At 37.8% G+C, this 71,369-nt stretch overlaps 9 protein-coding genes, 1 long non-coding RNA gene and 1 pseudogene across 14 annotated transcripts; 8 read left to right on the forward strand and 3 right to left on the reverse strand.

The window, feature by feature from the left end:
- The first annotated feature begins 9,908 nt into the window (after window positions 1-9,908).
- Window positions 9,909-11,525, forward strand: LOC140806864 (protein FAR1-RELATED SEQUENCE 5-like). The gene is made up of 3 exons (XM_073163384.1): window positions 9,909-9,921; window positions 10,074-11,352; window positions 11,462-11,525. Exons 1-3 carry the CDS (start codon window positions 9,909-9,911, stop codon window positions 11,523-11,525), a joined length of 1,356 nt encoding a protein of 451 aa, XP_073019485.1.
- A 16-nt stretch (window positions 11,526-11,541) lies between these two features.
- LOC140806539 (uncharacterized) lies at window positions 11,542-12,650 on the forward strand. Its single transcript, XM_073163090.1, has 3 exons — window positions 11,542-12,187; window positions 12,268-12,393; window positions 12,480-12,650. Exons 1-3 carry the CDS (start codon window positions 11,561-11,563, stop codon window positions 12,636-12,638), a joined length of 912 nt encoding a protein of 303 aa, XP_073019191.1. The 5' UTR covers window positions 11,542-11,560; the 3' UTR covers window positions 12,639-12,650.
- A 789-nt stretch (window positions 12,651-13,439) lies between these two features.
- On the forward strand, window positions 13,440-18,918 carry LOC140808460 (uncharacterized acetyltransferase At3g50280-like; annotated as a pseudogene).
- Window positions 18,919-34,044: 15,126 nt separating this feature from the next.
- Window positions 34,045-36,529, reverse strand: LOC140807570 (large ribosomal subunit protein uL10-like). The gene is given in 6 exon segments (XM_073164484.1): window positions 34,045-34,465; window positions 34,549-34,790; window positions 34,793-34,940; window positions 35,023-35,121; window positions 35,551-35,619; window positions 36,077-36,529. Coding segments are annotated over 6 exon segments (969 nt in total). The 5' UTR covers window positions 36,335-36,529; the 3' UTR covers window positions 34,045-34,312.
- Window positions 36,530-36,918: 389 nt separating this feature from the next.
- On the forward strand, window positions 36,919-37,458 carry LOC140806865 (uncharacterized). Its single transcript, XM_073163386.1, has one exon. The coding sequence runs from the start codon at window positions 36,919-36,921 to the stop codon at window positions 37,456-37,458; it is 540 nt and encodes a 179-aa protein (XP_073019487.1).
- Window positions 37,459-39,789: 2,331 nt separating this feature from the next.
- On the reverse strand, window positions 39,790-40,520 carry LOC140807769 (uncharacterized). Its single transcript, XR_012112756.1, has 3 exons — window positions 40,450-40,520; window positions 40,058-40,369; window positions 39,790-39,955 (listed from the first exon to the last, which is right to left on the reverse strand). It is a non-coding gene; the product is annotated as an uncharacterized lncRNA (long non-coding RNA).
- A 3,230-nt stretch (window positions 40,521-43,750) lies between these two features.
- Window positions 43,751-53,109, forward strand: LOC140807899 (syntaxin-31-like). The gene is given in 7 exon segments (XM_073164856.1): window positions 43,751-44,081; window positions 50,253-50,503; window positions 50,584-50,638; window positions 50,641-50,728; window positions 51,025-51,063; window positions 52,135-52,332; window positions 52,630-53,109. Coding segments are annotated over 7 exon segments (1,023 nt in total). The 5' UTR covers window positions 43,751-43,849; the 3' UTR covers window positions 52,790-53,109.
- Window positions 44,088-50,237, reverse strand: LOC140807900 (uncharacterized). Its single transcript, XM_073164857.1, has 2 exons — window positions 49,108-50,237; window positions 44,088-48,377 (listed from the first exon to the last, which is right to left on the reverse strand). The coding sequence occupies exon 2, from the start codon at window positions 48,339-48,341 to the stop codon at window positions 47,655-47,657; it is 687 nt and encodes a 228-aa protein (XP_073020958.1). The 5' UTR covers window positions 48,342-48,377; window positions 49,108-50,237; the 3' UTR covers window positions 44,088-47,654.
- A 1,094-nt stretch (window positions 53,110-54,203) lies between the features above and the next one.
- Window positions 54,204-59,344, forward strand: LOC140807958 (probable zinc metalloprotease EGY2, chloroplastic). Of its 5 annotated transcripts, none has more exons than XM_073164921.1 (13): window positions 54,207-54,559; window positions 54,641-54,719; window positions 55,013-55,108; window positions 55,622-55,687; window positions 55,798-55,905; window positions 56,086-56,160; window positions 56,244-56,349; window positions 56,452-56,545; window positions 56,933-57,086; window positions 58,095-58,305; window positions 58,506-58,514; window positions 58,704-58,855; window positions 58,977-59,344. In XM_073164921.1, exons 1-12 carry the CDS (start codon window positions 54,429-54,431, stop codon window positions 58,844-58,846), a joined length of 1,272 nt encoding a protein of 423 aa, XP_073021022.1. In that variant the 5' UTR covers window positions 54,207-54,428; the 3' UTR covers window positions 58,847-58,855; window positions 58,977-59,344. The 5 variants fall into 5 exon arrangements, with proteins under 5 accessions (XP_073021025.1, XP_073021022.1, XP_073021021.1 ...); XM_073164920.1 differs by having other exon boundaries at window positions 54,208-54,559; window positions 55,795-55,905; XM_073164923.1 differs by having other exon boundaries at window positions 54,209-54,559; window positions 55,637-55,687.
- Window positions 59,345-64,859: 5,515 nt separating this feature from the next.
- Window positions 64,860-67,602, forward strand: LOC140808417 (uncharacterized). Its single transcript, XM_073165546.1, has 2 exons — window positions 64,860-67,281; window positions 67,387-67,602. Exon 1 carries the CDS (start codon window positions 64,860-64,862, stop codon window positions 66,747-66,749), a length of 1,890 nt encoding a protein of 629 aa, XP_073021647.1. The 3' UTR covers window positions 66,750-67,281; window positions 67,387-67,602.
- Window positions 67,603-68,566: 964 nt separating this feature from the next.
- On the forward strand, window positions 68,567-69,286 carry LOC140806866 (uncharacterized). The gene has a single exon (XM_073163387.1). It carries the CDS (start codon window positions 68,567-68,569, stop codon window positions 69,284-69,286), a length of 720 nt encoding a protein of 239 aa, XP_073019488.1.
- Window positions 69,287-71,369: the final 2,083 nt, after the last annotated feature.

Genomic DNA, 71,369 nt, shown 5'->3' on the forward strand with positions numbered 1-71,369 from the left:
AGTTGCGGGAAGGCTACAACAAGCTGATAAGAGAATTGTCTCTGATCGAATTACAGGATGTTTACAGGCATATACTCAGTTATGGTCTGTAACGCAAAGGCCTATCCTCCAGGGCATTGAGAGACCACTGGTTTCTCAAATGGAGAGTTTTCGAGTACAGGACTCTATACCTGTAGCGGGGGATTCAAATACCCCTTGCACAAGTGTTAAGTCGGGATCATCACCAGATGAGTCGGTCAAAACAAAAATTGAGACTCCTGATCCTTATCTTGAGTCTTCAAGTCAACCCTTCACCTCGGGGATTGAAGAGGGAGAGATTAACCTTAGGCCTCGTATTGACAAAGGCAAAACTAAGGTTGATACTAATGAAAGTGTAATTTCTCCATTTCAGGTTCATCAGCAGAATTGGGAGAAATTAAAAACACGTATTGGCATTAACCCAGCTACAAACAGGGTTGATGTCTCAGGAAAATATCCAAGGGTATGGATGAAACAAAATTCATATCCAAAGGAGGTTAAAGCATGGTATGAATTCGGGGCTCTTGCCTCAGTTTATACTACATCACCCAGCTTTCCAGAAATTTCAGGTCTACCAAAATGGATCCAGGAAGCTGTTCACGAAACTTGGGCAAATAATGATTATTTGTCCAGAGGAGATGTTTTGGAGCTATACTTTTTCAGTGCAGCACCAGAACCAGCAGGAAAAGGCTCTCACGAAGCCTTCCATTTCATCAAGCTAAGGAGGCCAGATTCAAATGTCCAGAAATTTATTAAGGACCCTCCGACAGAAGAAACACCCCTGGTGTCTTCAATTTCTGAAGATGACATTTCTACCAGAAGAGCTTGGGGTATTTGGGTCTGTCTTACTGAGATGGAAAAAGTCAAGTTTCCGTTCAAATTCTACAATCATTCAGTGAACGGATCATTCCTGTTGAATACAATGACAGGAAAAACAACAAGTTTCGCAGAAGATCTATTTGAGAAGAAAAGAAATCTCTTGTGGAACAGCAAGCTACCGGCAAGCAAGGAGACTCGCCGAAAGTTCTGTAATATGGCACACATAGGTAGATGGTCGGAGAACATCTGCCCTGAATGCCAAATTCAGAAAGAACCAGAGTTCGGTAAAGGTTTCAAACCGAGATCTGATCGGAAACATTTTACCGAAGCAAGGACAAGTGGAGAAGGACCACATTCACATTTTCCTCGAGGATACAAAAAACCAAAGATTCCTCGACAAAATTAAAAGGGACATGTGACCCTCCATTACAAAAAGCAGGACCACTACCATGTGAGTGGTAGAATCAAGACAAACCACTAATTAGTGGTAAAGGACAAATGGACCACCAATAACAAATGGTGGATGACTCAGCAAGCATTGGATACCAATCTAAAAGGAATCCAATGAATAAAAAATTAACTGGTCCCGAAAAAATCATCCATAAATAAGGACAGAATGAAAACCAGTTAACATACCAGAATCAAAACTTAAAAATGTATCGAGTATATTTGAAAGTTTTGAAAAGAAGGCTAACATACAAGAGGAAAGAAGCAGAAGCTCTTAAATGGTTAGTAAATCATTTCAAAGAGTATAAAAAAGATGAAACTACTGCCGATATCCTGGAAACTCATCGTCAATGGTATCTAAGAGAGATAAAGGAGGATGAGAAGTTGATGTCCAGATTAATAATCTAGACAGGGACCCTTCAACCACTACATGGTCCCCAAGCAAGCTGTAAAGGCTAATGAAGATTTGAAATCCGAGTTTCAAATCCGAAAGAGCCTTCTATAAATAAAGCCGGAAGAAGGAAGTGAAGATCATCAAATATTTTCTCCATTTCTTTCATACAAGGTTGTAATATTTTCTTTCAAGTTTTATGTGTGTTAAGAATTCAGCTACGATAAGTAGCTAAACAAGTTTCTCCTCCTCTACAGGAGGTTACTATGTAATAAATAAATGTTTGTGTTTGAATAAAAGAGATCTTTGCTCTTAGCCCCTCTCATGTATTATTTTCAAAGATTTATTTTATACTGTACACTCTAAGGTAGGAAACGAATTAGAGTTGTGCCAAGTGCCGCTGAAGGAATCTGCGTCGGTAACCATCGGTTGCGATCGCGTGGTTGGACTGTGAGGAGCAGTCTGTAAAATACGGTGGATATAACCCGGTGGTACTCCGGTCAAAAAGGTATAAAATTTATTTTATTTTACGGAAGCATGATGGGCCGATAATTAGAAAAGAAAATCATATAATTTAAATAAAAGAAAAAGGGTATTTTGGGATAGTTTAATAACTTTTCTCTTACCAGGGAGTTGAAACCAAAATGAAAGTGGATTGGGTACTGATTCCCAATTCTCCCTTTAATTAATCAACCGATTTTTTAATCAGGCAATCTTAAACATCGGTTAAGTAATAAATTAATAAAATATTGCTGTGTATTTAGTACCTAAAATAAGCGTAATTAAGATTCCCATTAATTTTTCTTCGGATTAGAGGAATGACGGCCATCTTACAGAATGTAAAAAGCCGGCCATTGATACAGAACCTCGACATGTCTGCATTTAATTCACCCAGCTTGTATTTTGGTCATTTTCTAATTTCTTTTGGAGTAGGTCTTTTGTGAGACGATATCAAGAATTTTTATCTGTGAGACATGTCAATCTTACCGATATTCACAATAAAAAATAATACTCTTAGCATAAAAAATAATACTTTTTGATGGATGACCAAAATAAGAGATTCGTCTCACAAAATACGACACGTGAGACCGTCTCTGTAGAGACCCGGACGCTAATCATCTTCCTAATCGTCATTAGGATCAATATACTAATTCAAGTAAGTAGGGCCATAAAATTTTTTCTTTAAACTGCGGAATATAATGGAATTAATCTAATATACAACCAGTATAAAAGTACAAGTTTTGTACAACATGCATTCAATTAAAAACTAAGGTTCAATTACTACAAGTCCAGCGCTGAAACCCAAATCTTTGTCAAAGTCCGTAGTCTCCACTCTATATCAATCTCTCATCTTTTCCTTGACCTTGATCATGTCCCACCTGTTGTCAAGCACACATACAAACAAGATAACAGCCGGATAATTCCGGTGAGAATAAATCCCAGTATAAAACATGTATACATGCAAGCAAGTCACTAATATAAAGCATGAAACAGATAACATTACATGTATCACAATCTGAACATGGATTTATATCAAACTGAAATTAAACATGCATCGTAATCTACTAAACAGAATTCAATATAAATCTGTAAATCAACTCTTGACTCGGTATCTCAGACTCGACTCATTTCTCATCTAATCTAGTCTAGGGATCCCGTTTGAATAAGAACGTAACAAGTCTCCCACCTACTACTACCGGTCGCGGTGGCGGTACGTTCTTATTTCTGGACTTTGGTCTAGTCTATATCGAATTATCTGCAATAAGGACTGCTCTGTCTCATAAGCACATCGATACACCAAACGTCCAGTGTCTTGGCATGTCTGTCCAAGACTACCTAATCTTATTCTAACACTGTGCAATGGGCCAGTGACTATTCTATCATAATCTAGTCCCTCTGTCAGTGACTCTAACTCAATTGCTATCTGCTAATGTTATGCTTTTCCAGAAATCATTAAAGAAACATACTATTTCACATAACACAAAAGTAAGAAAACAATAACATATAAGTATGTGGTTTAGGGAAACTGGAGTTAAATCTCACTCGAGTCGATCTCCCAGTTAACATTGATTTATACCTTTCTCTTCTCGGTCTGACGAAGTTGAGGTTTCGGATTCAAATCTGTCCATGCCCAATCTGACAATGACAATACCGAATAATCACAATATCAATATGCATTTTCAAACCAATACTGGATATACTGTGTCAATGTACAATTCAATTCAAAACCTGTTCTAATCGATATTCAATTCAAGACATATATAATATGATCAATGTCAATTCTACAACGATACAATCTCAATCCATACATGTACGTATTAATATTCTATCTCGGTACCTTTTAGCGGCATAACGGCGTAATCTCGTGATACCGATCAACTCAAACCACAATAATTAATAACCAATATCATCTCATCTCAATTCTAATTCCAGCATGTCAATATCTATACGATTCAACTCAAGATATACTGAAGTTCATAACAAAGACATACGGTATAATTTCTTCGATCTGCTTTCAATTATACGATCACCGCTATCATAAGAACATATAATCTCCATCATAACACATCTAAATTCTGAAATCTGCACATCACATACATAGTACATGCTGAAAACAATAACAATAGCATATCATATTCGTTCTTCAATCCATTTGTGAATATACGATCACAATAGTCACAAGAATACATAATCTCAAGCAAATAAAAAATTCCCAAACATCTAAACTTCAAACCATATAGGAAATGAATAAAACTTACATCCTTTGATAGCCCTTGTCAAGAGGAACACAAATATCAACTCGGATTGAAAATCAGCTGGTTGGATTTTGCATACTCATTTTTCTAGTATAACAGGAAGCTTAAGGAAAAGAATTCTCGGGAGTTCTTGGCTACTGAAATATGAAAGGATGCATTCAGATACATATTAAATAGTGCCCAAGACAGGTGAACTTCGTATGCATGCTGAACTTCTCGCATCCATCCTACCGCGGGTGCGCTTGCTTTTGGACGGCGGGTGCGCTAAGCTCACGGGGCCTCATCTAAAATTCTAAAATAAACGACCGCGGGTGCGCTGGGTTTTGCACCGCGGGTGCGCTCACTTTGCTACCGCGGGTGCGGTGCACGTTCGGTCCCAAAAACGTACCCTACTGTCCAGTGACCGCAGGTGCGGTAGAAACTAGGGCGCGGGTGCGGTCTCTCTTTACCAAAACACTCAAATTGCAACGCCGCTTCTCCACGTCTGTTCTTCCATCGCCTTATTCGTAATAGATAACAATTCAAATGTATCAACCTCAAATCTCGGGCATTACAATCTCACACAAGTTTTTGTCTTTCTCTTTTTCTCCCTTTTTTTCCCTTCAAGTTGATAGATAATTAGAGATACCGACTTAATAAATTTTATAAAGACATGAGACGTCTCACAAATCTATATTTTTTATTGTAAGATAAGTCGACTCAATTTATATTTATAATAAAAAATAATATTTTTAAAACATACAAGTAATATATTTTCATAAATTATACCGGTCATAGATTTATTTTACAAATCGATCTGTGACACAATCTCATGAGAGTTTTTTGTTTTTTATTTATCAAGATTCTTCATATATCAGTTTTTATTTATTTACAATGATAAAAATAAATTATCTTAAATTTACTTGTAATATATACTATTTTATTAAGTTTGAGATACTTAGAGTAACTAAATTTGGTGTCATTGTCTGTTTTAATAATTATATATATTAATAAAATATTAAAATTTTAATGTAAGTTATATGTAGTTCAACGGATAGAGTCATTATTTCTTGAGATTTAGGGTTATAGGTTCAATTCTTATTAAGTTCATTTTTTTTATTTTCAATTTATTTTTAAATTTATATATCAAAATTACAGTGTAGTCCCTCATTATTTCTTATAATTATAATTTGATTTTTATTTAAATATAAATCAAATAAATTATAAATAATATTATACAAACACGTAACGCGTGCATCGATAAACTAATATATAGTAATTGTCCACTATATTTGTATCATTCGCATCAGTTAACTGTCGAGCAATCGTATCATTTGCATGGTTTGGTGCGAACGGGAAAAAAAGAAAATAAGTTGGTAATATATTTTATTTAATTTCAAAATAAAAATAACATTTAGAAAAATAAGTGCAACGTGACTGACGCGTGGCCATTGTTAAATAAATGGAAACTGAGGTGGACATGACAAGAAAATCGTCCTAATATTATGTGTTGATATATATCGAGTAATCCAAGGAAAATCTAGTCTGTCTTATCCTCAAACTTTGAGATTTTTAGTAAAATATCAAGGCATCCTTCTCAATCTCATAAAATAATCAACCTCTCCAGATTTTTTTTGATTGTTTCCTTAAAAGGAAAATGTCTCAGATTGGGTAATAAAACTAGAATATCTTCATAATTATTATATATATATTTTTAAGTTGATATATAACATATTTAAAATTCAGTTGAATTTAGTTTATCTAAAAAAAAGTAGATTTATCATTTTCAATCCATTAATGTAGATGCTAACTTCAAACAAATTGGAGACATATTTGAGTTAACGTGACTCTAATGAGTGTAGCTCCACTTGTATTTGAAACTATACACACAATGTCTATGATTATATCGACAATAATCCAGCCAAAAAAAGTAATTCAAGACAGGTTGAATGGATAACGGAGATGAAATAGTGGTTGGATAATGGTTGAAACCAGGGGTGTTCAAACTTCGGATAAAACAGAAAAAATCGAAAATCCAAACAGAAAAAACCGAACACTGGATCGAACCGAAAGCCGAATTTTTTATAATTCAAATATAATTGTTAAAACCAAAATTTATTTGGTTCAATTTCGGATTATATATGTCAAAATCGAAACGATCGAAAAAATCGAAATTTCACTAAATTAATAATTTTATTTTTATTATATATTATTTGATATGATATTAGTGAATGATGAATTATTTTGAATAATATTTAGTTGATTGTTATTTATGTAATTCATTTGGACTTTATATTTAAATGTTTTACTAAGAAATCATGTAAAAAGATAATATATTATATTTTACAATATATTTATCTTATTAATTTAAATAATTATATCAAAATCAAAATAACCAACCGAAATAACTGAATCATTTCGATAGAAAATCGAACCGAACCGAAGAAAAATGATTCGTTTATGGGATTATATATTTGTAAAACCGAAAACCGAAAACCAAATCGAACCGACCGATGAACACCTCTAGTTAAGACATCGTATCTTTCGGACAATGTACGTAGTTTGAGACTCCACGCAGATGCAATTTTCGTTCTATAAATTGAACTAAATTAAACTAAATATTCAGAACCAAATCAACCCTCCCCTGATCCATCTCTTAGATAAATTCAAATATTATCACTAACTATACACACTTGAATTAGATATTCATAACCAAATCAATCTAACTCATGGTAAAAAATAAGAATAATTTTATTGTGAAATGGTCTCACGGATTTTTTTATATGAATCTAATGAATTCGAGTTATATTTAAAGTAAAAAATCATATTTTTAGTATAATTTTTTTTAAAAAAAATCAAATAAAATTAAAAATTTATCTTATAAAATTAATAGATGAGATCAAATTCATATGCAGTAGGGTCGAGGCTATGTAACTAATTTTATGATGGACACGCGCCATAGGGTGGAATAAATGGACACGTAGGTACCATGCACCTAATCATAATTGGTACACACCCCAAAAACTAAGTATATTACCCCATTGGTCCTTTATATATTAATTCCCCATGGTCAACCAAAATCATTAAAGGAAAATGCTATGTGTACATAATGGGTTACATAGAGACTTACATGTAATTATTAATTAATTATTAAATTACAAATAAAACCCTGACCCTAAATTGATAAACTACTTATTCTATTAATTATTTCATCTCCTATCTCAGCCTTCACTCCAAATCGATTGACCGTATCTTTCTTCCCCTCTCCCAACCCTCGCTTCCAAATCCATATGCGGTAAAGACGAAGAAAAAATCGAGACGACTATCTATTCTCTCTGTTTTACATCTTTATTACTGTAAATTAAGGTTAGTTTTTTTCTTCCAATTTTTTTGTTTCGTTTGTTTTGGATGTAGATTCGTAAAAGAGATTGTAGATTGTTTCGTTTATTTTGGATGTTGTTTCTAATCCCTATTCTTCTCCGTCTAAAATAAATTATAATAATAATCACAATTGCTATCATACACAAGGGAGACTGTTTAAGGGAATAGATAGAATCAGTTTCTATTCCTGTTCAGAAAATAGATCTTTGATTAGGCCAACTTCCATCTGATCCTTAAGGAGTTCACTGTTGCTTGGGCAAGCACGGGAGGACATGGATCGTTGTAGGTCTTTTATTAGATCATAGATCGTTGTAGGTCTTTTATTTTTCTTTGGGATCAACAATATAGAAGTATCATTCATGCTTTCTGGCTGAGTAGCAATAGTTCAAGAAATCAAGACCTTATTTGTAGTGACTCGTTCCAGAATCACCTACTAAACAAGAACTAAGCATGCAATTAACTTAATTAATAATCATCAGAGATAACTGCGGAAAAGTCCAACAAACGGTAGATATATAACCCAAACGAAATCCAGAACAACTCAAACTAAAATGAAAATATGTAATACAACCATATCGAAATAGAACAGTATTGAAGAACTAAATCTACCGACTACTCCACGTCCTCCTCATCCTCCTCCTGAGCCATCCAACCTGAGACCTGCCCCGTGGGAATGGGGTGTCCAAGAGAAACAAAACCGAGGACGTGAGCGATAAGAACGCCCAGTACAAAAGCATGAGTATACAAGCCTATATGAAATGCACATGCTATGAATATGATACCAGGGTAGTCAAGAAACAGGAGTCACAAAAGATCTCAATATGCTCAGTCTAGAGGCGCCAAGTGGATAGTGCCGCGCGGTACTCCTCTGGGTCACTGCATCCACTACAAGATCAGACGTGGACCTAAAATGTCCCGGATCACCGAAGCCCTCCGGACCCGTCGGCCACTGTGTACTCTCGGTGTCCATGCGTCCACAAGACAGGGCTGAGCGGCCCCACAAGATATAGCTTATCTCGAAAGAGATACAGCTCAACAGTAAAGGCTATCTCGAAGGAGATACGGCTCAACATGAAATGCAACATACATCATAAAGCGTGACATAATAGCATGTACCATATGACATATAACAATGCAGCAAATAATCATGCAACACATATATGAATGTATACTCAACCAGGATATCTCGGATAGTACTTTCGTACCTCAAACCAGCAGATTCTAGCAATCAGCCCTAGAATCAAGCCTGCGTCCGTAGTCAGCCCACTGATGCCTCTAGCTCCCAACTAGAGCACAGCTCCGCTACAAAACCAGTAGCTCCCCGCTAGTGCCTGAACCTCGGGAAAAGACTAGAAACCCATCAGAAACGGCTAAAACGCTCTGGAACACTCGGAATTGGCGAGTAACAAATGAAATCTCGCGCCTCTATTTATAGCCAACGATCGGAAGATCCGATCCACTTCGGAAGATCCGATCCAATACACTTCGGACGATCCGAACCCTGATCGGACGCTCCGAACCCTGCATGACTTCCACGTTGCCAGCCACCTGTCTCGGACGATCCGAACCCTGATCGGACGATCCGAACCCTTCCACGTGTCCAGCCACCTGTCTCGGGAAATCCGAAACCTTCCACGTGTCCAGCCACCTGTCTCGGACGGTCCGAACCCTCTTCGGATGATCCGACCCTCTTCGGACGATCCGAACCCGGTTCGGTCCTTCCGATCACCGAAAAATAATTAATCCAATAATTAACTCAAATTAGGCATCGGGATACTACATTATTGATTCTTATTTGGCTTCATTTTTTATTACATTATTTTCATCCAAATGTTTTATTTTGGACAAGCAATACTTAAGTACTTTTTATTGGACAACACCGAAGAAAACAAATTACTTCGAGAAATATTCTGCTTATACTCTTAATCGGATATGTATGTATTATGTATACACATATAAAAACCTTGTATTAGAAAAACAAGTTCAAGTGCTATTGCTTGTGGTGGAGGACAAGCATTTACGGGACCCATATCCGACGAAGCTCTCTAATGTCTGACCCATTATATTTGGCTCCTTCTCCTTGCATTTACAGGACCCATATCCGACGAAGCTCTCTAATGTCTGACCCAGGTAATTGAATATCTCACATCTCATTTATGCTACATTTTTACATATTTAAATTGGAAATAATAACATAAATAAAAAAAAAGAGTTTGTTTAACCCTCTGCAACCATCATTTATTAAAGAATATTTATAAGAATTTGATGCATGTTTTGTGTAGGTGCTTTAAATTCAAAAGATGGTGTTTTGGTGAATGTTGCACCTTTGTTTGCAGAAAAAAGTGAGACTGAGCCCAAGGTTGGAATGAAATTTAAAAGCGAGAATGAAGTTTTTGAATTTTACAAGAAGTATGCATATCATGTTGGTTTTCCAGTTAGAAAAAGAACTTCACAGAAAAATAACGAAGGGGTTGTTACGTACGTTGCATTCACATGTAGCCGAGAAGGTCGTAAAAGTAGTAATACAAGCACTACACTGAAGCCCCAACCAACAAGTCAAACTGGTTGTAAAGCTAGGTTGTCAGCTTTTTCAGATACTGCAGGAGTATGGAGCATTACCGGTGTTCATCTCGAGCACAATCACCAAACTAGTCCATCCAAATCCAGAGTATTTCGATGCTATCGTCAATTGGATGTTCACGTGAAACGACAACTAGAGGTGAATGATATAGCAGGTATTCCTCTCCATAAAAGTTATAACTCAGTTGTCGTTGAAGCAGGTGGATATGAGAAGATGACTTTCATTGAAAAAGATTGTCGAAATTATATTGATAAGGTCAGAAAATTAAGACTTGGAGAAGGAGATGCAGCTGCTATTCAAGCTTATTTCTCCAAAATGCAGTCATTTTCTCCTGGTTTTTTCTTTAGCTTTGATTTGGATGATGAGGGTCGATTAAAAAATGTATTTTGGGCAGATAATAGATGTAGACAAGCTTATAAGGAATTTGGAGATGTAGTAACTTTTGATACAACGTACTTAACTAACAAGTACGACATACCATTTGCTCCTTTCGTCGGTGTAAATCATCATGGACACTCGACACTACTTGGGTGTGGTCTACTTTCTAATGAAGATACAGAGACATTTGTCTGGTTGTTTAGGACATGGCTAGAGTGCATGGAATTTGAAGCACCTCAAGGGATAATAACTGATCAAGACAGGGCAATTCAGAATGCCATAGAAGATGTATTTCCTAAATCAAAACATAGGTGGTGTTTATGGCATATACTTAAGAAATTACCTGAAAAATTTGGATATCATTGTCAAAAGGCTTCCATACTCTCGTCTGTACATAAATTGGTATATGAATCACAAAGTGCAGATGAGTTCAAACAGGGTTGGTTTTCTATGCTTGATATGTATGAATTGAAAAATAATGATTGGTTGATCGAGCTTTTTAGAGAGAGAAGTCGTTGGGTTCCATGTTTTCTCAAAACATCATTTTGGGCCGGAATGTCAACAATCCAACGGAGTGAGGGTATGAATGCTTTTTTTGACGGGTATGTCCATTCAAAAACATCTTTAAAACAGTTTGTGGAGCAATATGTACGAGCTCTGAGGAGTAAAATTGAGAAAGAGTTTCAAGCTGATTTTAAATCCTTCTCCCAGATGGTCCCTTGTGTTACTCGATTTGATTTGGAGAGGCAATTTCAAAGTGCTTTTACAATTGTAAAATTTAAAGAATTTCAACAAGAATTGACAGGAAAGATGTATTGTGACATTGAATCTAGTGATGAGGGGTCTTTCAGTACGAGATATGTTGTTACAGAAGATTTTACAGTACATGAGAGAGTTAAGGAAAAAAAGTTTGAAATTATTTTTGAGAGAGATAAATGCACATTTTCTTGTAGTTGTCATTTATTTGAGTTCAGGGGAATAATTTGTAGGCATGCTATTGCAGTGTTAATCCGTAACAAATTTTCGGCAGTTCCTGAGCAATATATACTTCGACGTTGGAGGAAAGATGTGAGTAGATTGTATATGAGAGTGAAGATCAATTATAATGGATGGATAACTACTCCTGGTCAATTAAATTATGAGAAGTTGTGCAAAGCATTTACAGATGTTGCAGATTTGGCTGCAGATAATGATGATGAAACTCAAAAGCTTCTCGAGTGGATTGAAACTAAAGCAAGTGATCTTGCTATATCAAAGTTGGGATCAGGTTGTGGTCGTAATTTGATATCACAACTGAGCATGCAAGTAGATCATGTTGATGATGCAACCCAAGTTTCTACTTGCAAAGTTCTTGACCCAAAGTACACTAAAACAAAAGGAGCCCCTAAGAAGCTTCGGAAGAAAGGTTCATTGGAGAAGTCTTCTAAGAAATCGAAGGTACGATATATTCATAATACTTCTTTAATTAAGTCGCATCAATAGCTTGCATTCTATTCATACATATGTTGTTTTTGTAGGTATCAATGATATCAAGCAAAGAAAAAAATTCTCAACCAAAAAAAATTCAATCCAGTAATGTGTTTATACAACCACTTGATCAAAATGCTGTGATGACTCCGCTCTCTTTCTCACAACAATTAATGGTACGATATTATGTTTTTCATGTTTCATGTTGCTAATCACTCACACACACATATGTTTGTTTCTTATATTTGCATAATAATTATAGGGTGTTCATCACCATCCTTGGAATATCGATTACGGAGTACATTTAGTATCCAACTACGGAGGTGATCAAGCATCGACAACACCATGCTCGTCAAGATGGAGTTCGAATGATGATGAAGTAATCGGATCTATGGGTGTAATAAATTATGAAGCAAGTTAATTGGACATGCAATTAGATGTACTTGAATTTAGATTATTTTTTACAAGTTAGAAGACTCTGGATTTGAAATGAATATGAAATTTCATATTTCTTCAACGCAATTTAATGTGATATGGTTTTTATGTTCATTTCATGGAAACTCTATTAGTACGTTGTATGTTTTCATTAAGAGATCATAATATTTCACATCAAATTTTGAAATATTAAAATGTATTGTTTTCATGTAGCTCAACTTGATAGGGCAAGTACAAAAAATTATAGGTGAAAAATAAATTTGGGATATTATCATATCGTCATGTAACTGAAATAATTCTCCTATTGTCATGAAATTTTGTCTAATTCTAATTTTGGCAATATAATAATTTATTATTGTAGTTACAATCATTAATTTTTTAAATTTTAAAAATCATTACTATTAATTTTTTATATGATTTATTAAATATTGAAAAATATAATATTTATCAAAATATATTTTTTTTAAAAAAATTTGTATGATAAATCTCAGGACTTGCATTAAAAAAACAATTTAATATTATTGATAGGAGAAGAAATAATGAATGAAATGTGTAGTCTATCAATTTAGGATGAGGATTTAATTATAATTTAATAATTAATTAATAATTACATGTAAGCCTCTATGTAACCCATTATGTACACATAACATTACCCATCATTAAATATTACCAAACACATACGTCGCCAGTATTATCACTATCAGCACTAACTATAATTCTAGCACCAACCACCTCAGCAAATGCATGAACCCAAAGTACTATATATACCCCACTCGTCTCCCGCTTTTCCCATCACTCTCACTCGAGATCTCTCAGTTTCAGCGAGTATGGTTTCGCAATCTGTGCCTGTGGTCTCCAAATGCACCGTTTTCCCCGACCAGAAGTCGGCTATGGGAGAGCTGAAGCTTTCTGTTTCTGATCTCCCTATGTTTTCTTGCCACTACATCCAGAAGGGGTGCTTGTTCACGAGGCCTCCGATGCCCATGTCGGAGGTGGTTGCTCTGCTCAAGTGCGGCCTCTCGCAGACGCTTTCCCAGTTTCCGCCACTGGCGGGGCGGCTTGTGACGGATTTGGACGGGTATGTTTATGTTCGTTGTGATGATGGTGGGGTGGATTTTGTGCATGCTGATGGGTCCCATTTCCGGGTCATGGATTTGCTGGGGTCGGTGGATGGTGATTTGCCGGAAGCGCTGAAGGGGTTCTGATAGAATTGGTATTCCTTGCTGTTATTCATTCACCCGTAGGTAATATATATATCTTTACAAACTAAAATTATGGCTAATATTATGGCTACAAATCAGAGATGGCTAATATTATGGCTACAAATCAGAGATATATATATACAGAATATACATATTCTAGATATAGAAGATTATTGAGATATTTTAATCTTAATACCCCCCTCAAGTTGGAGCATGAAGATCACAAATGCCCAACTTGCCAAGTAGATACAAGAACTGGCGCTTGCCAAGAGCCTTGGTGAATATGTCGGCAAGCTGATCCTCAGTAGACACATGATACGTAGAAATAATACCGTCGCGGATAGCATCACGTACATAATGACAATCAACTTCAATATGCTTTGTACGCTCATGAAAGACAGGATTTTGAGCAATGTAGAGTTCCGACTGACTATCACAGTATAAGCGCATGGCTGGCGAATGTGTGACGCCCAAACTTGAAAGCAAAGCTTTGAGCCATTTCAGCTCTGAAGTGACTGCGGCCATGGAGCGATACTCGGCTTCTGCAGAAGACCGGGACACCGTATGTTGTTTCTTGGTTTTCCAAGAAATCAGAGAAGATCCGAGAAACACTATCCAACCAGTAAGAGACCGTCTAGTCAAAGGACATGTAGCCCAATCTGAATCACACCAACCTGTTAGAGATAACTCACAATCGGTGCGAAGAAGAATGCCTTGACCCGGACACCCTTTTAAGTAATGGACCGTACGGAGCGCCGCATCCCAATGGTCCTGACGAGGGTGTTGCATAAACTGAGCCAAGATATGAACTGTATAAACCAAGTCAGGACGGGTGGAGGATAAGTAAATGAGACGACCCACAAGTCGTCTATACCTGTCAGAATCAGCGAGCAAAAGGCCTTTGGCGAGAGCCAATGTGTGATTTTGCTCGATTGGAAAGCCAACGGGACGTGACCCCAATAAGCCAGTTTCAGCAATAATATCAAGAGTGTATTTTCGTTGACACAAGAAGATGCCCTCTGAATTACGAGCAACCTCAATACCAAGGAAATACTTTAGGACACCCAAATCTTTCATATGGAAACACTCATGCAAATATGCCTTGAAATGGTCAATAGCGGAAGCATCATTACCAGAAATGATGAGATCATCAACATACACAAGGACATTAAGTTGAACCGATCCCTGATGTAGAGTAAACAGAGAATAGTCTGAATAAGATTGAAGGAAACCATAGGTCTTCAAAGAAGCAGCTAGCTTAGCAAACCAACACCGCGGAGCCTGTCGTAGACCATACAAAGACTTCTTAAGACGACACACTAAGCCAGGAGTGCGAACGTTGAAGCCAGGAGGAAGTTTCATGTAAACTTCTTCATCAAGATCACCATGCAGAAACGCATTATGAACATCCATCTGATGCAAAGCCCAATTCTTGATCGCTGCAACTGCTAAGAAGGCACGAACAGTGACCATTTTTGCAACTGGAGCAAAAGTTTCGTTATAATCAACCCCCTCAACTTGACGATTGCCGAAAACAACCAGACGGGCCTTAAGACGCTCTATTTGCCCATCTGCATGGTATTTAATTTTGTATACCCATTTAGAACCAAGAGCCTTTTTATGAAGAGGCAAAGCTGTCATTTTCCAAGTGCCATTAGATTCTAAAGCAGCAATTTCTTTCTGCATAGCATCGCGCCAACATTCATGTTGCATAGATTCTTTAAAAGAACGCGGCTCAATGCCCTCAGTGATAGCTGTAAGGAAAGCACGGTGTCGTGGAGAAAACTTATTACAATTCACATAATGTGCTATAGGATTAGAAGTACCTGAGGAGCTAGTAGAGGACGGTGAACACTCAGATGGACTCGAAGTTTGAACAGTGTGGGTAACAAAGTCACGAAGAAGAACAGAGGGACGCTTATCCCGCAATCCGCGCCCCAAGGCATCGGCACATGCAGGAGGAGACGAAAGTGCAGGGGGCACGGGAGGCAATGTGGGTTCCAATACAGTATCAGTCCCAATCGCAGGGGCTGTGTGGTCATCAACCAAACCAGACTCCAAGTCATCCAAAATATCAACATCAATCCCCACATTAGAATCAGGCGGCGACGAGGAAGAAGCGGGCACTTGAGAAGTAGAGACTGTCTGATAGGGAAATTCATTTTCATGAAACTTTACATCTCTGGAAACAAAGATGTCACATGTCTGAATGTCATACAGTTTCCACCCTTTCTTCCCATGTGGATAACCAATAAAAACACACTTCCTACTTCGAGGAGCAAATTTATTACCTTTGGCCTTTTGATTGTGTGCAAAAGCTAAACAACCAAAAACCTTAAGTTCATCAAAATCAGGTGCCTTGCCAAAGAGAATTTCAAAAGGAGTTTTATTTTGGAACAAGCCAGACAGAGTTCTGTTAATGAGATACACCGCACCAAGCACACATTCCCCCCAAAAGGTAATAGGAAGATTGCCTTGAAACATCAAAGCACGACCCACATTAAGAATATGTTGATGTTTGCGTTCCACACGACCATTTTGTTGAGGAGTCCCAACGCAAGATGTTTGAAAAATAATGCCATGTGTATCAAAATAATCCAACATACATTTAAACTCCGTACCATTGTCACTGCGTATTAATTTGACATGTGTTTCAAACTGGCGAGCAATCATAGAAAGAAACGAACAAAAAACTTGATAAACTTGTGTTTTGAACACAATAAATAAACCCATACAGCTCTTGAAAAATCATCCACCAAAGTCAAAAAATAATGTGCTCCACATGAAGAGGATATAGTGTTCGGGCCCCATAAATCACAGTGAATGAGTTCAAAAATTCGGCTGGCTTTACTATCACTAACAGGAAAACTATCACGTTTATGTTTTGCTTGAGGACAAACATCACATGCCTTATTCAATTTCTTTCTAGATGTACTGGAAGAAATAGTCGGAACTAACTTGACTACTCTATCTGACGGATGCCCCAGACGACGATGCCACAACTCAAAATCTGAAATCTCTGGAACCGTTACCACACACACTGTAGGAATCCGCCGAAAATAATACAGTCCATCCTTACGTTCACCGGCTCCAATCACACTCCCCGAGCGTAGGTCCTGTATAGCACATAAAGAAGCAGTAAATTGTAAAAGACATTTAGAATCATCAATTAGTTGTGACACCGAGATTAAGTTGAAATGGAACTGTGGTACAAATAAAACATTCTCAAGTATCAACCCATCAGTCAACAAAACGCGGCCAGCCTTAGTAGCAATGGCATGCGCGCCGTTAGGTAACCCAACAGAACATTGTGGAATATGATGAGTGTCTGTCAAACATGATTCAATGCTAGTAACATGGTGAGAAGCACCAGTATCAATAATCCAGGAAAAAGAAGAGAGCTCGCCCATCATCTGATCATGCTGGCGAGTATTTATCATATTTAATAAAATCTGAACATGTTCCGGTTTTAAATCATGCATAGAGAGGCCAGGGGACTCATGAGATGAATCCACTGAATCGCTCCCCCCACCTGCCACATCATTGGAAGTCACGACCATGGCAGCCGCGGCTTTGGGTCGACCACGAGGAACATTTGGAGGAGCCGTAAGAGGTGGTTGTGCGTTGGGTCGTGCATGTCCTTGGACTCCACGGTTCCGATCTTCCCACCAATCCGGATATCCATGAATTTTGAAACAAGAATCGTTATCATGACCCAATCGCTTGCAAGCAGAGCAATACAATTTGGATTTATCAAGACGGGTAAAACGAGCCTTGGGTTGTGTAGTTTGGAGAGCAAACGCATGGATTTCCTCCTTGTCGCCATAATATTAGCCATAATTTTAGTTTGTAAAGATATATATATATATATTACCTACGGATGAATGAATAAGAGCAAGGAATACCAATTCTATCAGGTTCTTTGCGTTTGATGGGATGGTGAGTTATAATGGCCATTTTAGGCCCATTATGGCGGTGCAGGTGACGGAATTGGCGGATGGAGTTTTCATCGGTTGTTCTGTGAATCACGCGGTTACGGACGGGACTTCGTTCTGGAATTTTTTCCATACTTTTGCGGAGTTGAGCAAGGGGGTGATGAGGATTTCAAGGTTGCCGGATTTCAGCCAGGACTCGGTTTTGATTTCCTCCGCGGTTCTTAAATTTCCCGCTGGCGGGCCCAAAGTTACTTTCTCGGTGGATTCTCCGGTGAGGGAGAAGATTTTCAGGTTCAGCAGAGAATCGTTACTGAAGCTGAAAGCCAAGGTTAACAACCAGAAATGGGAAATTGACGCCGGAGTCGACGCGGTTGAGCTAATGGGCAAATACAGCAACGATACACTCAAATTCCCCGACGAGAAGAAAACATCATTACCATGGCTGAGGCCTGAGAACCGCCGTCTCAAATCAGCTCAATCAAACCGAGATTTCATCTTTTCAGTCCTTGAGCGCGCTGCTATGGCGAGGCATCACTCGAGCTCGGAAACTGCCACCCTCCAAAAAGACGACGTTCAGAATGGCGGTGAACTGCCGGCACCGCCTGGAACCGAAACTGGACCCTCTCTACTTCGGCAACGCAATACAGAGCACCCCAACATACGCATCTGCGGGCGATGTCCTGTCCCACGGTCTCCGGTGGTGCGCGGAGCAACTGAACAAGAGCGTGGCGACGCCACCGTGAGGACGTTGGTGGAGGATTGGGAGCGGGACCCACGGTTCTTCCCATTAGGGAATTTTGACGGCGCGATGATAACGATGGGGAGCTCTCCTAGATTCCCGATGTACGATAATGATTTCGGGTGGGGCCGACTGGTGGCGGTTCGCAGCGGCCGGGCCAACAAATTCGATGGCAAGATTTCGGCTTTCCCGGGCCGAGAAGCTGGTGGGAGTGTGGACTTGGAGGTGGTTCTTGCGCCCGAAACCATGGCGGGTCTTGAGTCCGACCCGGAGTTTATGCGATATGTATCGGGTTACAATTAGTGAATGTGCAACCAATTACTTCCCATCTTTGTATTTTTAAAAATCGTGTATATTATAACCCTTAAATAACTAAGGAAATTGACAATAAATAATCGTTGCGGAGTCTTATTTGATACACATGGACGGGCAGGCTAAAACAACGTAGAGGAATCGTTAAATATGTCGGATTCAAATAAAATTTCAAACAGAATTCGATCCAATTTATGGGAGATCAATTCCTCTCAAGTAAAAATGCGACCAAAACATCTATCTGTCTAGTCAACTTCCTCCATCTCTTGCTCGTTTTAAAATAACATATAATCGATGTACCATTTGGAGGTTTACTCGACATGATGTAAGATTTTTTTTATGTATTTTCTTTTTATTTTTAACCTTACATACCGACGATGTTGAAGCGCGAGACGCGCATATTTTAACTGTCATAGTTTCTAGGAGGTTTGATGATATCAAAAACCTTCTGTAACTGTTCTAACATTCTCTTGCGATAAATCAAATGTTGTAGAGTGCAAGACGAGAAGTATTTGATTCTAGGAGGACTCGCGTAATTTTTAACTCATGCAAAATAAATGGAAATAATATATGTTGTAAACTATTAAACGGAAATGGTTCAAAAATATTACTTTTTATTGTAAATATGAGTAAGATTGACACGTCTTACGAATAAAATCCCTTAAGAGAGTCTCACAAGAAATATATTTTATAATATATTAGAGTAGGAGTTTATTTAAAAATAAATCAAGTATTGTTCAAACAATACTCTCTCTCTCTCTACAAATTCTTTTAAGTTTATTCTTTAGTCATGCATTTCACTGTCCACAATCACTTTTAAGACTTCTTTTTCTGATACTCACATTTTCGGAATCGATAGGCAAAGGTTGCCCGTGAGCTTACAAATGTAAATGAAAGCATATGAGAAGTTCCCTAATTAAGGTGGTTCACACATTCATGCGAACATGTATCACATCAGATGTTGTTCGGTCGAAAAAATTGCGGGCGTGCCGTGCGTTCCTTTGACACCAAATTACGTGAAAATGAATCTGACCCTTCATCAAATAACGCAGATTTCAATTTTCTCGTTAGTTATGAGCTTTTTGATCGATTCTGAAGAGTTAAAACTAAGCAAAAACACTGAAACTTCCCACCAAACTCCTACAAAACGATATCAATATTCAATTATGTCATCGGTTATTGATTTCAACGTATTTTTATACACAAAGGATCGTAGATAAAGATAAGTGATTAACTAATGACTGAAGGAAATGAATTACTTGAAAATGAAAGAAGCTGGAAATTATTTACATGCAGAAGACATAAAAATGGCAGGAAAGTTCTTGAAATATTCAGAGTAGTCCGAAATTTGTAGATTATGAGTTCTGTTTTTTTTCCTTGAATCTCTTCCACTTTGTTCGATCTCTCGAACTCATCCTTCTAACGTCTATGCTACATCTTCTCTGATCGGTTATTTCTCATTGAAAATCTGAGTTCCCCGCTCACTCTATTCCTCCTAACACAACAATGTGTTTTGTTATGAGGTCTAAGTTTAAATTTGATGGATGATAAGATTGGTTTTGGAAGAATGAAAGCCGACCAAGTTCTATCAATAGTGTGCGATCTTTTCCTTGATGCCTTGTTCTTTTATTCTCGATTTCTGAGTATTCTTCAACTGCTTCCTGTTATACAAAATGTATCCGCACAAACAGAAAGGTACACGAAAAGAGAACTAGTATTGCAATAAACAAAACAGTAGGACAGTGCAAAAATAAAGCAAACCGAGGCCTGTATGAAATACAGTGTCCTTAAAACAGATTCGTCCCCTCCGGGATGTGCTTCGAGGATGAACTTGGACGTCTGTCTCCCAAGATACAACGGAACAACCAGCAGTGACTTAGCACGAGACACTACTACGGCGAACTGAAAACGTACCTTTACTTTATCACCGAGATTTAACGGAGACCAAATGAAAAGCTAACAATATGAAATGCAAGAGAATCTTGAAAGATAAAAGATTTTTCATCTACATGAAATGAGGAATGAGCACACTATTTATAAGCCCCAAAAAGTATATCAAGAGTCATGCAAGATTAATTAACTCAATTAATCTTCTCATTAACTCAAGAATATGAAGAGCCACAAGTTTTCAAGTAACTCAAGAATGTGGAAAGTCAAAAGACACTCCACAATAATGAGCCACAACCAACTCAAGAATGTGGCACATTCATGAGTCATAACTTTCATTCAAACTCTAAATTTTTATTAAAATTTCCAACAATCCCCCACATGAATGAAAATTGATATAAATCTCGGTGACAAAGTTCTACAGTTGAATCGTGCATAGGATAGGTAGGTGTTATCCTTTGAACCTTCCCTCATGAAATATATTTGCTTTACTAGCTGACCAGTAGACATGAAGTCCTTGAACTGTTCTGCCGTTTATGTAAATTAAGATATGTTTCACACAAGACTCTCCCTGATACTATTCAGTTCTCATGATTGTGTTCGTTTTGGCCATGAACACACGCCTGGTTCTGCGAGAGGGTCTAGAATTGAGCCTTGCAATTCCTTCGAAGCGGCCCCACTTCTCTCTCACATAGATGATTCTATATTCTTCTCATCAGAATCATTAAAAGCCGTAAGCTTATCCTCAACATTCACTGTTTCATAAGGAATGGACTAGGGATCACCCCCACAGTGATATACCAAATTAGTGCGATTAGGTTGTCCCATTGAACCTAGTTCTTGGGATCTCCAGTCAGCGTAGGTTGGGTTTTCCTTCACACCAATTTATTCTACAGGCTTGAGCCCCATTCCCCTTGACGATTTCGCAACTAACTCTCGGTTTAACCCTTTGGTTAGCGGATCCGCTATATTATCCTTTGATTTTACATAGTCAACAGAGATAACTCCAGTTGAGAGTAGTTGTCTAATGGTATTGTGTCTACGACGTATATGCCTAGACTTACCATTATACATATTATTTTGTGCCCTTCCAATCGCAGATTGGCTATCACAATGTATGCATATAGCCGGCACATGTTTTTCCCATCCTGGAACATCTTCTAAAAAATTACGCAGCCATTCAGCCTCTTCACCACACTTGTCAAGAGCTATAAACTCAGATTCCATTGTGGATCTGGCTATTACAGTTTGTTTAGAAGATTTCCACGCAATTGCTGCACCTCCTAAAGTGAATACAAATCCACTTGTAGATTTTGAGTCTTTCATATCAGATATCCAATTTGCATCACTGTATCCTTCAATAACAGCAGGATATCTGGTATAGTGCAGCCCATGATCACGAGTGTACCTTAAGTATCTTAGCAATCTGATAATTGCTTTCCAGTGTTCAACTCCTGGATTACTCGTGAATCTACTCAATTTGCTCACTGCATAGGCTATGTCTGGTCTTGTACAACTCATTAAGTACATCAGACTTCCAATGACTCGGGAGTATTCTAATTGAGACATACTCTCACCTCGATTCTTTGATAGATGTTGATTGGTGTCAATCGGGGTTCTAGTCAATGCAGAGTCATCATTATTGAACTTCTCGAGTATTTTGTCAACATAATGCGATTGACTTAGGACTATCCCTTCTGATGTTCTATGGATTTTAATTCCAAGGATCACATCGGCTAAGCCCAAATCTTTCATGTCAAATCTTGAGTTCAATAATTTCTTTGTGGATTTAATCATCTTATCATTACTACCAATGATAAGTATGTCATCTACGTAAAGACATAAAATAACATATCCATTTTCAGTGTTTTTTATGTATACACATTTATCACATTCACTGAATTTAAATCCACTTTCCATCATAGCTTTATCAAATTTTTCGTGCCATTGCTTTGGTGCTTGTTTCAAGCCATATAGAGACTTCACCAGTTTACAAACCTTATTATCTTGCCCAATCGCAGAAAATCCCTCAGGCTGTTCCATGTAAATTTCCTCTTCTAAATCTCCATTTAGAAAAGCAGTCTTTACGTCCATTTGGTGTACTTCAAGATTCCGCAAGGCGGCAATCGCAAGTATCACTCGAATAGAGGTTATTCTCGATACAGGAGAATATGTGTCAAAGTAATCAAGCCTTCACGTTGATGGTAACCTTTAATTACCAATCTGGCTTTATACTTATCTATGGTTCCATCTGATTTCATTTTCCTTTTGAAAACCCATTTACAGCCTAGTGGTTTACTTCCCGGAGGAAGATTTACTAATTCCCACGTATGGTTTTGTAAAATTGATTCCATTTCGGAATTGATAGCCTCTTTCCATAGAGGTCCCTCAGATGAACTAATTGCTTCCTTGAAGCTTTGAGGTTCACTTTCCATCATGAAAGTGATGAAATCCGGACCAAAGGATTTCTCAGTCCTAGCTCTCTTGCTACGTCTAGGTTCAAGATCTTGATCAAGCTCTTGTTCTTCATCAATTGTTTCATACAATCTTTTGGATGAACTTGGTTCTTCCTTAGATTTATATGGAAACATGTGTTCAAAGAACGAAACATTTCTTGATTCCATTATCGTATTCTTGTGAATATCAGGTATTTGAGATTCATGCACAAGAAAATGATACGCACTACTGTTTAGAGCATATCCAATGAAAATGCAATCCACAGTTTTTGGTCTTATCTTTACTTTCTTTGGAGTCGGTACTGCTACCTTGGCAAGGCACCCCCACACTCGCAAATATTGGTAAGAAGGACTTCTACCTTTCCATAACTCGTATGGACTTTTATCTTGCTTCTTTCGGGGCACCTTATTTAAAAGGTAATTTGCTGTTAAAACAGCTTCCCCCCCCACATGTTCTGTGGTAAACCAGAACTTAATAGCAACGCATTCATCATTTCTTTCAATGTGCGATTCTTTCTCTCTGCAATGCCATTTTGCTGAGGAGAATAAGGTGCAGTTCTTTCGTGTTTAATACCGTGTTGAGCACAAAACTCAGCAAATGGTGATTCATATTCACCTCCACGATCACTTCTTAGCACCTTAATTTTCTTGCTAAGTTGGTTTTCAACTTCACTCTTATATTGGACAAATTTTTCAATAGCTTCATCCTTACTTTTGAGTAGATACACATAACAAAATTTTGTGCTATCGTCAACAAAAGTAATGAAGTATTTATTTCCATCACGAGTTTGTACACTTTTTAAATCACATACATCACTGTGAATTAAATCAAGCGGTTCACTATTTCTTTCAATAGTTCGAAAAGATGATCTCGTTAGTTTTGCCTCAACACACGTTTCACATTTGTGTTGTTTATCCATTTGAAATGCATGAATGCTTTTCATGTTTATTAATTTACGAATTGTATCGTAATTAACGTGTCCAAGTCTACCATGCCATAAACAAGAAGACTCAAGCAAGTAAGCAAAAGTATTAACTTTATTCATCACAGGCTTAACAGCCATAACATTGAGTTTGAATAACCCATTACAAACATATCCTTTGCCTACAAACATTCCATTCTTTGACAAAACCATCTTATCTGACTCAAACACAATGCGGAAGCCATGCTTGTTAAGAAGCGATCCGGACACCAAGTTTTTGCGAATGTCCGGTACATACAACACATTGTTTAGAGTCAGATCTTTTCCAGATGTCATCTTTAGGACAACTTTCCCTTGACCCTTGATCTCGGAAGTGGCGGAATTTCCCATGAATAGTTTTTCACCATTCTCAGATTCCTCAAGAGTTGCAAACATCTCCTTGTCCGAGCAAACATGGCGAGTGGCACCAGTGTCGATCCACCACTCCCTTGGGTTAGAACCCACAAGATTAACCTCTGATATTACGGCACAGAGATTCATGTTAGAAACCTCTTGAGATATGTTCTCGATCACATTCACCTCGCGGTTTCTCCTTGGCTTCTTACACTCAGATTCCTTGTGACCCATGCCATCACAATTATAGCATTTTCCCGAGAACTTCTTCTTTGACACGCCTCCTTTGGGTCCCATGTTCAACTTTCTGTTGGAGGAGGAGAAGGTTCTCTTTTTCGAGCTTTGACCATGCTCGATAACATTTGCCTTAGCGGCAACAGGAGAAAACAATCGCCTTTCCGAACCCTTGTTGTCTTCCTCGATGCGAAGTCGAACAATGAGCTCTTCAACATTCATCTCCTTTCGCTTGTGCTTCAAGTAGTTCTTGAAATCCTTCCAAGCTGGTGGTAGCTTCTCGACAATAGCAGCCACTTGGAATGATTCACTCAAAGTCATCCCCTCACCGTGAATCTCGTGAAGAATCACTTGGAGTTCTTGAACTTGGCTGATAACCGGCTTTGAATCCACCATTTTAAAACCCAGAAAGCGACCAACAAGAAACTTCTTGGCCCCGGCATCCTCGGTTTTATACTTTCTGTCAAGGGATTCCTACAGCTCTTTAGCCGTTTTCTTTTCGCAAAACACGTTGTAGAGCGAATCTGCCAATCCGTTTAGTACATAGTTTCGGCACAAGAAATCAGAATGATTCCATGCCTCAACCGCACTAACAGATTCAACATCCCCCTCACCCTCGTTGAGTTTAGGAGCATCCTCCGTGAGGAATCTAGCCAGGTTCAACATCGTCAAGTAAAACAGCATCTTCTGCTGCCACCTTTTGAAGTCCACACCAGTAAACTTCTCGGGTTTTTCACCGTAACTTGCTGGAACAGCAACCGCAGCAGCACGTGGGGTACCATAAGGGACAACTTGAGGAGGGACAACATGAACAGTTTCCCTTTGCACGTTGGTTTCAGTAGCCATATCTGAAACAACACGTAATGAGTAATCTGTTTTAAGATTGTTATACAAAATGTATCCGCACAAACAGAAAGGTACACGAAAAGAGAACTAGTATTGCAATAAACAAAACAGTAGGACAGTGCAAAAATAAAGCAAACCGAGGCCTGTATGAAATACAGTGTCCTTAAAACAGATTCGTCCCCTCCGGGATGTGCTTCGAGGATGAACTTGGACGTCTGTCTCCCAGGATACAACGGAACAACCAGCAGTGACTTAGCACGAGACACTACTACGGCGAACTGAAACGTACCTTTACTTTATCACCGAGATTTAACGGAGGCCAAATGAAAAGCTAACAATATGAAATGCAAGAGAATCTTGAAAGATAAAAGATTTTTCATCTACATGAAATGAGGAATGAGCACACTATTTATAAGCCCCAAAAAGTATATCAAGAGTCATGCAAGATTAATTAACTCAATTAATCTTCTCATTAACTCAAGAATATGAAGAGCCACAAGTTTTCAAGTAACTCAAGAATGTGGAAAGTCAAAAGACACTCCACAATAATGAGCCACAACCAACTCAAGAATGTGGCACATTCATGAGTCATAACTTTCATTCAAACTCTAAATTTTTATTAAAATTTCCAACACTTCCATCCTCATTAGTATTGTTTTGACTTGATCTTCGCAATCTCCATCCCTTCCACAGGCCCCGATCATACACCCAACTCTTGTGATCAATCGTGTTCTACTTCTTGTGATGTCCTCCGGCCACCATCTCTCTTGTTATAACCATATCTTATTTTACTTGTAATTAATTGTAAAGTATAATAGAAACGTGATCAACCAATTAATTCAATATATATTGTTCTTCAAAAGAGTACAATACAAGAGCAAGAGAAAATTATATTCAATAATCACGGAGAAGTAATTTTAGAGGATATAATAAACTGGATCAATGATTAAATTTGAATGATACAATTCTTAAAGAATAACAAGTATATAATCATCTGTGTTTATTTTGCTCTCAATGTGTTTTTTTAGTTATTATGCAAAATAACGTGTATATAAAATTACAATTTATAGAGATTGTCGATAAAAAAAATGATTGATAAATGACATGTAGCAATATTGAGCAATATGTCATTATATGAATTGACATAATCATAATACATGTGATTCATTCGGCTTAGTATTCTCGAAGATTTTACTAAAATGATAAAGTATTTTGGGAAAAAAATTCGATGAAATACTTGGAATTACCAAATTCTATCTAAAATTATAGATTAAACATATCTTACGTGGATTAAAAATAATTATTTATTTTATTTTTTTTTTTTTTTCCTGCCGTCGTGTAGGTTTCTTCTTGCCACCGTGCAAGTTTCTACAAGCAATTTCCTCTTGTTGAGAGGCCGTTTTCCATCACAGTAGTAGCAAAAATGGATCCCGTTGAAGTGACACGTTTGGTATATGAATTCCAACAATCAAATCTCAATGAATCAGATGATATCCTAAACCTAGATGTTGAAGACTTGAAGGCTGGACAACGACAACTTCAAAATTGTCTAGTAGCAAAGGTATTTTCCGCTAAACCGATCAACCGGGAGGCTTTTAAACAACAGATGCCGAGGATTCTTCAAGCAACCCGACAGATCGAGATAGGTACGTTGGGCGATAATTTTTTTCTGTTAGATTTTAAATCTGTTCACGACAAGAATCGGGCACTCAATGGCGGACCCTGGAATTTTTTTGGGGACATGGTCATCTTTCGCGAACCCAGTGGTATGCAAAATCATAGATCTATGAAGTTTACTGAGATAATACTTTGGGTCCAATGTTATAATCTACCGTTGGTCCTCATGAACAAAGAGTTGCTGATGAAAGTGGGAAGGCAGATAGGTTTGGTGGAAGAAATAGATACACGAGAAAATGGTTTGTCTATGGGAAGCTATGCTCGTATTCGAGTCCGGCTAGACATTTCATTTCCTTTAAAAAAGTGTATTCGGATTTCGGTGTCTGAAGAAGATGAGCCCATTATTGTACCGTTGGCTTATGAACGATTACCAGATTTCTGCTTCAATTGTGGTTGTCTTGGCCACTCCTATCGTGTATGTGAAGAACCGGTGGCTGAGGTAGGTAAATTTGGTTTTGGTGGTTGGATGAGGGCATCGACTTCGATAGGTGGAGTTAAAAAACGACATTTTTCTCCTAATAATTCCTCTAAAAGTCGAGCCAATTCACCTGTCTCTAGTGACGCGAGGGATATTGATCACATCGGGGCCTCCCCGAAACTGGATATTTATGTGGGAAAATATGATACGCATATTAATCTTAACCGGGAGATAATGCAGTCTAGTGGCAATAGTGTCCAGAGCAAAGAGAGTACTGATTTCTCTCCTGCAGAAACGGCAAGTAAGCTGCCTCTTGTCACCATGCAGAAAAAATGGAAGCGACGGGCCCGTGAGAAGAGTATAATAAGCACGGAATCCGTAAGGGCTGTGTCTGCTGATGGTTTGGACGGTGGGAATAAGGTTACCAAAAGGACTCTCTTGGATGTTCTTGACTCTTATGATGCAGAAGTAACGGCGGTGGTTGCTAAGCAACCCCGCCGATCCCAATGAGTTGTATATCTTGGAATGTCCGGGGGCTTGGGAACCAACGGGCATTCAGGGAACTCAAGCGAGTTGTCGCTGAGAAGAGCCCCACTCTTCTATTTATCTGTGAAACAAAGATGTTGGAGTCAAACTGTAGATGGTGGAAGAGTGTTTTGGGATTTGATGGTATGTTTGTTGTGAATTGCACTGGTAGAAGTGGGGGTCTAATTCTATTCTGGAAGGACCCTTTTGATGTTGCTTTAAGATCTTACACATCTGGGCATATCGACTGTATCGTCATTCATGGAGAGAAAAGGTGGAGGTTTACAGGTTTTTATGGTCACCCTGATACAGGCTGCCGCCATCTTTCTTGGGAGTTACTATGTCGGCTCAATGGTATGTCTGATATGCGAGGTTTGCCGTGGTTGGTAGGAGGTGATTTTAATGAGATATGTTATGACAGTGAGAAACTAGGTGGTAATCCTAGGCCTTTAAATCAGTCCGGTGCCTTTAGAGATACCCTTGCTACATGCTCCTTGCAAGATTTACATGCCCGTGGTGAATTTTTTACTTGGGTCAATCGAAGGTTCTCGGATAATCTCATATTTGAGCGTCTTGATCGGTATGTGGCAAACTTGGAATGGCGTTTGTTATACCCAGCGGCTTATGCCCAAACATTAGAGTTTTACCACTCGGATCATCGGCCTATTCAATTATTTTTGGGATATGTGCTTCCTCCGGTGGGCTGTAGCAGAACCATTTTCCGATTTGAGCCTCACTGGACATCTGAAACTGATTTTGTTGATGTGGTGGAACGAAGTTGGCAGAAATCTAATAAATTGATTTCCCTTCCAGATCGCCTACTCTCTTGTAGGGAATCTCTTAGACTTTGGGCTCGTCATAGATTTCAAGGTCTCCCCAGACAGATAAAGTCCAAAAGGCAGCTTTTGAACAGTTTAAAAACTCATGATCATTGGAATCGGAATTCTAAGCAAATAGGCGACTTGGAACGCGAGATCGAGAAACTCTCATCCAAAGAAGAATGGTACTGGAAACAACGAAGTAGAGCAAGTTGGTTGGCACATGGGGATAGAAACACTAAATATTTCCATGCTTGTGCATCAATGAGACGCATAAGGAATAAAATCAGCGGTTTGGTGTCGGCGCATGGCGATTGGTGTACGGATTCGAGAGGTATGGCCGATATTGTTGAGAATTATTATTCTGATTTATTTACTTCGAGCAACCCTACAGATGTTGATAGAAGTAAGATACTTGACTGTGTTGAGCCTAGAGTTGATGCAGATTTTAACACGATTCTATGTGCACCTTTCTCTGCTGAGGATGTCAAGAGGGCACTATTTGATATGCATCCAGATAAGGCTCCAGGGATTGATGGTATGTCTGTGTTCTTTTATCAGAAATTTTGGGGTGTGATAGGTGATGAGGTTATTGAGGCTGTTTTGCAAGTTTTAAATGGAGGAGCTGCTCTTGATAGTTGGAATGAAACCATTATCACTTTGATTCCGAAAGTGCGGCATCCTATGACTATGAAGGACTTTCGTCCCATTAGTCTGTGCAATGTTTGTTATAAGATTGTCGCTCGAGCCTTGACTAACAGACTAAGATCAATACTTGAACACTCAGTTAACGAGTTCCAGAGCGCTTTCATCCCAGGGCGTTTGATTTCAGATAATATTATCCTGGGTTTTGAGACACTTCATTGGATGAGGAATAGAAAAGGAGGTCACAAGGGGTATGCGGCATTGAAACTTGATATGAGTAAAGCATATGATCGGGTTGAGTGGAGCTTTCTTGAGGGTATTATGATTAAGCTGGGTTTCTCGGCTATTTGGGTGGAAAAGGTCATGAGATGTGTTCGGACAGTGCAGTATACTTTTTCGGTTAATGGAGAGTTGGTTGGGAATCTTATTCCAAGCAGGGGGATTCGGCAGGGAGACCCACTCTCCCCATATCTTTTCGTTTTATGTGCCCAGGGATTATCCTCTGCGCTCCTCTCTTTTGAAGCAAGAAAGTTTATTTCTGGTGTTCGAATTGCCCCTAATTGTCCTTCAATTACCCACCTGTTCTTTGCAGATGATAGCCTTTTATTTTTTAAGGCTACTATGGAAAATTGTGCAGGAGTGCTTAATTGCCTGCATTTATATGAAAAAGCCTCGGGACAATTGATCAATTTTGAGAAATCTTTTTTATCCTTCAGCCCGAATACTAATGTAATGGTGATGGATACTATTAAATCAATGCTAGCTATTCCAGTTGTGCATGGTTTTGAAGTGTATTTGGGACTACCAGTTTTCTCTGCCAAGAATAAAAAGTTACAATTCCGGTATTTGGTGGAAAGAGTGGTAAAGAGGATGCAGGGATGGAGTGGTAAATTATTCTCAGTTGGGGGTAAAGAAACTTTGTTAAAATCTGTTGTCCAATCTATTCCTACATATGCAATGTCTTGTTTTCGTATCCCAAAGTCCATATGTGAGGAGATAGAAAAGGTTTGTGCGAATTTTTGGTGGGGTGAGGAAGTAGGAAGGAAGAGGTTGCATTGGAAATCTTGGAAAGCTCTTTGCAAGCCAAAGTGTATGGGAGGTTTGGGTTTCCGTCATCTTGAGACTTTTAATAAAGCTTTGTTGGCTAAGCAAATTTGGCGCATAATAATAAAACCACAATCTCTGGTTGCACGACTTCTCAAAGCGAGATATTTCCGTCATCAAGATATTATGGCTGCCTCCTTGGGGAGTAATCCATCCTATATCTGGAGATCTATTATGTGGAGCCGGTCTCTTATGGAGAAAGGGTTGCTTTGGCATGTGGGAAATGGAGAACACATCTCTACTTTTGATAATCGTTGGATACCTGGTGGAGGATGTCTCTCGCCCAGTCTATCTGACCGGGCTGAGTATGGAACAGTGAATACACTTATCAACAATGGTAGATGGAATGATCAGATAGTGAACACAATTTTTCAGCCCCACATTGCGTCTAATATTTTATCTATCCCTTTATCGGCTTCAAGGCAAGTAGATTTTCGTTATTGGTTTTTTGATTCTAAAGGAAGATATTCGGTAAAGGAGGGATACAAAGCGGAAATCGGTCTCTATGATTCTCCTTCACATAGCTCGACTCTGCCTCTAAAGGATTGGTGGAAATTCCTATGGGCTCTTTCCCTCCCTCCAAAGGTACGTATTTTCCTGTGGCGTGCGTTGAATGATATAATCCCAACATCTGTCAACCTGAGTGCTCATCATGTGCCGACCTCTGGAGTTTGCCCTCTTTGTAAATATGGCCTAGATACAACTAGCCATGCATTGTTTGCATGCCCTGTTATTAAACCATGTTGGAAATATTCGGGGTATTGGCAAATTTTGAAAGAAGTTCGGTTTTTGGATGTGTTTGATATTTTCATTGGGATAAAGGAGAAACTGGGTAAACTGGAATTCGAATTCTTTGCTATGCGTACTTATGCTGTTTGGAGCGAGAGACTCAAGATTGTACACAATCAAAAAAGCACTATGAAGGTTCTTAATGTTGATTGGAGTGAGGCTTTACTGCATGATTTCCAGTCTGCTCAAAGCGCACATTTGAAAACCAAAACCACATGCCCGCCTACTGCACCCCCTTCACCTTGCTCTTGGATAGCCCCTCCTTTCAATCAGCTTTGTCTTGATGTGGACGCAGCGTATAAGGAAACCTCTAATCAATTTGCGATTGGAGGGGTGGTAAGAGATCACGAAGGCAGGATGGTACTAGCGTTTGGTATGACGATTTTTAAGCCTCAGTCGGTGGCCCTCGCCGAACTTGGAGCGATTGCTGCTGGGATAAGGGTGGTGCAGGAGCATAATATTCCCATTAATCACATTAACTCGGATTCTCTTCTGGCGGTGCAAGCAGTCATGTGTCCAGAGGAAGATCTGAGTTATGTTGGATCTTGTGCGGAGGATATTAGACGACTTCTTGAGCAAAATGGCATTCGACATCTCTTTCATGTTAGGCGATCTGCCAATACGATTGCACATGCTCTAGCTTCTTTTGCTATTTTTTCTCCCAATCCTTTTGTTTGGAAAAATGGGAGTTTTCCTTATTGGTTAGTAAAACTTGTAAACCCAGACTTTGTCCTCTCTTAATAAATTTGCAAGTTTTCCTCAAAAAAAAAAAAACATATCTTACGTGAAATGTAAATTTATAAGTTATAGTATGCAGAAAATATACTAAAATATTTTCATATTTATAAGTCGTGTCCATTGATGATTGTTTGACTAATCAAACCATCTTTTTCACCAACTTGGAGATGGAGAAAACGTATTTTGTGTTCAAGTACAATATCCAAGCATAATTTAGCATCATCGTATCTCACAAGTTGCAATAGTGAATTTATGAATTTACATAAAAAGATTAGCAACAACGGAAAGTAATGTAGTCGATCTTTTTACAAAGTTATCACAAACATCAATTTTTGACAAACTAGTGGACAAGATCAAAATTCGACTATTTAATAATTTCAACCTATGCTTACAAAAAGAGAGCATTCAAAGTTGTATTTTTTTTTTCTTGTCTATGCTTTTTTTTCACGTGATTTTCATAACAATGGTTTTTAATGAGATAATTAAAAAATAGTGAGAGATTATTTTTTTCCTTCATTAGGTTTCTCTCACACTAGTTTTTCCTTGTAATATTTTAACGAGGTGTATCCATTGTCGAGAAGACATCCAAAGAAAGTATTTATGGGTTTACTCATTTTCCTTCGCTCATGTTTTCCACATGGTTTTACTGTCAATGTATTAACGAGACATTACTCGAGTCCTAATGAATTTCCAAAACATCCATTTGCCAAACTAAGATTTTAACGAATCGGTTGCTGCACAAAAAAAATATCAACTAAGGAGAGTGTTATAGATTAATATTCTTGTTTAGTTAGATTTAAACGAGGTGTATCTATTGTAGGAAGGACATCTAAAAATAATACATATCTTTGTACTATTTTTCCTCCACTTAAGCTTTCTCACATGGTTTTATTGTTAAAGTTTTAATAGAACATCATTTGAGTCCCGATGAATTTCCATAACATCCATCTTATCAAACTAAGTTTTTAACGAATCAATTGATGCAAAAAAATCAGCTAAGGTAAGAGTTATAAATAATTTCTTGTTGTAGATTATTATTCTTCTAGATTTAAATGATTGTGATCAACATAAATATGACATGATTAAGTTCAATGAGATATTAACTCTTATGAATTATCTATTTTTTCTTATGATTTATAACACTTATTTATTTTCGTAATTTGTGAAACAAAGAAAAAGTGGGACACAAATGATAAAAAAGATAATGGCATTTGTTACTCAATTTTTTTTTAATGACCGTCTATATAAAATCTAGTCTTTAAAATCAGAAACATAACTTCTAAATCAATAATCTCTTAAATCAGAAACACAAGTTCTTGAAGCTGAAATACAATAAGATAACAATCGAAAAATAACATATGCATAAACATAAATAGAAATAGGATAAAATTACTTGCAATTTATATTTATGTTATTTCGATTTTTCGCAAGACCCGTGAATTGAATTTGCCCGATAAAATAATGATTGATAGATACATCGATGATAAAAGTTTCCAAGACACTCGTACAAATTTTTTAAGGTTACATAAATATTTATTTCAATATTGTAATAACAAAACTATTTGACAACAATTTTCAAATAGTTACATCTAACTATTTTTTAATAATTATTATAAATTTTTAATTTATCTATTAAAGCCATTTTAATTTTTCTCTTCAAAGTCAATAAAAACCAAATCTTTCAATACAAAAGAAACCTAATATCAGATCTTGAAGAGCATATGATAATTAATTATTAAATAACAGCTCACTTAAACCGGTTATTCACAGTCTAAACAGAACACTAATAACACTATAACAGTGTATTTTGGAAAGTAAGCAATAAAGGCACTAGTTCAGAGTACAGTGTAACTTGAACAAAACAAAGAACGTAAACTAAAACTTGAAGCATTTGGCAAACAATCCCAAGACATCCCAAAACTAACAAAGAAGACAAAGCAGTGTACTGTAACAGCAAAAACTCAAATTCAAACTCCGAACTACGTAATGGAAAGAGCCAAATCAGAATCAACATAAGCCTTAATCGAAAAGACTAAAACCCATATCTTCATCAGACTCCTCGGCAGGCTCTTCTTTCTTCTCCTCTTCTTTGGCTGCTGCAGCCGGAGCTGGAGCTGCACCACCATCCAAAGCAGCCGCTGGAGTAGCTGCAACAGTAAACTTGCTTGGATCCTGCATAGTTTACATTGAATCAAGTAATCAGGCAAAGGGAGCATCATATACCCTAACTAAAAAACAGTAACATGACTACATACAGCAAGATACTCCTTTATTTTATCTGCTTGCGGGAAGGAGTAATCGGTTTCAAGCGCAATAGCCAAAACATTCTTGTAGGCATTAATGAACATGTGTGGTGCTGCGGCAAGGGTTGGGTATGAGATGGCAAGCGACAAGGAAGTGACCATGGAAACACCGATGGCGAACTTCTCGATGAGATCATCTTCAGTCAAATCAAGTACCTCAGGGCTGAAGACCGATCCATTATCATAGACAGTGAGACAATTAGACCATATGAGAATGGCCTAATTCCAAGTTTTGCAAGCAATGCAGCTTCAGAGGAACCGACTTTGTCACCTTTCTTGATAAGTTCCACAGGGGTGATAATTTCAACAGTACCCTTGTTAATCTTAGTTGGAATGTTGAGAACCTATAACGAAATATCTTTAGAAACCATCTAAAATTACTAAATTAGGGAAATGCAATAATGTAGAAAATGATTATAAAAAGACCTGGAAGAAAGATGTTTGTGATGGATCGAGACCAGTGTTCCCAGGTGGGACAACGACATCAATTGGAGCCACCAGACCAACACGAGCAGGAGCTCCAACCTGTGGACAATCAAGTAGGCACACCAGTCTAAGAATCGGAGCCACCAGACCAACACGAGCCAATAAAGTTCGAAGACACAGCCATTAAGAGCCTTCAAAGGCACAATTTTCATTTCCGTTCAATTGTTTCTAAAATACACTAAAAACCTCATTTGCTTTATATCTCGGATTAAAAAACCAGTAGTGATTTTCTGAGCAAAACTAAGTTCAAAATATGAATAACATGTATACACAAAAAAATTAAAGAACAATAAATTGATTAATTTGATATACTGACCAAAAAATTAATATCATTTTGCTCTTGAACAGAAGAAACTAGCACTCGGATAGGGTTCAATTTAGGGCACTAACATATCACCAAGACAATCACCCTAGTGGAAGAAAGTGTGCACAAACACGGACATAAAAACCTTTGAAAAACCAATTCACCTTGTACTTGGCAACTTCCTCACTGACTTCCTTCAGGTCACCCCTGGTGAAAATGAGTCCCACATTTCCCTGTCCAAAAGACAAATTTGAGCTAAATTCCACTAAAAAGTAAATCACTCGAGCATAATGCAATAACAAACTAGGCTCCAATCCTCCATCACAATTAAAGAATCAAGATACAATCGATCCATAATTAAACTTGTTATGTGGAAAGCATATACATTAAAATCCCACAATTGTATTTTGCGAATTTTTGCGCTCCACATAAATGTACAAGGACGTCAAAAAGTAAAATATAGAATAAAGCTTTAAAACTTGCAAAATGCAATAATCAGCCACTGGAAATATATATATTCGGCATGAAAGGTGTAGGAATGTATATATTTATCTCACTACGTTCAAACATAATTTTGTCACACAAAAGAATTCACATTAAATTGATCCATAAGAATCCATAACCAAGAAATAAAACTGATTAAACAGACAGAATGGAAAACAAAAATAAAAAAATGATCTTTGAACTCACGACAAGGAGCGGGATAAGGTTCAGAATGGCGTTGTTTCCAGTCTTCTCAGCATGAATCCTTATGCTCCTCTTCATCATAGTATTCTTACCCATGAGCACCACAGAATCACCCCTCAAACCCTTCCTGATGTTCTGTAACTGATTCGACCCCACATTATCCGCCGCCGCAATCAACACCTGCGAGTATTCGTCAAGGAGTTTGCAGAGTTTCTGGTCGTACGAGATCTTCTTGTCGGCCTTGGAAACCTTGGGCGCCATTGATAATAAACTCTGAGAATACAAGTTAGAAAACACCTACAAATGTTAGGAAAAAGAGAAAAATTGAGGGCCAAGACGCAGCGACGGGCTATGCCAAGGCGGACCGCGGAGGCGCTGTCACTTTAACCTCGATTCACGTTTGGGTTTGGGGATGGCAACGGCGTCCGAGGAGAGAGCTTTCGTACAGAAAGGAGAGCAAGCGGCGGGTTGATATAGTCAGGGTTTATACTTTGACCTAATTTGGACGGTGATGATGGCTTTGATAATATTTCTGTTAAGTGCTAGTTTCAGGAATACGCTTTATTCTTAGTCTCACGCTTTTGTTCTTAGTTGAACTCTTCTGGTATTAATAGGTTTGGTTGCTGTTCTTCTTGTACATAACTGATTAACATTTCTATATACCAAAAACGGTTTTCCCTCCATGTATTTTGATATGGTATCAGAGCTATGGAAATAAAGATCCAAGCTCCCAATATCTTGGATCACATTTTTTAATCGATCCATCTAATTCATCATCCACGATCTTAGCTCGCGACTTCGATCTCATCTTCATAGCAGCTTAATCTCAATTTCGAGGCTCGACAATGGCGAATGGTCCTAATTTCAATTATCCGATGTATATTAATCCCTCCGACACTCTAGGTATGAATCTCGTCAGTGATCAATTAGTAGGAACTGAGAATTATGGAATTTGGAGCAGAGCTATGTTGATAGCATTGCAAGCTAAAAATAAAATTGGATTCATCGATGGTACATGTAAGAAACCCGAAGCTGGTAGTGCATTAGTCTTGCAATGGGAAAGGTGTAATGCTCTTGTATTATCATGGATATTAAACACTGTTTCTCGAGAAATTTTTGGTGGAATCGTTTATGCAACTAACGCCTCTGTTGTCTGGACGGATTTGAAAGAGCAATTTAATAAGGTGAATGGTTCTCGCATTTTTGCTTTGCACCGAGATATCGGACGATTGGTTCAGGGGCAAAACACTATTTCACATATTTTTGCAAGCTCAAACAACTTTGGGATGAATTCAGTTCCTTGGTCATTCTGCCATCATGCGAATGCGCTGCAGCTAAGAGATATGTCGAGCATGATCAACAGCATCGATTACTTCAATTTTTGATGGGGTTAAACGAGGAAAACGAAGAGCCGAAGAAGGGAGCAAACCTCACTGTAACCGGGAGCTGTATGGTGTGGTGGAGAGAAGAGTCCATCCCACTTGCTATTGTCCCTGGTATCGCGCATCTTAAGAATGTTTTAACATTCTTCCAACAGCTTCCTTCAAACCTGGCAATCCAATATTCTGAGTTGCAGTACCATCTGGGACGCTTCCATTGACCAAGGAGCCAACTAAAGCACCATCCATGTATGCTCTACATGCTGATAGAATAGCATGGGCATGGGAACGAAAATGACCGGACACGAGATCTTAAAAATGATAGAAGTGCGAAAAGATGTATATCAGATAGCAAGTATGACGATAATATTATATGTCAAAAAGAGTTAAGAGTTAAAGTTCATAATCTGTACCTTTGGCGGCCTTCTAAGAGTGTGCATCATTGTCTTCAACGATAGAATGAATACGTCCTCGTTATATGAATTAGATTTTCTCTCTCCCTCTTGGCCAACATACCAAGTATCATATCCAGGCTCGTTAAAGAAAGGCTTTGCATTCAGAATAAGAGCCTGAATAGACAGCAGTACCTGCAACATGGTAGATGATTTCAGGAGTCACTTTTCATTGTCTCTACTAGCCCAAGTGTTCAAAAGACTGAGGCACACTTTTCCACAGTCATACAAGTTTGGGTTTAGCCGCAAGCCACCCGAATAATAGTAAACCATCTACAAAGCAACAAAAAACGGAGGAACGAATAAATAAAAATAAATATATATTCCCAAAATAAAGATATTGAAAGACTTATTGGTGGTACATAAGGATATGCGTGAGGCAATAGAATATCAAAAACAAAAGACCATCATGATAGGGAGTGTCTTGTGGTCCTATAATAACAGCCCTCAAAAGATCCATCTTTGCTTCATAAACTCTTACAAATATTGTATCTGCAAAAAAAGGAAGGAAGTAAGAATGACGTGAATTAAATCTTTAGAGATGCAAGAATTTAGACAACGATAGAGCTGAAAAAATTTGACATAAGCACAAGTAGCATGGAAATACTTTGAGCATATAACTACCCTCTCTCTCTTTAAAAAAAAATATCCCTTTGCCATCGGTAGAATTTTAACAGTTTTTTTTTTTCATTAACTGGTCTTCGAAACAAATTAGGAATACATGCCTGCTCAAATAATCTGGTTATCGTGATGGAGATAGTTTCTTAAATAAAAGAAATCATCTACTCGAGAAGATACAAGATTTAAACAGAAAGAAATCAACTACTTGAGATTATGCAAGATTAAACATAAAGAAATCAACCTCTTAATCTAACAAATATATAACCAGAAACTTTAAAAACGCTCTCCAAATTCTCCAAAGATTTGTTAGAGGGAAGTGATTAAACCTTGCCACCGAAGTGTTCACTCATGTCCAAATTACTTGCCAACATACCATTTGGAAGCTCCCAATCGAAACAATGCACCAATTGAGACAACATCAATCGAACTGACGTGAGCCCCAACTGCATTCTCGGGCAACTTCTTCGACCATACCCAAAAGGTAGGTGCCAGAAATCACATCCTCGAATGTCGACACCTGTTTCAGCAAATCTCTCTGGAGAAAATTTTTCAGGATCAGGACACACACTAGGATCTCTCCCAATAGCTCGTGTATTAACAATAATATGTGATTTTCTTGGTATATGGAACCCATCAATCATACAATCCTCCATGGATTCGTGAGGGAGTAGTAGATGTATAATAGGGTGGAGGGTCTCCTTGATGATCGTATCCAAGTACTGAAAGTTGTCAGTGTGAGACTCTTCAATCATGCGGTCGAGGCCAGCAATCGACTCAAGTGAAGACAACAGAAGCTTACCAATGACAAGAAGGGGGAAAGCCACGCAGCAAAGGTAAGGCCGATAAACTGGAAAAAGAAGGACGCCGACAACACAGAGCAAACCTTTTTTTGTTGGACTTTGATCGCTGCAATGGGGGAAGACGAGAACCAAGGTAAGGTGAAAGCAGACGAAAGAAGGTTAAAGAGAGCGAAACAAAGGAGGTAAAAAACAGAGCAGAATCTAACAAACCAAAAAAGAAGCAACTCTAGAAGTCAGACTCATAAAACAAGAACAAAAGAAAAACAAACCCAACATTTTAAGATAAACACAAAAAAAAGAACGGGCGAAAACCAAGGCACCAAAACAAAGGAAGACGAGGAAAACGAAGAGACGAAGAAGGGAGCAAACCTCACATTAACCGGGAGCTGTATGGTGTGGTGGAGAGAAGAGTCCATCCCACTTGCTATTGTCCCTGGTATCGCGCATCTTAAGAATGTTTTAACATTATTCCAACAGCTTCCTTCAAACCTGACAATCCAATATTCTGAGTTGCAGTACCATCTGGGACGCTTCCATTGACCAAGGAGCCAAATAAAGCACCATCCATGTATGCTCTACATGCTGATAGAATAGCATGGGCATGGGAACGAAAATGATCGGACACGAGATCTTAAAAATGATAGAAGTGCGAAAAGATGTATATCAGATAGCAAGTATGACAATAATATTATATGTCAAAACAATTTAAGATTTAAAGTTCATAATCTGTACCTTTGGCGGCCTTCTAAGAGTGTACATCATTGTCTTCAACGATAGAATGAATACGTCCTCGTTATATGAATTGGATTTTCTCTCTCCCTCTTGGCCAACATACCGAGTATCATATCCAGGCTCGTTAAAGAAAGGCTTTGCATTCAGAATAAGAGCCTGAATAGACAGCAGTACCTGCAACATGGTAGATGATTTCAGGAGTCACTTTTCATTGTCTCTACTAGCCCAAGTGTTCAAAAGACTGAGGCACACTTTTCCACAGTCATACAAGTTTGGGTTTAGCCGCAAGCCACCCGAATAATAGTAAACCATCTACAAAGCAACAAAAAATGGAGGAACGGATAAATAAAAATAAATATATATTCCCAAAATAAAGATATTGAAAGACTTACTGGTGGTACATAAAGATATGCGTGAGGGAACAGAATATCAAAAACAAAAGACCATGATGATAGGGAGTGTCTTGTGGTACTATAATAACAGCCCTCAAAAATCCATCTTTGCTTCATAAACTTTTACAAATATTGTATATGCAAAAAAGGGAAGGAAGTAAGAATGACGTGAATTAAATCATCAGAGATGCAAGAATTTAGACAACGATAGAGTTGAAACAATTTTTACATAAGCATAAGTAGCATGGAAATACTTTGAGCATATAACTACTCTCTCTCTCTTTTAAAAAAATATCCATCTGCCATCGGTAGAATTTTAACAGTTTTTTTTCTTTAACTCGTCTTCGAAACAAATTAAGAATACATGTCTGCTCAAATAATCTGGTTATCGTGATGTGGATAGTTTCTTGAATAAAAGAAATCATCTACTCGAGAAGATGCTAGATTTAAACATAAAGAAATCAACTACTTGAGATATGCAAGATTAAACATAAAGAAATCAATCTCTTAATCTAACAAATATATAGCCAGAAACTTTAAAAATCCTCTCCAAATCCTCCAAAGATTTGTTAGAGGGAAGTGATTAAACCTTGCCACTGAAGTGTTCACTCATGTCCAAATTTCTTGCCAACATACCATTTGGAAGCTCTCAATCGAAACAATGCACCAATTGAGACAGCATCAATCGAACTGACGTGAGCCCCAACTGCATTCCCGGGCAACTATTTCGACCATACCCAAAAGGTAGGAGCCAGGAATCACATCCTCGAATGTCGACACCTGTTTCAGCAAATCTCTCTTGCGAAATTTTTTCAGGATCATGCCACACATTAGGATCTCTCCCAATAGCCCATGTATTAACAATAATATGTAATTTTCTTGGTATATGGAACCCATCAATCATACAATCCTCCATGGATTCGTGAGGGAGTAACATATGTATAATAGGGTGGAGGGTCTCCTTGATGACCGTTTCCAAGTACTGAAAGTTGTCAGTGTGAGACTCTTCAATCATGTGGTCGAGGCCAGCAATCGACTCAAGTGAAGACAACAGAAGCTTACCAATGACAAGAAGGGGGAAAGCCACACAACAAAGGTAAGGCTGAGAAGCTGGAAAAAAAGACAACACACAGAGAAGACCTTTTTTTGTTGGACTTTGATCGCTGCAATGGGGGAAGACGAGAACCAAGGTAAGGTGAAAGCAGACGAAAGAAGGTTAAAGAGAGCGAAACAAAGGAGGTAAAAAACAGAGCAAGGAAGCTAACCAACCAAAAAAGAAGCAACTCTAGAAGTCAGACTCATAAAACAAGAACAAAAGAAAAACAAACCCAACATTTTAAGATAAACACAAAAAAAAGGACGGGCGAAAACCAAGGCACTAAAACAAAGGAAGACGAGGAAAACGAAGAGACGAAGAAGGCAGCAAACCTCACTGTAACCGGGAGCTGTATGGTGTGGTGGAGAGAAGAGTCCATCTCACTTGCTATTGTCCCTGGTATGTGCTGCGGTGGAAAGAGCAGGCCAATGACACCTGTTGGCAGAGACGGATTTACTCAAGGGCTGTACTGGGCTGTAGCCCAGCCCACTTTTTTTAAATTTTTTAATAATTTAGCGACGGTGTTTCAATAACCGTCGCTAATATTTGCGACGGTGTTTTAATAAAACGTCGCTATTAGCGACGGTATAATTAAAACCGTCGCCGATCCAAATCGACGATGGTTTTACTAAAACCGTCGCACATATTAGCGACAGTTTTAAAAAACCGTCGCTAATATTCGGCGACGGTTTATTCAATGCACCTTACAATGCAACATCAATCCAGTGAAAGTCTTCTATTTCCCAATATCCAAATTCCTTCATGTTCCTCTCCTAGAGACGATCATCAGTCTTCGTCTACTTTTATTGAACGAGATCCGGGAAAAAGAAAACAGAGCGGGCTTTTTCAGGTTGATTCATCTTGTTTTGACATTACCTATGTCTACTGCCACTACTGAGCAGGCTTTTTCAGCAATGAAGCATGTGAAGACGGCACTTCGCAATAAAATGGAGGATGACTTTCTTGCCGATTGTTTGACACTCTATATTGAACGAGATTTAGATAAACATATTGATGTAAATTCTATTATTGATGAATTTTATGTTTTAAAATCTCGTAGGGCACAACTTCGTTGAACGATATAATGTAATTTTTTTTTAATAATATATAACTTATCATATTGAGTTCCAGCCCACCCAAACTTTTATTCCTGGATCTGTCCCTGCCTGTTGGGGCCTAACTTGTAACCGAGCCAAAACTGGCCAATTTGCCAAGATCCACGCTTTAATATAAGTAGATATATGTATACAAATATGGGAAAAAATTAATTAATAATTAATATATGACCAATTGCAATCTTTGTTTATTAAATTTGTTTTCATAATTTTGATTTTATATTTCATCATGTATTTTTAATTTTTTTATAATTTTTCTATTTTCATCAGAATTTTTGTGTCACATTTTATATGTGAACTTGACTATGTCATATTGGCGACAATTGAGACAATATCACACTGATATCACATAATCACATCGAAAAAAAAAAACTAAAATTAATATTATAAACTGAATATTATAATATAACAGATCAAATAAAAAAAAACAAATATATATGACCAAAATTACTATTTTCTTTTTAAAATATATGATAAAATTATTTTTCAAAACTCTGAATTATTTAGTATGTGCATATTACATAAAAATAAAGGACCAAAAATTTCACCAATATTTATATAAAACAAAATTAGTTGTCAATTTATCAGAATAGATTAAAAAATGATTTGAGTTGATCACTCGACTTGATCAAATCAAATTATTATGAAAATATATTAAATGAAGAATAAACTTTCAATCATGATATATGGAGAGAAAATATGTTTAAATTTTAAAATAAAATTGTTGCGACGCGTCAACTGTTGTGTCAAAAAAATTAATTATATATACTATATTTAAAAAAAATTATAGGTCTATTATTATCCTATCTCGTCAATATCTATGAGACGGGTCGATTCGATCTATATTTATCATAAAACTAATACTTATGTGTAAAGATTTGAGTCGGATGAAATCTGTGAGATCTGTGATAATTTTTGAAATTCACTTGAAATTTACGTTGTTCTATAATAATTATTAGTTGAGAAGTGAGAAACGGAATTTATAAAATTGGATAAATTTTTGTGTGAGTTAATTTATGATTAAAAAAAGAACCTTTGGATTATAAAAAATAGTTACTGAATTTATAGTTTTTATTTTATTTACAAAAATGTATTCTAAACTAAAAACATCGATGCTTTTGGAGCTTGCTTTCTACAACGTGTCCCGCAGTGAAGTTGAGGTTTCCCGGCAAAAATCCGGTGCCGATCAATGACCATGGCGGCGTTTGGCGCCTCTTCGTACCGTGATCGGACGTCTGAGTTCGTTTCCATATCGAAGACCTTGAGAAAATTTGGAGGACATGCAGTAACTCCGCTCCAATCCCAATCAAACCAAGACTCGATTGCTGCAACTCCGGATCGGTCCGAATTCAACAAGAACGCCTCGAAAATCGGTATTCGCATCCACCAAACCTCGCAGAAAATCGACCGTTTGGCTAATTGTAAGCTTCCCTCTCTCGTCGAACGAATAGCTCTAGCGGTTTTGCTTGGAATTCGGTTGATCCCTTGCAATTGTTGTTTCAAAATCAGCTGGAATTGGTTGTTTGAGGTTGTAAAATTATCGAGTTCAATGTTATATGAGCAATTTTTATGTTAAAATTTTTTCAATTATCTTATAGACCACAAGGTTCAAGGTGAATTCGAGAAAATGTTTTAGCAGGTAAAACAAATTCCATAAGTTGCTAAAGTGACATCAAAATGAATATAGTTGGACATTCTTCTTCATAAATTGAACACGACATGATTCCAATTCTTTCAGTGTGGCTATCTTTAGATTGTTTCACTAGGAATATTTCCTTCCAAAGTTCAGCATATACCACGCTGTTCTATCCAGAGGAAGTTTGGTTGTTTATCGTTTTGAATGACAACTGATTCCAAGCATAACCACAAAGTTTTAATATCTATGCACTAATTTTTTCTTATCATTCTTGTTTTATTTTCTTTTTATTCTCATGCTTGGATTGGTCACATTTAAACTTATAATGTCTGTGTCTGGGCATAAGTAACCAGGTCACTCGTTTAGTCGTATGCCAATTTTGATCTATTTTTTTCTTTCGAACAACTCTAAAAGGGTAGTTTACTGGTCTCTTATGTTGGTGCTTTATCACGAGAGGTTCATCTTTTTATCTAAATTTTTGCTGCTGTTTATGGATGTTTTTTATTGAATGCATTTTGATCTTTCAGTGTTTATTGAGAAGGAAAACAACTTCATGCTATGCTTTTTTTTCTATATCAATCTTGCTAAGTTTTTTATTCATGTATTGCTCTCAATCCTTCTGGAGAGAGATTACTGGTAAACTTTTCAGGCCGAAAGTAAAATATGTCTTTCCTTTATTATTTTTTTCCAGAGTTCTCTTATTGGCACTTACTATTTGATACTCACGGGAAATCTAGGGTCCGATCCCAACGAGCGTCACTAGTTCAGACGTGGGCTTTAAGATGACCCTGAGCCTGAAATCAAGAAAAAAACCGTTAAGAGGGGGCCAGGAAGGTGTCCTGGCGTAGCCCCTCCGACGCTCAAGTCAGTGACTGAGGATATATGGGGGGAGCAGCTAAGGGTGCTGCTGAAAACAATATAGTGAATTGAATGCCTAAACTGAACACTCAGACCTGGTATTTATAGGAGAATACCTGGGTCCTTGATGGGCTTGTCTTTCATTTGGGCTTGGGATGGGCCAAGGGTAGCAGGCCCATCCACGGGGTATCACCATTCTCCCCCTCCCGAGTCGAACTGAATCGTAGGTTCGAAGTTCGATTAGTTGTGCTGTCCTCGGGTTACCGGGTGCGAGTTTTGCATTAACTTCCAGCCGTTCGTCAGTCCCCAAAAATTTGGAAACAAATCAAATCGTAATCCTAGCACCGCTTCATCATCACCTCACCATCACCTCGCTCAAGCACAGCCCTCGCCGCCTGCACGCCAGCCCCAACAGCGTGCGTCCGCCCTTGCACGCCTCGCCCTCGCCCGCCGAGCGTCTGCTCGCCGCGCGCCCGAGCGCCACACGCTCCCCCAGCTCGCCCCATCGCCTTCGCCACGCCAGCTCGCCCGCCACTCCCGCTCGCCCGAGCACCCGCTCTCGCTCTCGCCCGACGCTCTCGCTCGCCCGAGCGCCGGCTCGCCCGAGCACCAGCTCGCCCCTCGCCTGCCGCTCTCGCCCTCGCCCTCGCCCTCGCCCGAGCACCAGCTCGCCCCTCGCCTGCCGCTCTCGCCCTCGCCCGCCACTCCAGCTCGCCCGAGCACCAGCTCGCCCTCGCCCGCCGCTCTCGCCCTCGCCCTCGCCCTCGCCCTCGCCCTCGCCCTCGCCCTCGCCCGAGCACCAGCTCGCCCCTCGCCTGCCGCTCTCGCCCTCGCCCGCCGCTCCAGCTCGCCCGAGCGCCATCTCGCCCTAGCACCAGCTCGCCCTCGCCCGCCTAGCGTCTGCTCGCCGCGCGCCCGAGCGCCACACGCTCGCCCAGCTCCCGAGCACCAGCTCGCCCCCAACAACTTTCGTTATCGACTAACCAAAAAAATATTTTTCCTCCCAAACTCTGCTCCTCTGCTAGGCGATGCCTTAGCAGGAAAATTTAATTCTCCTCCTCCACTCTGCTCCTCTGCTAGGCGACGTCATAACAGGAAAATAACAATTCACCACCTCCACCCTCTAACTCCTCTGCTAAGCCGGGTCTTAGCAAGAAAATAAAAACTCAACATCTCCACCCTCTAACACCTCTGCTAGGTGACGCCATAGCAGGAAGATAAAATTCAACGCGCCCACCCTCGAACTCCTCTGCCAAGCCGGGCCTTAGCAAGAAAATAAAATTCAACGCGCCCACCCTCTAACTCCTCTGATAGGCGATGCTTTAGCAGGAAGATAAAATCAACACCTCTATCCTCTAACTCCTCTGCTAAGCCGGGCCTTAGCAGGAAAATAAAAATTCAACATCTCCACCCTCTAACTCCTCTGCTAGGTGACGCCATAGCAGGAAAATAGGAATTCAACACCTCCACCCTCTAACTTCTCTGCTAAGCCGGGCCTTAGTAGGAAAATAAAAATTCAACACCTCCATCCTCTAACTCCTCTGCTAGGCCGGGCCCTAGCAGGAAAATAAAAATTCAACATCTCCACCCTTTAACTCCTCTGCTAGGTGACGCCATAGCAGGAAAATAGGAATTCAACACCTCCACCCTCTAACTCCTCTGCTAAGCCGGGCCTTAGCAAGAAAATAAAAATTCAACACCTCCATCCTCTAACTCCTCTGCTAGGCCGGGCCCTAGCAGGAAAATAAAAATTCAACACCTCCATCCTCTAACTCCTCTGCTAGGCCGGGCCCTAGCAGGAAAAATCAAACTCTCACCTCATCATCTCATAACTCCTCTGCTAAGCCAGGCCTTCGCAGGAAAAATCAAACTATCGCCTCATCATCTCATAACTCATCTGCTAAGCCGAGCCTTGGCAGGAAAAATAAAATTCAATGCGTCCACCCTCTAACTCCTCTGCTAGGCGATGCCTTAGCAGGAAAATAGAATTCAACGCCCCAGCTTCTAACTCCTCTGCTAGGTGATACCTGAGCAGGAAAGTAAAAAGTCCACCTCGTCATCCTCTAACTCCTCTGCCAGGCGACGCCTTAGCAGGAAAATAAAATTTTTCTCCTTCACTCTTCTCCTCTACTAGGCGATGCCTTAGTAGGAAAATAACATTTCTCTCCTGCCCTCTGCTCCTCTACCAGGCGATGCCTTAGTAGGAAAATAAAATTTCTCTCCTGCCCTCTGCTCCTCTACCAGGCGATGTCTTAGTAGGAAAATAAAATTTTTCTCCTTCCCTCTCATAATACAACAACATTCATGAACTGAAAAGAGGAACCTGATTTTATTGAATTCCAACGAATAAATAAGACAAATTCATAAACGAAATACATCAAAATTCAAGTCAAGATTAATATTCTCTAAGGTGGCAAGCGTTCCTGAGCCTCTTTAGACCCTTGCCCAGCGCACTCTCCAACTTTCATCCCTGCTCCTCTTATACCTCCCCAGGACAAAGTTACTCATTTCTTCCTTTCCTAATCATGTTAAGCTCCACACTCGTTTTCTTCCCATCTTCTTTCACTATCCCCTCATAACACCGACGCGCGACCATCTGGTCCACGCATAAGGCTCCAACCTCCTTCCCTACAGGAAACTTCAACTTCTGATGATATGTGGACGCTACAGCTTTGAAATCCTTTAGAGCAGGTCGCCCCAGAATTCCATTATACTCTGAAAGGGTATCCACCACGGTGAACGCTATCATTTTTGTTACCCGACGAGGAACAGTCCCCAAGGATAGGGGAAGCACAATCTGACCCAAAGGTGGGATGGCGTGTCCTGCAAACCCATACAACGGGGTGGAGACCGGCTCAAACTCAAATCCTTCCACCTTCATTTGATCCAACGTGCTCTTGAACAAGACGTTCACTGAGCTTCCATTATCAACAAATATCTTTGCCACATCATAATTGGCAATGGTGGCCGTCACCACCAAGGCATCGTTATGAGGAGCCACGATGCCTCGAAGGTCTTCCGGCCCAAAACTGACGACGGTGTCTTGTGGTAAGTCTGCACCCCTATATATCTCAAAATTCTCCAACCTTCTCCCACGTGCTTTCCCAGCTCGCCCAGAGTCTCCATCAGTAGCACCCCTCGAGATCATATGAATCATTCCTCTCGTAGGGTGGTTATCCTCGTTCATTCCTCTCCTCGGTTCTGCGTGCTCTCGAGGGACATCCTAACCTCGACTTTCTCTCCTCGACTCCTCGATCCTCTGATTTACCCATGGAGGACCTTGACCACGTCTAGGGGACAGGCGAGACCTCGGTCGACTCCCGGATGCGGATCCTTCTCGTCTGTCCCGCGAAGGCAATCTAGCCCTGCTCTCAATCCTTTGCGACTTCTCCCACTTCCCCTCGGACTCTCCCACCTCCATCACCTTGTCATGACTTCTATCCAGATGAACATGAGATGATAACCGTCCTCTACCTCTAGTTCTATCCTCCTCCCTTTCACCTGCACCCCTCTTCCTTCCTCCTCTCTCTACTCCCTCAACTCTTCCTCCCCCGGGCCGCTGCTCCATCCTCTTGTGCCGCTGGGCATCCTCTAGATTTACATATTTTTCCGCCCGAACTAACAAATCATCATAGCTCGACGGAGGTTTCTTGACAAGCGATTTGAAAAATTCTCCTCCTCTAAGTCCCTGGGTAAAGGCACTTATCATGATGTCAGGAGTGGCCGCTGGTATCTCCAATGCTACGTTGTTGAAACGCTGAACAAACTCTCGCAAAGTTTCAGCTTCTTGTTGTTTCACCAGACTCAAATAATTTTTTTGGTGTTTCTTGCTGCTAGCAAATCGGTGCAAGAAGGCAGCTGAGAAGTCCTCAAAAGAACGTATAGAGCTGGGCTGCAAAGTGTTAAACCATTGTTGGGCTGACCTCACCAACGTGCCCAGAAAAACCCTGCACCTGACCTTATCTGAATACTGGTGCAACAGAGTCGCATTCTCAAATCTCCCCAAGTGTTCTTCGGGGTCTGTATGTCCATCATATTCTCCAACGTTTGACTGTCGGAAATTTGGAGGAAGCCCCTCTTCCAAAATGGCGAGGGAAAAAAGATTTCCTTTCTTGGGGGCTGCAGCTCTGTTTCCCAATTGCTGCCTCAGCGTCCGTATCTCCCTTCACATCTCCGGATTCTCCTCACTTGGGCGGGGTCGCGTCTCCTCCACCCTACTCTGACTTCCCTCCACATTCTCCTCTCGCTCCTGGCGAGCGGCCTGATCTTCTGCAAACATAGACTCTTTATTCCTCTTCATGGCCTCATCCACTGTCCGGGTGATAAATTGACCCAACTGTTCTAGGGTCAAGTTCCCCACATTCTCATTGGGACGGGGTTGCTCGACCCTTGTCTCATAAAGGGGCTGCTCGGTTCTTGTCTCTTGACGAGGTTGCTCCTGTCTCGTCTCAAGATGCGGTTGTTCCTGTATTGTCTCAGCACGAGATGGTTCAGGTCCCCTCCGAGGACGTGATGATGCTGAGGTAGCTCTTCCACTCCCTCTCTTACCTACCATATCTACGTCTCAACTCAAATTTCCCACAGACGGCGCCAAGTGATACTCACGGGAAATCTAGGGTCCGATCCCAACGAGCGTCACAAGTTCAGACGTGGGCTTTAAGATGACCCTGAGCCTGAAATCAAGAAAAAGACCGTTAAGAGGGGGCTAGGAGGGTATCCTGGCATAGCTCCTCCGACGCTCAAGTCAGTGACTGAGGATATATGGGGGGAGCAGCTAAGGGTGCTGCTGAAAACAATATAGTGAATTGAATGCCTAAACTGAACACTCAGACATGATATTTATAGGAGAATACCTGGGCCCTTGATGGGATTGTCTTTCATTTGGGCTTGGGATGGGCCAAGGGTAGCGGGCCCATCCACGGGGTATCACCGATTATCTGTTGTCTCATATCATTCTCGCTATATCAGAAAACCTTTTAGCAAATAACAGATACTATACCATGATAAACCATCGAACTTGTAGAAATATATTAACACTAGATCAGCGCATCTGTTAACTACAGTGACCCGACATTAACTTATTTTCAAGAATGTGCAGTGACCAGAAGGTCGTCAATATTTGATGATCGAAGCAAGGAAAATGAAGAACTAACAGCTCTGATTAAAAATGATATTACTGCACTCAATATAGCTCTTTCCGACATGCAAACTCTTCAAAACATGGAGATAAATAAAGGAGAGTATTCAGGGGACAAAATTGTTCATTTGACTGCTGTTAGTGATGATTTGAAGAGCAGGCTCATGCATGCTACAAAGCAGTTCCAAGATGTCTTGACCACTAGAACAAAGGTACATTTGGTATGGTGGATTATATTACATGTTTTTTTGGGGCATCATCCTTCTCATCACCTCGGTTTATTACTCTACAGAGCATTAAGGCTCATGAGAACCGGAAGCAGATATTTTCCACAGTTGCCTCAAGGGAGACATTAAACATCCCCCTAATTCTTTGATAGAACCAGCCCCTTGGTTGAGTTCAACTGGTACATCAGAAACGAATACACAATCATCAGCGTAAATTCTTTTCAGCCGTTAAAATTTAATTGTCAATAGTGTCCTCATAATTAACTTGTGATAGAAAAGATCACTTTTTTACACACATCTCTAACTATATTTTATGTGCCTATTTTCTGCTCATCAGTTTTTTAATTAATTTTGTTTTAAATTATAATCTGCAACACGCCATGAAAGGTCCATTATACACAGAAACAGTCATGTTACAGTTTGATGTCTCTCAATCTTCTAATTGTGAATTTTTTTTCCAATGTACAACTCTGATCATAATCATCTTTTGTTTTCTTGCATTTCAGATCAATAGGAAGCGGGGTTCAAGTTGGTAGCCAATTAAGGTATGATCTGGCACTTGATACATTACAGCTTTTTACGTAATCGTTTGTGCATACTTTATTATGTTGGTAAAGTTATTAAATTGGATGGACCGTTGTCTTATACTCTTTATGAAATTTTTATGTTGGATGTACTTTAATCACAGAGAAATCAATTCGCACCTCACCATGTGATACCTACTACTCATCTTACAAGAAAACCGATAATTTTTTTTTTAAATCCCGAGGAAAAAGATTCTCCATCTATCATGCAATATCACCCAGGATTTGTGAACTTAAGTGAGTGAAAGTCGCCACATCTATCAGGAACAAAGAATCAAATATATTACTAATTGAAAAACAAGAAGAAACTCAAATTTACTAGGAAAACTCTTCTTGAAAAAACAGCGGAAAACAAGCAGATTATTTTCATGGAAAATTCTTCTCTTAATAAAACAGACAAAGAATCAAATATATTACTAATTCAAAAACAAGAAGAAACTCAAATTTCCTAGGGAAACCTCTTCTCGAAAAAACAGCGGTAAAGCAAGCAGATTATTTTCATGGAAAATTCTTCTCAAAATAAAACAGACACAGTGAGTGGGTATAGCTTACATCTCCTTCTTTGTTTGGCTCTTCATAGTTTATAAATATTCAGAATCGATGATTCAAGTCAGTTGTCCTTTTCATGTTGGAATCCTTTTTACTCCAGTAATTGAGAGGACATGTCCTTGAAACTATTTCATCACTCGTATGGTGTACCTGCAAATCGTAACAGTTCTCACCTGAAAACCATTTGTAGTTGTTTCCTTCATATCATTTTAACTATTCTTTTTTTGAGAGAGAATCATATTAACTATTCTATTATTGCTTTTCTTGGAGCATCCTTGTTTGATCAATTATCTTCAATATATTGTAACGAATCGATCTAAAATGAAGATATTTTTGACCAGACAACATATAAATATATGCCTTTCTATGAATTTTCTGAACAATCCATCTTTTCCAGAAAAGCCACTCTTTGTATTTTCTTCTTCCTTGTACATCCAGTCCATATGATTGGAGTACTTCTTGACTCTGATATCCTGTATATAGGCGAAGAATGGCAACAGATACCAACCTGTCCCATCAAATGGAAGTGTCCATGTTGCAGCAGGTGGTTCCAAGGCAGGATAGTGTATCTCAGAGCCGAACAGTTGCTCTACAGAATGTGGAATCTACAATTTCAGAACTGGGTGGGATTTTCACTCATCTAGCCACAATGGTTGCACATCAAGGAGAGTTGGCTATCAGGTAATATTTCACCTTTTTCGTGTATATAACAGACGAATTGCCAGTTTTTTGTCAAAAAGACTATGATAATCTTATCGAGCAGATGAAAAACCACCATGATTTAGAAAATACAGCTCATTATGCGCAACTTGGGGCCTTTGATGTTTTGATTTGCTTTCTTAAAATCAAGGACATATCTTAGTTCATGTTTTGAATGTAATTTTTTTTATAATAAGTTTCGACAAACAGCCCAAGTGCAAATAAATGATTGACCACGCTCAATGAAGTTTCAAATTTTGGGTGGATTTAAACACACAGGATTGACGATAACATGGATGAATCACTGGCAAATGTAGAAGGTGCTAGCAATACCTTGCTGAAATACTTGAACAAGGTATCATCTAACAGGTGGCTCTTGATCAAACTGTTTCTGGTAATTATTTTATTCATGACCATTTTCATAGTTTTCGTGCTTTAATGTTTTCTCCGAGAGGCGATAGCTACATTTCTGGACACATACAATTTTTTTGTCTCTGCGGTTCAGGGGTTTAATTGTTGGTCCTGTATATAATAGTGGGAAATTTGTCCATGGTTCAGAATGAATATCTCATCGGGTATTCTTTCAAGTCCTTCACAGTATAATACAAGGAAGACAGTTGAAGCCAATAAAATGGTGAATGGCATCTGCCATTTTTTGTTGTACTTAGTGATCTGTCTTCTGCCATGATTGAATGGAAATACATTTTATTGTCTTTTAAATCACAAGCATATTGCTTAGTATCCCATTTATCATGAAGCATGAGTTTTTGCAAAATATTTGAAATTTGTGGTCTTAAACGGTTTTATGTATGAGTAGCTCTCTTGTGAGACGGTCTTACGAATCTTTATATATGAGACGAGTCACCATCTTCACAATAAAAAGTAATATTTTTAGCATAAAAAGTAATAATTTTTCATGGATGACCCAAATAAAAGATCTGTCTCACAAAATACGACCTGTGAGACCGTTTCACACAAGTTTTGTCTTTATGTATATAATATAGCTATATCCGGCAACTCGGTAAGAATAGAAATTTACTATGCCATCATATCAATTACAAAGTATTTTCCATGCATTGAGAACAACCCCCTAAATAGTTAAAGTAAATCGACCAATCTCCATCCAAAATTATTTTTTTTCAAGGGAAAAAGGTAAGAAAAATTAATAGATATGATTTGAGAGTCTCCATTTGTGAGATTTTAAAAAAGGGCACATGTTGTAGATAACAAATATGTCACCATAAAGTTTATATATTCGAAATATATATTCCCGAAATTTAGTGACGCGGATACGGAAATATATCCAAAAATATTTATTTTACATGATTTTCATAGTATCAATGCCCGTTTTGCAAAATTTATCCTATTTGCAGAATAATAATGAAAAATTTTATATTCTGAAGCTCTATCATCTTGTTTTTATCCAAATATTTAGCCACTTGCCAGCTTATAATATATAAAAACTTTAAAAATATTTGGAATAAATTTAAGAGTAGGTCTCTTGTGAGACGATCTTACGAATCTTTATCTGTGAGACGGGTCAATCATACCGATATTCACAATAAAAAATAATATTTTTAGCATAAAAAGTAATATTTTTCATGGATGACTCAAATAAGAGATCCGTCTCATAAAATACGATCCGTGAGACCGTTTCACATAAGTTTTTGCCTAAATTTAATCAAATGTCCTCATAAAATAATTAGTTCTTTAAAAAAAAAGATAGAGAGAGAGTGAGTAATTAATTATACTTTTTTAGTCAGTTATGACATGGTTGGGCTTTAGTCGGGTCTGTGGTCAAATGTGTCGATCAAATTTTAGCCCAACAATTACTTTAACCGAAGTAACGGCCATAAAGAAGAGAAAAAATTGGATATTCCCGGATTTCATTCGAACCAGGGGATAAGATATCCGTAAACTTCCAAGTTCCAAAGCTCCTATTTTCGAAACACTTCAAACTTCGATCAAAATTCGAAGCCACGCCCTGAATCTCTATCCCCGTAAACTGTTCAAATTCATGCGATCAATGTACGTAGGATTTAGATAAACGGATCCTTCGCTAATTCCATTTTGCTGCGATGAGTTTGTCCACAATTTTTGGCGGGATTTTTGGTACACCATTGGCGAAATGCAGCTCCTGTAGTAGTACTCGCGTCCCATCTCCTGCATTCGGGCTCTGCTGGAGTCTTGGCTCAGTTGGGTTCTCGAGGTAATTTGCTGATTAATGTTTTCCGAGTGATGTGATCAATGTTATGGAACTGAGTTGCGGTGTGTACTTATGTGTGCTTAGGACCGCGTTAAGGGGGAATTTGAGGACTATTTGCAGACTGAGTGAGACGGGGACTGAGCCCGAGAGTAATAATGATGAGGTAATTTTATGGAATTGTATGGGTATAGCTTTAGCAATTGTGCATTTGTGGGTTGTGCTTCGTATGTTTCGTGTTCTCGGATACAGTTTGTATCTTGTCCAAGTGTGGTTTGAATTTGGAAGGATATGATTTGATGGAGAGAATGATGTTAAGTAGCAGAAGGGTTCTACACTGTGGTGAATGATCCGAGCCCTTTATGGAAACAAATGGTTCTTCTTGTAGATTTAACTTTCAGTAGCACATTACAACGTTATCACGTTTTGGGGTTGCTGAATTGCAGTGCTATTTTCTAGGATGACAACCAATCTGCCGAGTCAGACATGCTTGAGACACAAAACATGGTAAACAATAACGAATTGGAAACGATTGATGCTCAAGACAAAGCTGAGGTACTTTAGATATGTGTTTCATTGACACTTTTCGGGTCACATGTCATACTATCTCATTTTTATTTGCTAGGTGATTTTTTTCCTTGAACAAATGTTGCTTTTGTCTTTGTTGTGTTTCATTGACTTTTTTCGAGTCACATGTCATAGTATCTCATTTTTATTTGCTAGGCGATTTTTTTCCCTGAACGAATGTTGCTTTTGTCTTTGTTCTGTATTTTGGTTGAGGTGAATAATGGTCCTGGTGGTTGGAAGTGTGGGGTGCTGATCATAGGAGGCAGTACTTTTGTATTTTATTGCTGCTAGATTTATAGTGAAAGATGAGATAATTAAAATGCAGTCTTGTAGACATTATTATCTACTGGTAAAATTATAAATGATTCATATTTGAAATTTTGGTTTTAGATTTTAGCTTGTGTAAACTGATTATATTGAGATGGACTCCCTCTTTCCTCTCTCTTTCATATCACCTTTAATAAGGTGTTTTACTGAATCTCACCTCCTTTATTTGTTGAGATTGTGTTGTATCAGGATGCTGATGCTGTTCAATTTGCAAGTGGATCGCCTCTTCCAGTGATGAAGGTGATAAGAATTTAGAAGTAATGATGACATTGTATTCAAAACTCCATAGTCAGATGACTCTTTCTATAATAGTAAATCTTATTCTTCCCTCTTAAAACCATGAACAGCAGCAGGAATTCGACGAATCATTGAGAATTCCAAAGGAAACTATTGATATTTTGAAGGATCAAGTATTTGGCTTTGATACATTCTTTGTGACCAGCCAAGAACCATATGAAGTGAGTTCTTTGGGTGATATCTTATTTTGATCTGTTATATATAAGTTTGCCAAATGTCTAGATTCCCTTATTGACTGTGTTTGTCTAGTGGCATTTTGTGGATGCAAAGACTCATTCCTATGGTAGAATATAGTAATTATGGTATAAAACGGTGACATGTATTATTATTTATTGATGTAGGGTGGGGTATTATTCAAAGGAAACATGCGAGGGGTAGCGGCAAAAAGTTATGAGAAAATAAAAAGGAGAATGGAGGTTGGTGAATCTATGACTTTATTAGTGCTGTTTCTCGGTCATGTCATAGTATTTTTTATATGTTTCCTAAGTTCTATTTGTAGGACAAATTTGGAGATCTATTTAAATTATTCCTTCTAATTAATCCTGAGGATGATAAACCCGTAGCAGTTGTGGTGCCAAGGAGGACCTTGCAACCAGATACTACCGGTAGTTCATAAGCTCTAAGCATTTCTATAAGAGCTTATATTTCAATGACGGCTTTCAATCATTGATAACTAATGTGTTTAATATTTGGTTTGAGCGATGTAGCTGTTCCTGAATGGTTTGCTGCTGGTGCTTTCGGATTGGTCACTGTATTCACCCTAATTCTACGCAATGTTCCTGCATTACAAGAAAATCTAGTGTAGGTTTTTGTTTACGTTTTTTTTATCTTATAATTATATTTGAGCATTTTACAAAGCATCTGAAACATTACGTGGAAGTTTTTTTATTAGAAAACTATATCATGCCAAGACTTTGCTTTGAAAGTGCTAAAAAATACCACTAAGTTGGTAAAAATGTCACTAAGTTCTTTAATCATTTGCTTACCTCAATTTGTTGTTGGTCCCTACCATCACTCGGGGATTTCTTTTGCCTTGTTTTTCTCTTTTCATTGTGAGAGAAAGTCTCTTTCTTTCTAAATATATAAATATTTTTGAATTTTATATTTTTATTTGTCTTGCCCATTATTTTCCGAGGTTGACGGCAGCATGATTTGGTCATCGACATTAATTTTTGCCTTATCCTCCAGATCAGCTTTTGACAATTTTGACTTGTTGGCAAATGGCCTTCCTGGAGCTCTTGTTACCGCACTTGTTCTGGGTGTCCATGAAATCAGCCAATTTCTAGTTGCGAAAGAGATTGGTGTTAAGCTGGGTGTGCCATATTTTATTCCTAGTTGGCAGGTAATGTATAAATGTATAATGCTATTGCGCACGATTTCAGACTGCCTATGCTTCTCATTTCATTTGTCTTGTTTCTCTTATAGTTGGTTCTCGTTTGTGAACTTTCTAAAATATGTGAAATATTTTTTTTCATCTTATGCCACTTCATTCGAATTTGGTCGCCTTCTGTTCTGCTACTTGTTAGAATGATATTTCATCTATCAATATTGAGAATTAAATTCAACCAGACACAAGTGTGCTCACTGAACTTTATCTTGAGTATGTCTTATTTCAAAGAAGGATTATCAAGCAATAATATAATACATGAGTTCATGACTCAATCATGTATTTCTGTTTTCGGTGTTTATCCAAACTCCAATGAAATAAGAGTACAAAAATCTACCAAGTTTAGAATCATGTATTTCAAAAACAATAAAAGGTGATTTCTACACTATGAAGTTGTTGTACATAGGTTATCCAAACCATAAATTTAAGTTTTTTGTGAATGTATAAACCAGGGAAATTACTCAACTCAAGAAATAGTTACACCATTAGCATAAGTCTGCATGTTGACAGATGAATTTGGAATGGGTAGTTTTTAATTTGACATCTAAAATCAATTTTATATATTTGTACAAAATATATTTATTTATGTAATTAGAATGAGAAATTTAGTCCGACAATTTTTGTATGCGTTTTGAAGCCATTTCAAAGTATGTCAGTTTGACAAGTAACTTCAGTTTCATGGATTCTCAAGTGCCTTGCTTTCCGTGATATATCATATTTGTGAAAATGACCCAATAATTCTGCAAGCGATGTGAAATGTGATTTGGAAGATAATCCTGGGCAGTTTCTCGGTTTTTTGCTTGTGTGCGTATTCTCTGTTAATGCATTACCCTCTTCAATTTCTCACTGGCAGGAGTAATTAACTCCACTTAGGATTCTTGCCCATATCCCTTATTCTCGAGTTCTTTTGCTGTCATCGGTGCACACTCATGCTTAAAAAATCTAACAAGTTTCTATTGACAGATAGGATCTTTTGGTTCTATAACAAGGATTCTAAATATAGTACCAAAGCGTGAGGATCTCTTGAAATTTTCAGTTGCTGGTCCTTTGGCGGGGTTTTCCTTGGGCATTGTTCTTTTGCTTTCGGGATTTCTCTTGCCGCCACCTGATGATCAACTAGGTCTTGTTGTTGACGCTTCAGTATTCCACGAATCCCTTCTAGTTGGGGCATTAGGTAACTTATTCCCTTTTTTTCCCGAGGGTGGTTGTCATCATGAAAAGTCAGTCAGAATACTATTATTATTCTCATGTTGAAATATGGTCTTCTTTTGCAAATGGGAGAGGATGACTCCAGAATGATGCTTACAATCCTTCGCAGATTATAAATTGAAATACAATTTCTTTCTGCTTATTTTTCTTTGTTTTTGGACATAGCTAAGCTATTTCTTGGAGGAGTAAGTCTTATGTGAGATCGTCTCACGATCCTAATCTGTGAGACGGGTCAACCCTATCCATATTCACAATAAAAAGTAGTACTATTACCTTAAAAAATAATATTTTTCATGGATGACCCAAATATAAATCCGTCTCACAAAATACGATCCGTGAGACCGTCTCACACAAGTTTTTGTCTTCTTGGAGACGTCCTCAAGGAAGGCACCCCGGTGTCAATAAATCCACTCGTAATATGGGCGTGGGCCGGACTTCTGATTAATGCCATCAATAGCATCCCTGCTGGAGAACTTGATGGTGGTCGTATTTCTTTCGCCATATGAGGAAGAAAGGTACGTATCAAATAACATACATGTTGCAAAACCTTACCATCTCCAACGTCATGAACAAGAAAATTTCATTATTTATCAAAATCTAAGATTGACTTGAACTGATCTTACCAATTTTTCGCAGGTTTCATCTCGATTTACTACTGCCTCCCTTGTACTTCTTGGACTGGGATCTCTGTCGAATGATGTCGCATTCTATTGGTTAGTTCTAATATTTTTCTTGCAACGAGGGCCTATCGCACCATTGTCCGAAGAAATCACTGATCCTGATCAATTGTATGTATCTGTTGGGGTTGTAGTGTTGTTGTTAGGAGTACTGGTATGCTTGCCATATCCATTCCCTTTCTTTAGTGATGTTGTTAACAGTGTTTAGCAATGCCACCAGAAATTTTTGAGCCATTTATGAGGAATTTGCTTCTGGAATTATCCGAGTGGAACTATGTTTGTATTATTGCCTTGTGAGTTAGCTAGTGGAAAATATTTTAATTTTAATTTTTATATTATTAAATAGTGGATCACGTGTGTGTGTATATATATATGAATAAGATAATTCATAATTTCATCATGAAATGGAGTGTAAATAATACAAATCAACTGGATCGAAAAGATTGTAAAAATTTCCATCTATTCCTCATTTTTACCGAATGATTTCATTTCAATTAAAATCCTTTGATTTGGAATTTGGGAATTTTTCAAAAATGGAAAAAAGAATGTAGAATTTGGGAAGAATAAAAAAAACAAATTCAAAACATTTTTATTTTTGCCTATTATTTCTTTTTTTCGATTTTGCACTAAAATTTAATATTTATAAACATATCCCGTAACATACCGTAGTTTCAACTATTTAAAATTTACGAAAAAATAAAAATTTTCATAACTAAATCGTGAATCTTCAATATTCGATCAAACAAATTGTTCATCCCAAAGTAGTTGCACAAAAGCTCTCAAAGTAAAGTTTGTCAAAAGTATTTGTTTAAAATCTCATAACCAGTAACATAAATCTGAGTATGTTGAACATTCATAAAAACTTAAAACATGACGGTCCTCGGGTTTAGCCTCCCGCTCAGTCCAAGCCAACTCACTGGTCCGCACCTCTCGTATCCTCAAATGCATCATCACCTGCATCGATCAAATCTAGTGAGTCTAAAGACTCAACACGTATAAACTGGAAGCAATAAGTAATACGTAATAAAACCACATGCATCTTTAAACTAGGACGTACATTCTGAAAACTGAACATGCAATAAAACTTGAACATACATACATACATAGATAGACGTGCCAACAACATAAAACTTTTCTTAAACATGCTTACTTCATACATACTTGAGCATACATAACATCATTTTTCGTATAGACATGTTTCAAAGCAAGTGACCCATACATAAATGCACCTGATCAAACTAAACCACAGTATTGGACTGACAGGGAAGATCCACTACCACATACATGAGATCCCCGTTCATAATTTAACGGGTGGATTGGTCCTTGGTTATACTTTACCTCTTTCCAATCCTGATCTAAACTCGTTCATAATTGAACGGGGTGGATTGGTCCCTGGTCATACTTTACCGCTTTCCAATCTTATACATAATTTGGTCACAAGACATTTAGCATACATCAAAAATTTAAAATATTTTCTTATGCACGCCGAACATACTTACTTGGCGTTGATGGATTCGTTGGATCTCGTTTGGGGCCACTGCTGCAACACACTAACATGAGTTTAAATACTTAACTTGCACAACTTAGACGTAGGTACTCGTGCTCACCACCGAAGTAATTAAATAGCTTATGACATTCTAGATCACTCGAGACTTGACCTCTTTTAATCATCGTACTAACCATTATCTTGAACCCCAAAACAAAACCTGATGTGAAGTCTAAAATTTTTCCCAAACATGAAGTACACAGACCCCGTGCCCGGGTCCGTGCATGGGTCCGTGTAGGCTCGCAAAAGAAATACTCGAATAGAAGTGAGGACACGGACCCCGTGTCAGGGTCCGTCAAAGGGTCCGTGTAGGCTCGCAAATCTGACACTACAAAGGAAACAAAGGCACAGACCCCGTGTCAGGGTCCGAGAAGGGGTCCGGGTAATTATTGTAAATGCAAACCCACAAAAATTCAATACAGGTGTTGCTTAATATTCTTAACTCGATTGAATGGACTATGAACCGACACCTCGAGACCCATCCTAGGATGCTACTACATTGATACAACTTGTACAAACACCTTGAAACAATGACGCTCATCCTAACGCAATACAACTCATAAACACGGAAATTGACACCAAATCGTTTCCTACGGCTTCTAATGAATTCAAGTGCCTGTCGACACTAACCGGCATACCAAATACCAACCCAACATCATGTTAAACATACCTAAATGCAGCAACGATCACCCGTCGATCCCAACGAAGCCTGCAACAATAAAACTTCGAGAACACATCAACAACATATTTTTCAGAAAAACGCAGTTTTAGCAGTCCCACAAAAACAATCATAACTCACTCAATTTTTATCCAAATAATTCGAATTTACTGTCAAATCGAAGGTATCGAAAAGTTATACGTTTTATATGTTGAAATTTTTCAAGAAAATCGACCGAAAAATCGCATTATTTAAAAGAACAGTAAATTTTGAGTTTTAGATCTAAAAACGTTTCAAAAATCAACCTAACAAGTTTCTGCTCAAACTTTGCACATCACACATGGATTTTTATGCATAATAAACAACGCAACGCATAATATGACGAGATCGATACATAAACAAAAGAATATACATTCTTTTTGATATGAAAAACTCACGATACAGCGATACCGAAGCGGAAACAGAGCGAGGCTTGATCCGGGCTGATTGTGGCTCGATTTCCTTGCAACAAAATCAACGAAAACTTGTTGGGAAAAGGTAGAGGAAGGGGCGGCTGCTGTTCTACACCAAGAACCCTAGGTTTTGCTCTCAAATTCTGAAAATAAAATGTATAGGTGTGTGTGGTATGTTTTGGTGTGTGTAAAAAACATGTAAGTGTGTGTGAGTGTGTGTAACGTGTGTGTGTTTTTTAATTAGGAGAAATTATTGCTAAGTTAACTAATTAAAATGCTAATGAAAAGGTTAATCCACACTAATTTTAAACAAAATCCTCAATTAAAATAAATACACACTAATTTTATAAAATTCTCCTTTTTAACAAAATAAAATGCACAAAGCCAATTTTAAAAATTTCAAAATTCTAAACTCACTAAATACATAATTTAGGCTTTAAAATGCTGAAACTTATTAAATTAATTAATATGCTCCAACCTTAATTTAAAAATAAAATACCAAATTTAAAAATTGTCAAAATCGTCACCGGTCTCTTTCCCTCGATTCCGTATCGAATAATCGCCTGAAACATGAACTCGAGAAAATATTTTAACGTGAATCACATAAACATAAATAATTTAAAATAATAGAAATAAATAAACCATGCATTGGTAAAAATTCATTTTAAAATTGAATAAATAACTTAACAATTAAATAATACATGAGTTTTACGTGTATTGATTTTGACCTCTACATATCTTGTGCCTAGAGAGACTCTTAATTATGCTTTAACTAATAAAACTGAAATTATTACAATAATTTGAGACGCTTGGTTAATATCCACCGTGTAATTTGAGTTATTAAATTAAATTTATTGAATATTTTACACTTTTAAATTTATTAAAATACTTTATTAGCCATCATTGTTGCTCTAGCCCACCTATTATTTTCCAAAAGTCAGAATTACTGTAATGACAATAATTACGCTAAGCTAAGCTAAAGACCATGTGTAAAATAATAGAGCATATCCAATCTGTTCGGATTTCTGCTAATATCAATCTCAAATTTTTCTTTAGGAAGGATATCTTGTCTATTTGGATTATTATTATTATTATTATTATTATTATTGAAGTAATTTGCTTATTTTATTGAGTAGGTCTCTTGTGAGACGATCTCACGAATCTTTATCTGTGAGACGGATCAACCCTACCGATATTCACTATAAAAAGTAATACTATTAGAATAAAAATTAATATTATTTCATGAATAACCCAAATAAGAGATTTATCACACAAAATACGATCCGTCTCACACAAGTTTTTTCATATTTTATTTTGGACAAACATTTTCCGAGGTATTTACGGAGCTCAAAAACTCGGAAAATTTGTGTAAAAATTACTTAATTTCTGCATATATTAATGGCCACGTTGAAATTTTAGACAACATCAATAAATTTAGTTAGTTGTGCGTGTGATATAAACACGTGTATGTTTAATTATTATTATTTTTTATGTTCTTTTCAGTTTAGAAGATTTGCTGGCAATTTATCCTAATTCTATTAATTTTTTAATTAAATTTAATTGAATTTGTCAAGTTCTAATCATATTTAATTGATTTGAGGCTGATATTGTTTACTTGTAGGGACACAAGAAATCGTGACAATTCCTTAATTCGGAACGAAAGATCCAATTCAAATGGTAGTCAATTTAAGTGTCCATGTAGTGTTCTTTTTCTTGATTATTATAAAAGAGTGTTTTAAACTAATTATTTTTAATCATCAGGTGAAATATTTATTATTACAATATTTTTATTTGATTGACAAAAAAAAATTTGTTTTCAGATTTTTGTTCCTCTCGTAGTTATTTATTTTCTCTGCAATATTTTTTTTTAAAATTACATTCTAAATTAAATGATTAAAATATACAGTTTTATAAATATTAGCAACTGAGAACATAGGTTGTGGGTTATGTATTAGGTAATTTATAAAAATAAATAAACAAAACATAAAATTTAGTTATTATAATTTATAACATAGGTACTTTACGAATAATTAAAAATAAAGAAGACACTTATTAAAAAACATAAATTTTTGGATATTTTTTTCTGGATTAAGGGTGCATGAGTGAGAGTAGTATTCAGATGGGTGACCTCCTGGAAAGTTTTCACGCATCAAGTTGCTGACTTTGCGTCGCTTGATCTGGTTGCTTAGGCGAGCCGTCAAAGAGTTAGTGACGTCAGATCTTAACGGATAATACTATTTCTGTTGGAGACAGTGTCGACGGTAAGGAAAATAGTAAGACTGATATATAGGAAATATGAGATAACATCAACATATAGACAAGGGCGGAGGGAGAGTTTGGGTCACCTGCGCTACAGCCCGGGTGGCCCCAAAAAAAAATTTATTTTAATATATGAAATTAGGTCCAAATAGAAATTAGCCCAGTGGCCCAACTAACAAAAATAATAAACATATTATCACTCCATCAAGAAAATGGGCTTAAATTTTACGAAGAGCTTAGCCGCTTAGGTCTTGAGGCTTTTTGCTCTGCCACTCTCTTGCGACTTTTTTGCTCTGTCACTGAAGACAACAGATTCAATTGTGGAGTGCGGCTGTTTATTTTCAGGTTGCGGTGCCGTTAGACGAAGTAAGAGGTAATGTTAAGTACTCAAAACCTGAGAATTAAAGCTGCATCGAGAATTCGAAGTAAGAGGTAATGTTAAGAACTCGAAAACTGATAATTATTTTCAGGTTGCGGTGCCGTTGAATTCAATTGGTGATTAATTTGTCATTCTACTGGTGAATGTATATTATGTATTGATTGTGCATTTGTCCTCTCTCTTTTGTGTATTGATTGCATTTTGAAGAAGACTGGGAATAAATACGTCCAAATCTAAAATGAAGGTGGTGTTTGCTACAATTTACAACTTGAAAGATTTGAAGTGGCTTTCTGAAATGTGTTTGATTAGTGATTATGTTTTACAGATGTGAGCAGGAAATTTAAACATTGATAGGGTGTATGTGAGTATGTTTATTGGGACTGTGTAAATGATAATTATTTACAAAAATAAGAAGCACACGAAAACACACTAAGGAGAAACACACTACTGGTGAAGTTTCATTATATGTTTGTTTTGGTCTCTATTTTGTACACACAATTTTGGTTCTAATTTCAATTTAATATTTTTGTTTATATTAGATTATTTTAATGTCAACTCAAGAAAGAATGAAGAGAAACAATATTATGTCATTCTTCAAGCCAATAGTTGATAATCTTTCATCATCCGAGAGGACCGAGACTCATGAATCCATTCTTATTGAGGAGCTCGAACCTCCTTCTAAATCTCAAAGAGTTGAATTTGATGAAACTTCCCTTGAACGAGATCCTGGATTGCGTATTTCGATGTGGCGACATCCTGTTAATCATCGTGATGAAATTAGACGATCTTATATCAAAATGGGACCATATCAACCTAAATTGTCGGAATATCCACGGTCTGAATCAGGGAAGCAGCATCGTCGATTTCAATATGCATGGTTTAAAAAGTTTCCATGGTTAGAGTACTCTCCTTCGAAGGATGCAGTATTTTGTTTTCCGTGCTATCTTTTTGAATTAAGTGAAGCACAACAATCTACATTTACAATTGAAGGGTTTAGAAGTTGGAAACACGTTAATGATGGAGCCAAATGTGCCTTTTTGTCTCACATGGGAAGTTCTAACTCGACACACAATAAATCTTCAAAATCTGTTATTGATTTGATGGATGTAACTAGGCATATAGATAAAGTAATGAATCGAGAAACTTCTGAACAGATTCAAAAAAATCGATTAAGGCTTGCAGCAACAATTGAGAGCGTCCGTTGGCTTAGTTTGCAAGCATGTGGATTGAGAGGTCATGATGAATCTTCAGATTCCCAAAATCGTGGTAATTTCATTGAGATGTTAAAACTATTGGGGAAATGGAATGCTAGTATTGGTGATGTTATCTTAGACAAAGCTCCGGGAAATGCAAGATATACCTCACCAGAAGTTCAAAAAGAAATTTTGCATATTATTGGTAATAGAGTCAGAAATATAATTCGTGATGAAATTGGAGATTCTAAGTTTTGTATTTTGGTGGATGAAGCAAAAGATGTATCTAACAAAGAACAGATGGCTATAATTTTGAGATTTGTTGATGCCCATGGTTTTTTGCGAGAGCGTTTTTTCCAAATTGTGCATGTTCATGAAACCACAGCTGCAACACTCGAGAAAGAAATATGTGATGTCCTCACTAGATATAATCTAGAAATTCATAATATGCGAGGTCAAGGATATGATGGTGCTAGTAATATGAGTGGTGCTTTTAATGGATTGCAAGTTTTATTTCTTAAAGATTGCCCTTATGCATATTATGTACATTGTTTTGCACATCGACTCCAACTAGCATTAGTTGGAGCGGCTGAAAAAGAGATCTCTATATGGCTTTTCTTTTCAAATCTGACTACTATTGTCAATCTTGTTACATCTTCTTCCAAGCGCAATGCCGAGTTACAATCTTATCAAAGTAATGAAATTGCACGTTCTGTTGTTGCCGGCGAACGCGAGACTGGGCGAGGAGCTAATCAGGTTGGTACTTTGCATCGAGCAGGTACTACTCGTTGGAGCTCCCATTTTGATTCTATTTGCAGCTTGATAGATATGTATGTTGCAACTATTAATGTGCTCGAAAACATTATCACCGATGGTACCTCTACTTCAATGCGCGGGGAAGCTGGTGGTTCATTAATAGTGATGAAGTCTTTTGATTTCATTTTTATTTTGCATTTGATGCACAAAATTATGGGGATCACAAATTTGCTTTGCCGTGCCTTGCAACAAAAATCTCTTGATATCATAAGTGCAATGGATTTGGTCTCTACGACTAAAGAACTTTTGCTGACACTGAGAAATGATGGTTTTGATATTCTTCTTTCGTATGTAAAATCATTTTGCACAAGATTGGATGTCGATATACCGGAGATGAGTTCTCTAAGCATTCTAGTCGTTCATGTCGGAAAAAAGATATCATCACAGTTGAACATCACTTTCATTATGATATATTTAATGTTGCAATAGATTTTCAGTTGGAAGAGTTAAACTCTAGATTCAGTGATGAGACGGTAGAACTTCTAATTCTCAGCTCTGCTTTGGATCCAAAAGATAATTTTAAATGGTTCAACATTGACAAGATTTGTACTATTGCTGAGAAGTATTATCCCGAGGATTTCACTAAACAGGATATGCATCATTTGAGGTGTCAACTACAGCATTATGAGCTCGATGTGGTTTGTCATGAAGATTTTCAAAAAATGTCCACTATCTCAGAATTGTGCCGAGGGTTGTTTGAAACAAAAAAATTGCAACATTATAATTTGATTGACAAGTTGATCCGTCTAGTTTTAACTTTGTCTGTTTCCACAGCGACTACGGAGCGTGCATTTTCGGCTATGAAGCATGTTAAAACAGTTCTCCGCAATAAAATGGGAGATTGTTTTCTGAAAGATTCTATGATTATCTACATTGAGAGAGAGTTTGCTTCAAATATAGACTCGGATTCTATAATTGATGAATATTATACTTCGAAGAATCGTAGATCACAGCTTCAATAGTAAGATTATGTTTATACATATTATCTTTGTATGTTTTAGTTTAAAAATAAATGAATGATTTTAGAGATATTCATTTATTTGATCTTCATTATTTTTTCTTGCAGGTTTATGGAGATATAATATTACATTGTCAATGTTTTGTCGATTTTGGAATCTTGCTAGTTCAATAACGAAAATATGGAAGATCTTGTTAATGAGAAATTTTTTGAGGCTACGATGAACAGGTATCATAACTATGATTTTAATTGTTATGGATTATTTTGTTTTTTGTTAAAAAATTTTAGCCCGGGTAGATTTCAAATCCTGGCTCCGCCACTGCATATAGACACACGTCTCTCCAAATTTATGAACCTAATATCTCGACCAATTAGTGTTCAAATAAATGTATTCTATGCTGTCATAAATATAAAAAAATAAAATTATATTTTGGTCCATAATTATAATTTTTGATTTCGAAGCTAACAATTTTGGTTACTTAAAATACAGAAATTTTGTTCTTTATCAAATCAAGTTAGTCTCTTTCTTACTCATTTATTGTTTGAGTTGACGCAATTCTAGACAATTTATGACATCCAAACACTACTAAGGGCATCCACAGTGGTGGATATTATCATCGTCATGTCATCCAAATATCCTCTTCATCTAAATATTCACCACTGCACACCATTGATTTGTGTGCCATTTCAATATCCGGTTATAAATTTGTAACCGGATATTGCTATTTTTTTAAAAATTTCTTCAAGCCAGCGTGAGTTTAACGCTGGATTGAGACGCAAACGTTTATTGCACGCGCGCGCCTGATACTCACATATTGTGAAAAGATCTCGACCCACTCTTCCCAAATTGGGAAGAGTGGGTCTTCTCAAATTTGGGAAGAGTGGGTCGAGTTATTTTCTCTGATTGAATGTTGGGTTTTGAACGTTGGGTAACGTTCAAATTTTAATCTATAAATACATAAGTTTTTAAGAAATTAAAATTCATATTTTCAACATCCTACATACATATTTCTCTCACAAAAAAATATTACATACAAAATATTTTTGGAATGGATAATAGTCCCAATAAATTTTTTAGGGATCTTTTGAACTCTCTAAATATCGACGAAAATTCAAGCTCAAAAAATAGCCGTTACCAACTAGCCGTTACAAAATAGCTGTTACCAACAAGACGTTACCAACTAGCCGTTACGAAAATGTATATAAGTAGGAAATGAATCATTCATTATTCTTCACAATACATCCGATCTGCATTCTCTCTCATACTCAACTATTCATTTGTTCCAAAATGTGTCAAGATCCTACTCAAAATAACAGAGAAAACATTCCAGAAGATACAACATCGGATCCTGATGAAGAATTATTCATGACGATGGTGCATAATCAACATAGAGCGGCTGAATTCATTCAAACTTCTTATGGAAATGCACAAAGAAGACGATCAATTAACAGAGAGCGTGTAGCTGGGCACATTCAACTTGTTAATGATTATTTCTCTACTGAGCCGGTTTATACCGATGACATGTTCCGACGGAGATTCCGAATGAGAAAGGAGCTGTTTTTACGCATAGTCACTGATTTGCAAAATCATCCAGACGGATATTTTAAATGGAGAGAAGATGCTGCGAGAAGAAAAGGCTTATCCCCACTTCAGAAATGCACGACAGCTATCCGTCAACTAGCTTATGGAGGCCCAGCCGACCAATTGGACGAATATCTAAGGATGGGTGAAACAACTGCACTTGAATGCTTGTCCAACTTTTGTCAATATGTTATGCAAATATATGGGCGTGTGTACTTAAGAAAACCCAATGCAACCGACATCACTCGTTTGCTTGAAATGCATGAGCAAAGACATGGTTTTCCAGGCATGTTAGGGAGCCTTGATTGCATGCATTGGGCTTGGAAAAATTGTCCGGTCGCGTGGAGAGCCCAGTACACTCGAGGCGATCATGGCTACCCTACAATTGTGCTTGAGGCAGTTGCATCAGCCGACTTGTGGATATGACACGTCTTTTTTGGAGTGGCTGGGTCTCGTAATGACATCAATGTCCTTAACGAGTCGCCTCTTTTTAATGACGTCTTGAAAGGAAATGCACCAGATGTTAATTTTCTTGTGAATGATACACAATATACTAAAGGATACTACTTAACAGATGGTATATACCCGGAATAGGCCACTTTCGTGAAGAGTTTTTCATGTCCACAAGATTCCAAAAGAATGAAATTCAAAGAAAGACAAGAGGCTGCAAGAAAAGATGTTGAACGGGCATTTGGGGTTCTCCAAGCTCGTTGGGCAATTATAAGAGGCCCAGGGAGACATTGGTTTATGGATAAATGCAAAGAAATCATCTATACATGCATTATCTTACACAACATGATTGTTGAGAACGAGGGTCATGTAATATCAATGTGGGATTTCCAAGAACAGGAAAATTTCATAGCCAATCAGGGTTTAACCACAGAATTTGGCGAATACCTTCGAAGAAATACAGAGTTACGTGACAGTCATTTGCATCATCGGCTTCGTCACGATTTGGTTGAACACATTTGGGAGACATGTCGTCATGATGAGTGAACGACTAGTGTATTTGACTATATGTGTGGTTTGTAATTTCTGTTTTTATGTCTTATTTTTCAGTATCTTCGTGAATTACTAATTTTCAATTATTATTATTATAAATGTTGTTTTATGGTTTGTAATTTTTTATTATTAATGTTATAAATATTGTTTTGTGGTAAATTAATTTTGTATAGTTCGTTATAATTTTTTAATTTATTGATTTTTATTTTTTTACAAATTAATTTTATATAGTTCGTTTTAAATTTTCTAATTTTATATTTCAGTAAAAATATAATACTAAATAATAGATGAATGTAATTAAAGTGGTGAAATGATTTTATTTAAATGAAAATAAAATATTAATTAAAGTGACAGTGTGACTCATAAATATTTGGTTGGTGAGATATTTGATTGTGAAATGTGAGATATTTGAGTAGTGAAATATTTGATTGATGATGTGGACTATGAGACCCACAAATATTTGGAGGAAATATACTTACTATTGTGGATGGCCTAATGCGTCGGGGGTGATGCCATTATTATTTTTTTTACTTTTAATCATTTTTCTCGCCATATAATATATAACTTGGGTCTTGCCGTTGCACCAGGGGCTGTTGCACCAGGCGCTAAGCATAGGTGTTTTGTATCCATCGAGAAAAAACGGGTCGTAATTGTATAGCGGTATCTGAAAACATATCTTGAGGACGCCCTACGGCGCTCATGGTATCATTATGAATATACGAACCAAAACTGTGAAAGCCCAGAAATATGCATGCCCAGTTGATATGTGATATGATTGCATCACGATGTCTAAGGACACGATCTAATAGATGGTTGTTTTGGAATTCCATCTCTACTATAGAACTGGACGTGAGAGTTTCTTCTCATTCAGCTCCTCGCGAATAAAAGGATTCAAAATGGAATTTCACTTAAATTTGAATCTATATTAAATAGATATTCACATTTTCATTACGCATATTGATACTTACAAAGTCGTCTTTTTAAATATCCAAGAGATTAGAGACTTGGAGAAAACTTTGTAATTTTCCCTTGTCGCTTTAATTGACATAGACCCCAGTCTCATAATAAAATGAGGATGGAATGCTACATTGGGAATGGTCGGGATAGCTAATTCCCGTTCTCAACCCATGACCAATTCTATAATATTCAATACAATATTTACGGAAATTATAGATTCTATTCTGTTCTATATATAGACACTATACACTATACTGATATATATATATATATATATATATATATATATATATATATATATATATATATATATATATATATATAGAGGGTTGTTACTCTGCACCCTTGGGTGCAGGGTAGCTGTCGCCCACATGTGCATTTTTTTTTAAAAACACAACGTTTAACGACGGTTTTTACGAATCAGTCGCCAATAGCGACGGATTCTAACAAACCGTCGCTAAACGTCTAATTTTTAAATAAAAAAGCCGGACAGAGGGGGACAGATGGGCGTTCACAAAATCGATTCTCCCGTCCAACCTACCGTCCCACA

This window comes from Primulina eburnea, chromosome 12 (genome assembly GCF_022965805.1).
Source record: "Primulina eburnea isolate SZY01 chromosome 12, ASM2296580v1, whole genome shotgun sequence".
Lineage (NCBI taxonomy): Eukaryota > Viridiplantae > Streptophyta > Magnoliopsida > Lamiales > Gesneriaceae > Primulina > Primulina eburnea.

What these genes read in the sequence shown, in the direction of transcription:
- LOC140806864 (XM_073163384.1), top strand. An exon ending in ATGAATGCTTTTTTTGACGG is followed by an intron (nt 11,353 to 11,461) that starts GTATGTCCATTC and finishes TCCTTCTCCCAG; the next exon opens with ATGGTCCCTTGTGTTACTCG.
- LOC140806539 (XM_073163090.1), top strand. Translation starts at nt 11,561, where the DNA reads ATGTATTGTGACATTGAATCTAGTGATGAGGGGTCTTTCAGTACGAGA. An exon ending in AGTCTTCTAAGAAATCGAAG is followed by an intron (nt 12,188 to 12,267) that starts GTACGATATATT and finishes TTGTTTTTGTAG; the next exon opens with GTATCAATGATATCAAGCAA. An exon ending in CTTTCTCACAACAATTAATG is followed by an intron (nt 12,394 to 12,479) that starts GTACGATATTAT and finishes TAATAATTATAG; the next exon opens with GGTGTTCATCACCATCCTTG.
- LOC140806865 (XM_073163386.1), top strand. Translation starts at nt 36,919, where the DNA reads ATGGCGAATGGTCCTAATTTCAATTATCCGATGTATATTAATCCCTCC.
- LOC140807900 (XM_073164857.1), bottom strand. Translation starts at nt 48,341, where the DNA reads ATGAACGAGGATAACCACCCTACGAGAGGAATGATTCATATGATCTCG.
- LOC140807958 (XM_073164920.1), top strand. Translation starts at nt 54,429, where the DNA reads ATGAGTTTGTCCACAATTTTTGGCGGGATTTTTGGTACACCATTGGCG. An exon ending in GGCTCAGTTGGGTTCTCGAG is followed by an intron (nt 54,560 to 54,640) that starts GTAATTTGCTGA and finishes ATGTGTGCTTAG; the next exon opens with GACCGCGTTAAGGGGGAATT. An exon ending in CCGAGAGTAATAATGATGAG is followed by an intron (nt 54,720 to 55,012) that starts GTAATTTTATGG and finishes GCTATTTTCTAG; the next exon opens with GATGACAACCAATCTGCCGA.
- LOC140808417 (XM_073165546.1), top strand. Translation starts at nt 64,860, where the DNA reads ATGTCAACTCAAGAAAGAATGAAGAGAAACAATATTATGTCATTCTTC.
- LOC140806866 (XM_073163387.1), top strand. Translation starts at nt 68,567, where the DNA reads ATGTGTCAAGATCCTACTCAAAATAACAGAGAAAACATTCCAGAAGAT.